General features: G+C 47.7%; 3 protein-coding genes across 3 annotated transcripts; 1 reads left to right on the forward strand and 2 right to left on the reverse strand.

Moving 5' to 3' along the window:
- Positions 1-16710: 16710 nt before the first annotated feature.
- LOC120841388 (hydroxyacid oxidase 1-like) lies at positions 16711-46890 on the forward strand (the record flags this gene model as incomplete). Its single annotated transcript, XM_042294792.1, has 5 exons — positions 16711-16819; positions 19380-19471; positions 37449-37607; positions 41364-41433; positions 46880-46890. Coding segments are annotated over exons 1-5 (441 nt in total), but the record flags the coding sequence as incomplete, so codon positions are not given.
- A 3168-nt stretch (positions 46891-50058) lies between these two features.
- Positions 50059-51222, reverse strand: LOC120841389. Its single transcript, XM_040212281.1, has one exon. The coding sequence runs from the start codon at positions 51220-51222 to the stop codon at positions 50059-50061; it is 1164 nt and encodes a 387-aa protein (XP_040068215.1).
- Positions 51223-66487: 15265 nt separating this feature from the next.
- Positions 66488-68283, reverse strand: LOC120841390 (the record flags this gene model as incomplete). Its single annotated transcript, XM_040212282.1, has 3 exons — positions 66488-66501; positions 66567-67395; positions 68110-68283. Coding segments are annotated over 3 exons (1017 nt in total), but the record flags the coding sequence as incomplete, so codon positions are not given.
- Between the last annotated feature and the right edge of the window lie 3806 nt (positions 68284-72089).

Genomic DNA, 72089 nt, shown 5'->3' on the forward strand with positions numbered 1-72089 from the left:
TGGAAGCTGCGTGTCGGCGTCCGTTTTTGCCTTCGTCCGTCTGCTATAGAGAGCGCAAGTTCGTCTGCCTCCTTTCCAGGGGCTGTGGTTACGTCAGAACGCTGAGCTCTGATAGGCTCTAATTGAAGGATTGTGGGTAGACCTCAATCAGGATGTAAGATAGACAGGTGGAGAAACGAGAGCTAAATGAGCGACCAGATTGTGTCCCCCTCGATTTTCTCTTATCCTGTGGTGTCATCTATGTGAAGCATCGCGTACTCTCACTCCAAGTGGGCGACCGGTGGCGACCGGCTAAACTGACGGAGATGGTTTCTCGTAAATTTTTAATGAAAGACTGTCGCACTCTCGGTTTATTTTGCGCACTCTCCCATAGAGTTCCACGCAAATCCGATTCCAATTTTATTCCTCTCGCCGCAGCGCCACCTGTCGCAAATTGGACGTACCCGCAAGCAGACGAGTACACAATCCGGTCATGGCGCTGCGGTAGGATTTTATGGGCTGTTTCCCCACCTGTCTATCTTACACCCTGACCTCAATACAACTGGCTTCGAGGCCTATTCACTATCCTTCAATCAAAGCCGATCACAGCTCGGTGTTTTTCTGACGTCACCACAACCCCTGCAAACGAAGCAGACGAACGTGCTCTCCGCATTCCGCCCCTGTCTTAAAACGTCTGCAACGCTTGCAAGACGCGATCATGAAAGCGGCGTTCCAGCGATCCGTCATGCACAAGCCACAGTCCAGTACAAGCGACTGTCAGGGTCTGTCGAAGTGCAGTAAAAGTGACCGAGAGTACTAAATAAAAGAATGAAAAGTTAACAAAATGAATATATCGTGTTCCAGGTGTTTTATTTTTTATTTTCTTCGCATGGCATCCGCGAGCAAAGGTAGGCGAGCGTCATGGCGCACAACTAAAACGAGACCTGAAAATATTCGTATTGGCAGGCCAGGTGCATTGCAAAACATTGAGCTAATTTCTTTTCGAAGCAAACTGACGGGAACGAACCTGGACAAACTTAAAGCGAGCCAAGCGCCCCATTGCCCCCAACCAAAGTGCTCGAAATTCTTACCTGTGCAGGTAACCTTTCGGGATTAAAACCTTGGTTGCAACCGCAACGGTCGCACAGTTCACAAAGCAGCGTTGCCGCTTTTACGAAACCAATATCTTTATTCGGCATCAATACGCGCAAAGGAACAGATCAAGCCAGGTTATCCAACATGCAGTGCGTTTCAATTAGCAGCCAGGCTCTTTAAATACATTGCGAAAATAAGTTTGTTAACCTATCGCGCTGCGATTTTCTGCCGCGTTGTCCACAGCGGGTGCATTTTTTCTATAAAATTTGCAAAGAGCGAACTTATCGGAAGAAAAATAAACAAAGATAAAATCTTCGTTTATTTTTCCTCCGCGTCGTTAACTGCCGGCAACAAAAAAAAAAAAAAAATGCACCACCTGTAGGTAACGCTGCACATAAGCGTAGTGCGATAGGTTAAGAAACCGCATTTGGGTTCGATTTGAAGAGCCTGCCCAAGCAGCACGTTGTGAATGGGCCATCGCTGGCAAGTGTACTATGGCCAACCAGATTTTCAATGGCCCAAGATTGGCCAAAGTGCTCGGCAATAGAAGTGTTTTCGTCCTCGTCTGGTGACTTGCCATTCACTTTATGGCAGTCGCTGGCCATTCACTTTAGGCCAGTGACTGGCCATTCACTTTAGACCAGTGACTGACCAGTCACCTTTGTCCAGTGGCTGGCCATTCACTTTAGGCCAGAGACTGGCCATTCACCTTTGGCCAGTGACTGGCCATTCACATTTGGCCAGTGACTAGCCATTCACTTTAGGCCAGTGACTTGCCATTCACCTTTGGGCAGTCACTTTCGGCCATCCACTGGCCATTGACTTCCGGCCAGTCACTGGCCGAAAGTGGCTGTAGTTATACACTTAATACATACTTTATCACAAACTGCCAGAAAATGTGGGTGTTCCTCAGAAGGCTGTCAAGAGTTTCGGGGGGTCAAGTTTGAGAACTCAACCCCAGAAACTCTTACATAGTAATGACACGCGAAGCTGCTACAAGGCTGCTCAATATTTATTGGGCTTTTTGAGTACTAAGTCTTACGACGCTGGTTGCGACCACCATTCCACTTGCCGTGGGTTCAGGGATGGTATGTTGTCCCACCATTAAGATCACCCGGTACTGCAGCAGTAAAATAAAAAATAAAACGAAGTAACTTTAGGTGAAGGGACAGTGCAACAATAGAGAGTTTCAGTAGATCGTTCCGATACCTCCGATAGCCCCGATAACGATACCATGCATGCGCAAGGGAGGTGGTGGCGGAGTATCGGGTATCGTTTTCGGAGTCATGGGAGCGATCTACTAAAACTCTCTACTGTTCAGTTACAATATTTTCCACTTTACACAAGCTTACTGGCACTAATGAGAAAGAGAAGCCTTGAGTACACAGTAAAGGTTTTTATACACTTAAGGGTGTAAATCAGTTTGTCCCTCGGCTAACACCCTTATGGCGTTCAGGGAGGCAACTTTCACAAAGGGTGCTTGCTAACACCTTTGGGAAAAGGTGGTTGGCATGAACTGGGCACCTGCTGGGGTGGCCCAGTTGATGCTGGGCCACCCCTGCCAATCTGGCACCGGGAGGGTATCATGCGACGTTTTGGTTATGTGGAGTACAAGGTCACATGACGCTCTCTCGACGCTGGATTGGCTGGTAGCGTCCGCCGCACTCGGACGAAGGGTGAAATGAAGTATAGACCCCAGTGAACATTTCATTGGAATGTGTCCAATACACATATCAGAACTTGTAAATTGTACGAAAATCATATATGTTATTGCGTATTCTTATATTATTATTATATGATTTACAGCTTATCATGTTTACTGAACACATTTACACTTTTTTCACTTAAAGGAATTGCCACATCACCGCATACGAGGCACGTGAGAAAGAAATAATGAGTCACACTAAACACAACTCACTTCATGAAGAAGTAATACAAAAGAGCTCCTTGCAAGCCACATCATAACCCCGTGGGCAATTGGGAAGTGCTATGGCACCCCCCTTTCTCGAACTCTAAGTGAACAAGCAGTGGCCCTAAGCATCGCACTGCACGGCTGAACCATTGTGAACATCATGGTCTGCCACAAACGAAGTATATAAAGCTTTCCTGTTTGGAGATCAAGTGACACGTTTTGTTTGTCTCAGAGGATTGCAGGCAACACGCTTCGCTTATCACTTGTCTCCTACGCCCATCTGTTTGCTAATTGGAAGCAGGGTAGAGGGGGGTGGTTTAGCCCTTGACTGAACCACATCAGTATTTCATTACGTGAAGCTCATTATGACATCCATTAGAATGTGTTAAATTGAACATTTATTGAACCTTGAGAAATGGAAAATACAATGTATGCCCATTCCATGAAATAAAGAATGCTATCTGCAAACATGTAGTGAAAAATATTACAGAATGAACTTGCACTCTACGGCAAAAAAGCAAACATCTCAGTAAAAGGCGCTATACTCTTGCTCACGTACAAAGAAAATTATAAACTTCTGGAAGACGACTATGGATAAGGAACTCGTACAGCTAAATTCTCAGCATCTCGTGTACAGGAGGTCAGCATTAGTTATCACAGAAAGTGCCCAACATTTAAAGTAACAAAAAGAAAACATGCCTCCATAAAACCTTCTATCGTTCGTTCTGGATGCGAAATAAAAATTAACCTGATAATACTGGCGAGAAAAGTGGATTATACACTTTTAAAACGGCTCACAAAACAACTCTTCAACCACATACCTTTCGGCAAACTTTGTTCAAAAATTTAATTAGGACTGTCCTTGGATTGGTGTCGCTCAAGCCAAGGAAAATCCTCTCCAGAGCAACCAGTGTGTTGGAGGCCTTGCATTCGTACTCAATGCTGAAAAGCCAATATGCTGCCAACAACATGCACAGCCCCTCTTCTGCATTAAAAACGGAGAACGAGCGCTCACGATCCTCATCAAGGTGAAGAAAGTCTGCGTCGTCCAGCTCTTCCTTGTTGTAGAGGACACATGGTGCCGGTGGGGTGTTCTCGTCCTGCGTTAGGTAAAAGGACAAAGCAAAACATTTTTTAATGTAGAAGGCCAAAACATGTTTGCTCTTGTCAACTGCTATTATTCGCTGCAGTTAAGGCCATGAGCACCAGCCTCCACACAGGCATACAGTGCTTACGTTGGAACAAGTAACCGGCGTCTGCAGCAATGTAAAACGAATAAGGAATTACAATCGGGGCAACATCACAACATGCAAGTATTGCGATATAATCTTAGGGGCACTTGGGAGTATCTCTATTTCTGTACCGAAATGCATTTCCCGAAATCTATTTGTGTTTCAGTAGTGAAATACTTTTGCGATGTATTATGATACGTTGCTAGGCTTATGTATCTTGTCACATTTATTGTTAGAAATGAGCTGACAGGTTTGGAGATGAAAAAAAAAGCCACGGAAAAATCCGACGCATCACTGGTTTATTTTCGCAATGAGTGATTTTTTGCTTTGCTCTCACGTTTAACTTCTACAGCGGCTGGTTTTCTTTCTGCTGACAGAAGCCTTCCTGTGTACATTTGAGGTTATTGAATTTTTAATGAATGATGATGACGATATAATTCTGACTAAAGAGAGTGACCACAAGTGTATACTGAAAGAATCACTAACAATGATGAAACCTAGAAATCTATTAGTGCCTTCCCTGTGTTTTGCCATCGAGTGGAAGAAGTTTCTTGGCCTATATTTTTGTTAAAAACAGTTGTGATGCGTCCGTCTGTTTTTTTTAAATCTTAATGTTGTGCATATTTTTTATTTCCTAGGTTGAAAGCTCAAGGCATTTCCTGATGTTTGTTCAATCACATTTACCCAAATGTTAGTAGGTTGCTTGTTTTATGTTTACTGTCCTTGGGTATGTCAGGGGTTGTGAACAGTAAAACGCTGTATGGAACAAAAAGAAATTCCCTTTGTAAACTGGTGGCAAGCAGAAGAGAAATTGTAAAGACTGATTTCATGTCTTCCCCTACGTTTTCTTTTTTGGGTCGCCAATTCATTTTTTGCCCATTAATACTTTTGATACTTCTCTGCGTTTGTGTCATCCTTCAGAGAACCCGTCTTTAATAAATTATGTGTTTAGCCTGTTTAGCTAGCTTGCACCATTGTTTTTGTTTATTAATAAGTGACTGTAGGATTCAACTACAAGCACGGTGTTAATGCATACTAATAAATAGCAGCATACTTTTATTGACTAGTGGTGATCATTGGACTAGTTAGTAGCCAATTATTGAAAATAAATCATGAAGAATACGGGAACAGATTATATGAACACAACACAGCGCTGCGTTGATCTCCTCCTTCTTGTCCGTGCGATTCACATTCCATGTTTTTATTAACACATTTATTAATAATTCTCTGCTTGGTATCATCTGTATAGGGGTTCACTGGAACGACACACCTGCTATTGCATTCACTTTAGGGCAGCTCCACCTTGCTCGTGGTGCCATCGTTCAGGAAGTGCAAGGCGGATGTCACCCTCACTCTTGTGGTTGGTGTCACTCTCCACGTCCTGTGGTTGAGTTCCCCAGGTTCCCATAGGTTTCAAGCTGCTAGCCAAACTGAGTCAGGCCTTCCAGCTTTGCAGGAAATGTCAATTCCACTCTTTTAGACGTAAACACCCACATTTTGCGTGTACGTGAAAGAAGCTATAACAGAGAGGAAACAAAATCATTGGCCTTGTTTAAATTCATCCTTTTCGTTTGCTGAGAACATACATAAACGTTACACGCTGTTGTACATTCAGTGGTGCGGCTTAATTTAGGAAGTGCACTTTTTTCATATAACTTTTATATAAAGAAAAAAACTCAATATAATGGGTCGGGCATAAATGGTTGCTATGAACTGCCCTATACATTTACACATTACCTGATATCATCAAAAGAGTAGAGTAGCGTACGGCTGCACTGCACCAATTACGACTTTGTAACCAATTAATAGTTGGCATTTATTTGTTTATTACTATTGGCTATTATTGTTTGACAGAAAGAATAACCGGGCGAGTTGGTACGGTGGTAGTGTTTGAACTCCATCAAATATTCAGGTTTGACATTAGTTAATTTTTTCCGCCTTTTTTCATGTTTTTGCTTTTTCTAGCTGCTCTGATTTTTGTAAGGGCTTTCGCCACTACTAAAAAACGTGACACCTAAACTCCTTTTATTTTTTGCATCACACAATCGTAAACTTAAAAAAGTGTGCCGGTTCGGTAAACGAGAAGAGACCTAATTTCCCAGGGTAAAAGCTCTAAAAATAACGGACAAGTAAAAGAAACAAACAACACAGGGCGTTGTTTGTCCGTTGTCTTTAGCGCTTTTACCCTCGGAAATATGACGAAGAGACCACGCGTCTCTACGGCACAGGCATTAGCTTATGCAAAAAATCATGCTGCATGCTCGCTCTTGTAACGTTTTTCTCGCTCCCGCTTTATGAAACAAATCGGTGGCGAGCGGCTGTTAGCACAAGACGTCAGAACTAGCATGACCTGATTAACACTTTGGGACGGCGACTGAATGCTTGAACTGCCGTCAGACGGCACTTGAACGCTCCGCACAAGCGTCGTCGGACGAGCGCCGCACGACGGCGCCCAGAACATGCCCACGGTTCCGCCGCACGGCAATCGTTCTCACACTGCGGAGCGGGCCACAGGTTTTGAAGAAGATACGCTCTTTTCAAATAACGAAATGACACAGGGCAGAAGCATAGTTAGAATCAAGCATAGCTTAGCAAGCACACGGTACACGACAAAGTTTGAAGCAGCAGTCCACTTCGCAGAAACAAAAGAAAGTTGCTTTCCGGCGTTCGCACGAGTCGTGGATGGGCGGTTCTGAACTTACGGGCGTTGGCAAGAAGCAGCGTCTCCAAGCTCTCAGTCATCGATTGCTATTCTTGAACACGGTATTCGTAGGGAAGGTATCTAAAATATCCACTAAAACGGCAAAAAAGTAAAAAAATAAAGATGTCCGAAGCCTCTGGAACTTCAACGACCATTCAACCGAGCCCAACGTTACTGAAACACTCAGTTGGGAAACTCTCATAGAGACAGCTTTGAAAAAGTGGCCCCAATCTGTCTTCGAGCACCGAGCTATTGACGAACACAACGCCACCATTTCTCCGGCAGCGGACACTCGAGGAACTGCACGTGACTTCTATTTTGGCTCTAAGAACAGATACAGCGGTAGAGGTTACAGGGGTGCTACCCCCGTCTCCCCGGCGGACACGCCGCGTTTAACTACCGAAGTTAAAATGCACCTAGGGCGGGATGCGCTACCTGAAAGGCCCGCTGAGGCATGGTTGTATAAAAACAATATTAATTGTGCCGCAAAACCCTAAACCGCAAAAAGGTTTAGTACAAAACCTTTTTGTACTAAACTCCAATAAATTTTATACAAACAGAGTCCTTTTCGTTTGTTTTTACGCAAAAACAGGCTTTCAAAAAGCTCAAAATGACCACAGTACAGACAAATGATAAAGAGTGGCGCTGTTGTCGCTTTTAGCTCGGTCTCGGTGGACGCCAGCGGCCCAGGTTTTGACGGCGAGTTTCCCAACTGAGTGTTTTAGTAACGTTGACAGAGCCCAACATTACTAAAACACTCAGTTACTCGCCATCGAAAACAGAGCCGCTGGTGTCCACCGAGACCGAGCTAAATGCGACAACAGCGCCACTCTTTATCATTTGTCTGTACTTGGTCACCTTAAACTTTTTGAAAGCCTGTTTTTGCGTAAAAACAAACGGAAAAGACTCTTTTTGTATGAAATTTATTGGAGTTTAGTACCAAATGATGGGCGCGTGATGTTTTTATCATCTTTAGTTCGCAAGGTTTTGCGGAACAATTAATATTGTTTTCATACAACTATGCCTCAGCGGGCCTTTCAGGTAGCACGTCCTGACCTAGGTGCATTTTAACGTCAGTAGTTGGTCGCGGCGCGTCCGCCGGGGAGACCGGGGTGGCGCCCCTGTAACCTCTACCGCTGTATCTGTTCTTAAAGCCTAAATAGAAGTCGCGTGCAGTTCTTCGAGTGACCGCTACGGGAGAAATGGTGGCGTTGTGTTCGTCATTAGCTCGGCGCTCGGAGACAGATTGGGGCCACTTTTTCAAAGCTGTGTCTATGGGAGTTTCCCAACTGAGTGTTTTAGTAACGTTGACCGAGCCCAACGGAAGCTGATTGCAATTGCGATGGTCTTGTGCAGTCTTCAAGAGTCTCTTTTCTTTTTTCTTTATTGTTAATTTTTTTTTAGAACGATACTAAGCAAATTATTATTCTATTAGTAATAATGAGAATTTCCTTAAAATAATAATGTAAAACATTACAAAAAGTGAGTAAATCTTAGGTTTTATTTAAACGTTGATTCTTTTTTGTGTAAACCGAAACCGAAACTAACTTAAGCAACGTTTCCTTCGTCGTAATTGTTTGCGTGTGTGTGCATGCATGCGCGTGCTTGTTTGTGCGCGCACGTGTGGATGCGTCCGCGTGCATGCGTGTGTGCGTCTCTGGTTGTGCGTTCGTGTGCGTCTATTCGCGGGCGTGGGATTGCGCGTGTGCATGCGTGTGTACGTGCGCGCGCGCGTGTATGAGTGCGACTGCGAGCGTGCAAGCGTCTGTTTCTGCGTTCTATTGCACTGCGCCCGCAAGAAGAACAATTGGATCTCCCTGGACACTCTTAAAACACTAACTTATTGAATATTATTATTATTATTATTATTATTGTTGTTATTGAAACATAGCCCTGAGTCTTTAGACACAGGGCCCTAAACTTTTCTATAAGGAGCATTCACTGGGCGCCATATTTGTGGGTGCTGTTTAGAGCGCATGCTCAGAACGAGCCAACATTAATAGGCTGCTAAGACCGACAATCTTGAGGGTGCGGAATGCACGTGACAAAAGAACTGTGGAAGCTCGTCATCAGCACGCGCTTAGCAGTCGTGCACACATCTATGGCCGCCAGTGAATACTTCCTATAGCTGGCTGTAGCTGTATCTATAAATTTCTAATGCCCACCATGCAAAGCTACAGGGGGTGACAGCCTGCCATTGAATTTTCCATAGACGACCATTGGCCATTTTTGTATGGGATGTCTCGGACTGGTTTATTATGGGATTTGCCTCTTTATGTGTGTGAGTTTTTGTGCATGTCACCATATTCTCAAATGAATATTTTACTCAGGTTGACATGGTCATGTGACAGGTTCTAGCAGCATGTCATTAATATTTGTCAAACATTTTCGTTATATTTTGATTTCATGTTGCCAGGTACAAACTCGAGACTAACTGTTTTTTTACTGTAAACTTCCATCAATAAATATTAAAAAAAATGCTAGTATAGAGCATTTCACCCTACTTTCCAATTTCTGAGCATGGAGTGACTTGTAAAAAAATGAAATATGAACTCATATATAAAATTGTGTTTGCAAGCATAAAAAATGTATGCAAAAGAGGCACTTTATTATCAGCTATTTGCATGAATTACAACTGACATTATAAAAATCTAGACTGCTAACAACTGTTGCTTTTCCAGCAGAAATCTTACCTGTACATTATGGACAGAGCCATATATAAGCTTTCCAAAACCATTTCACATTATTTAATTAGCACCCTCTTCTACACCCTTCTCACATTCTTCACTAAATGTAGGGTGTAACACGAAACAGCACCCTTTTCGATAAAATTATGAGGTTGTATTCCTAGTTTTTAGGGTGTTAAAAGGGTGTAGCCGAGGGTGTAAGTTGCTACAACACCCCTTTTACACCTTTAAAGGTGTAAACACTTTTACTGTGTAGTACGGCCGAGCATCACTGGCGTCGATCACCACGATAGCGTCAATAGCGTCAGGGCGTTTCCCACCACCCGCCAACTACCACGTTGTTAACAACAAAACCAGCGTTCTGCACATCTAGGTCGAGATGTTCATTTTCTTTTTCTTTTACATGTGGTTCGACTTTGAACGTTTCCGTTGCGGTTTTAACCGAAGCTGTTAGCTTTCGTTGGCTCAGGAAATCAGTATCCTAGCACCTATATAAAACATTACTGAGACTAGCTTAAGTTTAATCAATATATGAGAGACGTCTTGTTTAGGCTATTACAAAACACAAAGCCTGAAATATCCAATCTTATCCAATTCAAGCACAAGCTGATCGGGGTGCGTGGCTAGCGTGGCGGTTTACTAGGCTGAGTGCATTGATACATCTATAGGTTTTTAAGGGGGCGTATGGTCGGTGTACAAGTACACTGGCTGGGTAACGGAGGGTGAGTCTTCCAGGAAAGGGGAGCACGTGCGCCCGATGCACCCGACTACAACTTTTTTTTCTTCGATTGCAGTTGGGAAGTAAATATGTGGAGCATCAACCGAAAAATCGCGGATGTGATATTCGCGCTAAGAGGGCCTCGCAGCGACAGGGGGCCGCGCAGCGACAGAGCGGTATTGTTAGCGCGAAGATGACGTGGGCGCTGTTTTCGTATTTTATGTTCATAGAACAACGACGGGCTCAATATTTTCCCACTTCTGGTAATGTTCTAAATGAACATATCATACGACAGTGCTAGCCTTTCAAGACTAACGAAAAAAACTGAATAAAACGGTGATCGTTTGCTTGCGCTAACAGTGTTCGCGCGATGCACGCGCACTAATATCCTGCCAACCACTCGCTCATGATGCTTTTCTCGCTGCCCGTCGTTATGCCAAAGTTTCGTCAACGCGATGAAAGTTTATATAATGGGTGTCCCTGCGGCAAAACTGAAAATCAGCACTTTTGGCCGAACACTGGCTGGCCATGTTTATGTCCCCGGCGGCCAAGTTGAAAACCAGCACTTCTGGCCGAACACTTGCCGGCCATGTTTATGTCCATGGCGGCCAAGCTGAAAATCAGCACTTCTGGCCAAACACTTGCCGGCCGTGTTTACGTCTCTGGCGGCCAAGCTGAAAATCAGCACTGCTGGCCAAACACTCGCCAGCAGTGTTTATGTTTCCGCCGGCAGAGCTGAAAATCAGCACTACTGGCCAAACACTTGTCGGCCGTGTTTATGTCTCCGGCGGCCATGCTAAAAATCAGCACATCTGGCCAAACACTTGCCGGCCGTGTTTATGTTCCCGGTGGCCAAGCTGAAAATCAACACTGCTGGCCAAACACTTGCCGGCCGTGTTTACGTCTCTGGCGGCCAAGGTGAAAATCAGCACTGCTGGCCAAACACTTGCCGGCCGTGTTTATGTCTCTGGCGGCCAAGCTGAAAATCAGCACTTCTGGCCAGGCGCTTGCCGGCAGTGTTTATGTCTCCGGCGGACAAGCTAAATACAGCTAGCTTGTGGCTGGACTCTTGCCGGCCTTGTTTATGTCTCCGGTGGCCAAGCACTTAAAGTGGCCAAGCTGTCCAGACACTGGCCAACCGTCGGCCGATCGAAATTCACTTTCTGGAGCTGCTTGGGTGGCTGCTTTTCGGGGAGACACCATGTAGTTAAAGTGGGACGCTAGGCTTAGGTTTGTCCCAGTACTCACGCTACGAACCCACGCACTTGCACAGTGCCAACAGCGCTTCCGTAGGCATGTACTTATAACGATCGCTTGCTGCAAACTACATCGGTTGACGAGATCTTCGTCTAAACACCGCGGTGAACTCAGCATGACTGGCGCACATTAACACAAATGAGCTGGACGAGCTGCTCTCGTTGCTCACTCCCATCGTTTCTAGTACAACTCAGTTGGGAAACTGCCATAAAGCCTGGTTGAAAACAGTGGCTTCGATCCGCAGTAGGGTTGAAAGTTGGGCTAGTTGGTAGCATGGTTCATGAGAAAATATAAAGCGCGCAATAAACAAGGACGAAAAAGAGAGGACACGTAAGACAGACAAGCGCTTACTCGCAAATGAACTTTTAATTATATTTGGGAAAACACGAAGATAGTTCCTTTTCGCCGACTGCACATGCGTCATTCAATCCTCCCCCCTCTACCGCCCCTTTTACCGGTTCTAATCTACAAAACGAAGGAACCCCTTTTGCTACCCTCCCCCTCTTTAACGTGCGCATGGTACTGCCGCGGAAAAGAATGCTTCCTCCGAATCTGTCAAAGCAAGTGACGGGTGACATATGCAGCCATCACCAAAGGTTTGATAATAAAAGCCTATAAAACCTTCCTTTCTCTCTGCTCCTTAAATCGTCCTAAAATATTACTGTTTTTAAAAACAGCAGCACATTCACACCATCTGCGGTGGATTGCTAAAAGGCCAGAGGGAGTGTTACGGAGAGAGTTGCAGTTCTCCCTCAGTCCATCATTAATACAACGTCCAGTCTGGCCCACATAGGCCTTACCACAAGACAGCGGAATGCAGTACACGACTCCGACTCTTTTTCGTCCTTGTTTCTTGCGCGCTTTACATTTTATCACGAACTTCGATACGTACTCCATAACCAAACAATTGGCGATCGCAACCACGCTATTTCTCTTGCAGCGGCCACTCCGGGAAGTCCACGTCTGCACGCAACAGTTCTGGTACAACCGCGCAAGGGCCGGTTGCGCCATCTCGCAAAGCCATTTCGCAGTAGCAATATAAATGAACTTTCATACTGTGACCAGTTGCTAAAGGGCGGCGCTGTTATCGTATTTGGTTTGGCCTCGGTGGAGGTGAGCGGTCCCGGTTTCAAGGGTGAGTTACCCAACGGAGTGTTTTAGCAGAGTTGATCACTCCGCAGGACGCCGGCAGCCCTGTTCGGTATCATTTCAAAATGAAGGGGAACGGGAATCTTGGGATAATTTTTTGAAAACACTAATGACTTAGTCTAGATGGCTTGTTTCTCAAACATAAAAACATTGTAGATCACAATGCTATTACGGCCCAGAGAGACAATTTTACAACCAACATTTCGCACGTCAATCACCTCTCGATCCAAAGAGATCTGAGAAACGGTGCTTAGTTTTGTGAGCACCGGGAGACAGAGGGGGGGGGGGGGGGGGGGGGGAGAGAGATAGACTAGGGCTACCACTACTTAATTACGCATAACAATGTAAATATTGCGAAAAAATTTGTAGTAGAGAAATGTACAAGAAAATATAAATAAAACAAAAAATCTTTTTTTTTTCACTATGTTTTTTTTAAAGTGAACCCGAGTAGAAGGAACGTCGATATTTTCTGACATTACAGGAGCTCAGGCAGAGAAGGCTCTAATGGTACTGAGCACCTACAGCAGCACTTCTATGGAGGTTGTGAAGAGGGAAGTGCCAGACGGCCTCCTCTGGTTCCAAGTACAGTTCGCCGTTGACCGAGACCCCACGAGGAGCCTGGTGAGACGCGCCGAACGATCTGGCTACCGGGCACTCGTGGTCACCGTGGATTCTCCCGTGCTTTGAAAGAAAATCGCCACAGTAAAGCGGCGTTTCAATATGCATGACGGAATCAGGTGCGTCGAACCTGGGGAACTTTATTAATTATTTGTGTTAATTTTTTACTCATCGGTAGAGCGAAGGCTTGCGCTGCGGAACCCAAGGATTCTGAGATATATCCGTACCTCTGCCTTCTTCAATATGATTGATTCTCGTACCAGGGTATCAGTTGTGCTGCAGTGGGCAAATTTCTCACCTCCAGCGAAGAAACCAGGCGCCTATTGCGGCTGATTGACTTCCCACTCTCTAAAGTACACACAGTACACAATTACACTGTTACTCATTGGTATCATTCATTACCATGTAAATAATGAGTCGCATAGAATCACATACTTCTCTATTCCTTGAACAATCACCAAGTTCCATTGAATAATTAATAAATAATGTGACGTGAAAAACAGCAAGACGATTTGAATATTCGCGGTAGAGTCCTGAAAATTAGGAAAGAAGGCAAGGCCATGTTCATCGGCAATAGTTAATGCTGGCGACTGAAACAAATTGGACACATTTCACAGAATGCATCCAAGGGGAGCTTAAAGTTATTAATGGGTTTAAAGTCACTTCCAGCCGATTGGAAAATCCTAGGTATTAAAAAGAGCTTTACTGTCAGGGCGTAAGGAATATTCCTTTACAAGGGAGTCATAAAGGGGGCATTAGGTGTGTATACGCTACCCAAGTCGGAGGGAACTGAGCGACTCTAATCCCTTATCTTAGCATAGGTTATACTTGGCGCTACAATGTAGGATGTCGTGATAAAAGCGGGCCCGTATTTTGAAATAAACTGCAATCTTTAACATACATCATGCAGAGGTGGTTACATGGCAGTATACAATGCCCACCTCCAGCTAGTCAATAAACTGTGCTTAACATATCGGCTTCGATTCCCCAATCTTTTTTTGGGCGCCGCCAGTTTGGTGCGTAGTACAGGGCAAGCGCATTCGGTTATAATAACAGTTAAAAATGCAACTTTCTTAGTTTTAGATAAAGTATTAGAAAGCTCTGTCATAGACTGCCTCAATATTTTCGGAGGAAGGAACTTAACTTCGTGCGATGTTAGATAAAACTTCAGAAAACTGGTAACAAGCACCAAGTCGGCTAACGTTTCGCTCGGAAAAGCATCGTATTTGGTGGCTATATGTCCTCCCTCATGCAATTTGGCCAGGTTAAAAATTAGGGAGTGTTAGAATAGGACGCCCCAGCGGTCCCGCAACCAGCTTGATGTGCTGCACTCTGGATACTCAAAACGTTCGCGCACAACCAGTGCGATACCATAAGATTCTAAGAGGACCAAGAACCGTGAGGACTATTCTAAAAGTCTCCATTGAGACCGAGGTCACTGGTTTCTGAAGCGCGAGCTCCTGGTCCAGGTGTACCGAGCTGCGGTGCGCTACAACTACAAATACATAGTATCTGGAACGCGTTGCCGGCTGTTGTGTTCAGAGTCCTATTCCGCCCATGAACCGAAAGTGGTCGTAAAGTGGCAAAACATGGCGTCACTGACGCCGGAGTGTCACGCTGTCGGATCGGATGTCGCGGTCCTGGCTGCTCGGCGTAGATGTCCTGGCAAAAAAGCACTAGCAAACGAGAGTGTCGCTGTCGTCGTGGTGTCCCAAACCCAGGCTTAATAACCTTCCGTGGACTGTCAAGCTGGAGATCAGCCCGCAGCAGAACAGGTGTGGGCCACGTATACCACCGCCGCTGTGACACCGCCAGGATCGCGGCCGGTGAAAGCATGACAGTTCTGCGACGTCATCAGCCGGAAATCGAGGGACCGCGTTTTTGGACTCGGTAAACACACCTATCAGGGACGCCTTCCAGGAACAAGACTAGGACACAGACGACATGAGGTCGGTGTGAGGTCAATATGTACGGGTTTAGAAACAGAGTGCTGGACCGTATATGCTAGCATACTGTTTACGAAATAATGACAGCACCTTCATCGCTCCAAAAGCCAGTCAGGGATTGTGCCCAGTTCTCAGACACGTGCTGCTTGTTTGTGAACAGTTTTGTTGGTCTTCCGTGCTAGAAAAATTATATTCTACTTTGCCGTCCCATGAACTTGCTCTGGTGATGACTTCCGTCGTCCCGAAAACTTGTTATTTGCTGAATCACGACGTGGTTTTCTTATGTAGGTGATGAGCTTCTGCGTAAGAGGTTGCCACTCCCCCCCCCCCCCCCCCCCCCCTGCCCTCCCCTTGCTGATGTGTCTGAGTGAGCTGACTTCGGGCATGGTCCACAGAGGCGGAGGTTGCAACGGCTAATACTCAAGATCAAAATCTTGTCTGTATGGAACGAGGATTTCGTGGCAGCCGTAATATTACGGTGTTGTCAAAGTAATTTAAAAAAAACAAAGAAAACAACAAGGAGCTACAGTCGGCCACGATTGTCTATGATAATGATGTTTTTTTTTTGTATTTTGATCAGTGGACGTGTGTTAAATGTTTGGCGTTAAGTCGACTTGTCTATAGCTCGGCCTTTCACACATTTATGTACAAAAGGACCCTGAATTTATACTGTATTGACCCTCATTACCAAACTTGTAAAAAAAAAACAGACCGTTCATGTCGTTTTTGTTTTCTAATAGTTCGTGGCTACTTGAATTGCGATTTGGTATTATCATTGCAGTTTCATGGCCCTGTTCGTTTGTTCAGAGACTCATGCATATTTTACCCTTCTCTTCAGTCTAAACTATCACCACCGGTAAGAAGGCAGATTTGCTCAAATAACCGGATGAGTCGTGTTGATGAATTTTTAAAGTATTATTCAAAAAGAGAAGCATATTGCATTAGTTTCAACTTTAGTCATTGAGTTTAATTTCGATGCGTTATTTGAGTGCTTGTTCTGGAGCACGAGACAAAACAAAATGACAATGGCTGTTATCTTATTTTTTATAATATTGATGTTGACGAATTCGGCCTGAAGACCGTTCGTCGTTTGAAAAGTCAGCTCTTACCGCTCATGCACACTGGAAGCGGATCCGCGTTCGCAAAGCGGTCGCCAACGCGGTTGTATAAGGATCCAGTACAATTGCACGCCCACTCAATGACATGAAGTGTGCGTGATATTGTACTGAACCTTTATACAACCGGCGTCCGCAACTTTGCGAACGCGGATCCGCTTCCAGTGTCAATGAGCGGTTACTCTGGATCTCGTAATGAAAACGCCGTCGACGAACGCGGAAAGTTTCTACAGCGCGTTTTCAACTCAGATTCGGGAACCTCGAAGCAAGCCCGGAAACCAAATCTGCCAACGCGAAAGCGATGGTGTCCGTGAGAGACGCCCACATCGACCCCTCGCAGTCTTGGGATGACATCACCTGGTTAAAGAGTATCACCAGTCTACCTTTGGTGCTCAAAGTAATCACTAATGGTGCGAACTTGCATAGTATCCTTACACACCTCGAGTTAATTTGAAACGCGGTTGCATTCTTCGGTTGTGTTGTAGGCAGGAACATTCGTGCCTTCTCAATATTTAAATTACGTAATTATTCGAGCGCTCAAAATGATTAATTCTCTAGAATCTATACAATATTCTACATTCACATTTTTTTATTAATCCTTATTATAAGGTTTGGAGGCATTAAATAGCGAATGGAGATCTGCTCCATCTGCGGAGATATTCTAAAGCAGGTTACGGACTGACCGGCATTCGCATGAATTTCATTACTGGATAACTTGATGTAATGCACGCCTGGGTTAAACGTACCGACCTAAGACGTTTGTCACATAGCGAGAAAATATTCAAGCTGAGAATTGCTATTATTAATATTTCGATGTCAGAAACAAAAAAGCAACACGAGACTCACTCCGTATTTTTAAAAGAGATGGTATTTTAATGGATATTTCACCGTTGTGGTTAACTTGATGTAGGTGCACCTCTTGGACACTAAACGAAGAAAACACCATTTAGGAGTGAGGGCATTTTCCCACTTAAGTACGACGCAAGCTAGAATCGCCAGACGACAGGAAATGCACATTGTGTACCCATTGGCTCTCTAAATACAAATATGGCTACACAGGCTGCCTGCCAGAAAAACGCCGAGCATGACTAGACGCAAAAGCTTGGGCCCAGGGATGGGCAAAATACATGCAAATATGTATCGAAATACAAATACAAAATACTTCGTCAAAAATGTATTTAATTAGAAATTTAAGTACATTTCCAAAAAAGCATTTAAGTATAAGATACAAATACAACCAAATCTATTTGGTTTCCTCCAAATACTTTTGGAAATACATTCCTCAAAATCTGCGTCAGCAACTTGAGGGCACCTGCAACGGGTTTCTATGTATCTCATTTTAATTTTGCATCTCACACGGGAGTTAGTGTGCGAGGTTCTAGTAACGTAATAAAATATAATCACAAAAAACTGTAATCAGCTTGGACGTAATAGATGAAAAAAATACAGAGCTTCAAGTAGCTTTTTTTGTCGATCACATTTTGGTATAGACCAACAAAGATCCGAGACGACCAAGACGCACAGCCCTAGCTAGAGAATATTTTATTGTTTCAACTCGCACGAATTACGAAAATCTGGACGACCCGCGCATTTAGAATCTTCCAGGCAAAAATAAGGATGGAAATCGGGCCGGAAAGCATCATAAGTTGTCACAGGCACTTATTTAGCCAGTCTGCGTGTGAACGTCGATTTCGTCACTATTCTTACCCTGGACTAGCACCGTAATCACAAAGTCACTAAACGCTTGTGCTTGATTGAGGGACGCTGCATTCGGTGCAGAACGTAGTTTTCTTCCTGCTCTGGACAGTGCCTTTAAATTAAAGCCGGAGGAGAAAAAGAAAAAAAACAACCATGGCCGAATAAAGGATTGAGACTATATCCTACAACCACATGCATAAAAACAAGAATTGTAACTTTGGTAATAACATTTATTTAACGTAATAGAGGCAAGTGCAACATTAAAGAGGAGCCTTTCTCAGTACAGTGTAATTTTGGTGCGTGCTAATCTGTGAAGTTTGGACTAGTACGACTTCAGCAGCAGAAGCTTTTCGAACAACGTGTCGCTAGGACGACGCGCGTTGCGGCACAGAATAAGGCTGTCAAGGGAAAATAGCCGCTCTACGCAAACTGCCGCACGACTGTTGTATGAAAAGATGAAGAGTTTCTTGGTTTGTTGTTGCCGTTGGCATTGAGATGAAGAAAGAGCAGCTTTGAACACGTTTTAGGATGAGCAAAATAAGTCGTGACAATAAATTTGAGGGAAATATTTTCCCCCACAAAATTGTATTTCATTACACTTGTATTTGAAATACCCACATTTTAGTATTTAAATACACACGTCAAATGCATGACCCAATTCGTAATAAAATACAAATGCAAAATACACAAAGTATTTGAAATATGTATTTCAAATGCTTGTATTTAAATACTGCCCATCGCTGCTTGGGCCTAATAGGGTTCATCTCCGAAGCTTCAGTATGTGCGGAAGGACATTTATTCCGCTTTTATGTGATTTTTGTCCTGTACACCGCATAATGTTAAAGGTACCGAACAAGCGGTAAAAAGGTCCATTACCTTCCCAGCAACCCGGAATGAAGCCTGGCATTTGTTTACCCACTCAGCGAAAAGCATGCCGGGCTCTGGCCAAAAGAAAATCCAAGGTTTTACGTTAATTTTCTCTGGGCGTAGAGGGCTCTAAAAATTGACACGCAAACACCAAATTTTGGAATACAAAAACTGTGGTACTTCAGTAATGAAATCCAGCAATGTGTTCGTAAATATAACTATAAATATATAGATCTTTTTTAACGTTACAAGAAGAAGCTTTACCGAACAAACGTTTCGGGAAGTCTTACCAAGTCACTTGTCTAGTGAAGCTTCTGCTGCTGTTCTAGCTTTCGTCTACATTTATATGCATCGATTGTATTCGCAAATGTGAGTGTACCGACCTAGCTTTCTTAACCTTGACAGCGGAAGACGCGGAGGAAGCCATCAGTCGCGGCGCTTCAGCGATCTTCGTGTCAAACCACGGTGGTCGCCAGCTGGACGGGCTCCCAGCGACCGTACGCTCCATTTGGCAAACTCTTACTTTAAAAATACTGCTATGCTTTAAATTTTGTTGATGAACGTCGATGATTGGCATGGAGATAGTTCGTGTCTTCTATGTACGAGGGCTGTTTCAGAAGTAATAAGGCTTCTTTTGCCTTTTATTGTAAGGGGCTAGACGCGCAGTATTGTGCTCATATCTGTAAGGGTATATAGATCCGCTAGCTTGAGCCTGGAGTTCGAATATCATATTATTTATCGTTTTTGTCGCAGTGAGTAATTGCGCTTGAGAAGTTTTGGCAGATGGCGAATGTCAAAGTCGTGATTGTGAGAGAACGGAAGGCATTTCGTGATTGAACTTTACCTTGACCTTTAAGGAGTAGGGATTGCGGCGTAGCCCTTTTAATATAGTTCGGAGTAATCGCCGTGGTAATTTTGTGTGTTCGTAATTTACAAATATCTACACGAACTAATTTTTTTACAAGGTGAAAATAAAATTGCTAGTTTAGACTATAATGGAAAGAAAGTTTACTCTTTTGTGTAATGCGAAATTAGAGCGCAGCTCGTAATGTTCTTGTTGTTGTTTTTTTTCGGACATGCCACGGTAAAGAGCAGGAGAGAGATATACAAAATGTTTTCTTGTTGTTGTTGTTTTTTTTTTGCTTTATAAATACGAGGTTAGATTGAAAAGTTTCCGGAATCAGCGTTAGGAATGTTTTTTTTTACCAAAATATTTTTGTGGCGCTGTGTTGGGCACCATTTTGTATAAAATGACCACAAATGTCAGTTTGATATCTGAAAACGTCTGGCTTTAACAACCATTCTAGCCGAGCATCCATGAACATTTTCAACGATGGATGAAACCACAACTCGAGCGGTCGTAATTTTTTTTTTTTTATTTGGAGAGAAAAATTGTGACGGAAATTAAATCATGCCATGTTTGAATTTTGTTCTTGGGAAGTCACCGCCTTCGTTTTCCACTGCGAGGTTTTGCGTTTCCGAAATCAAGCGTGGTCGTACGGACACAATTGATGAACCACGATCAGGACTTCCAAAAACGGCTACCACACCATAACTTCAGGATAAAATCATGACTTGGTTTTCGAAGACCGCCGCATAAAAGTGAGCGAAACTGAGGAAGCAGTGGGCATCACTTCTGAACGAGTTGTTCATATTTTACGAAATCAATTATGATTAAAAAGGATCGAGGTACACCTAAAACTTCTTATGAGTTGTGAATGCGAAAGCATGTATATCATTCTTACTCTACGCGGGTTGGCGCGCTGACTGGCGCTGACCTGGCGCTGACGGATAAGCAGCGCTATGAGGCGGCCGGTCGTTGAAACTGACGCGCTACGTCAGTTTCAACGATCGGTCACCCCATGGCGCTGCGTGTCCGGCGATTGAGAGCCTGGTCGACGCGAGCCAGCCAATGGGATAGAAGCGGTGTAACACGTGCATGGCGAACCGGCAAATGGGAGCTGGCTTGACTTCAAGAATGTTTTAAGAGCCTTTTGGCGTGGTTTGAAAGCTGATGACGTTGGCTCTCGCCATGAAACCGTAAATGCTTTCGCATTAAAGTCTTTCTGCAAGATCGGTGCCGTACTTGATCAGTACGGAGCAAAGACGCATTCGAGTTGAACGTCAGAAATTTGAGTCGATTTGTAACTAGGGACGAGGCCTGTGTCCACCATTATACGAAAGAAATAAAAAAAAAAAAGTCAATCGAAACATCAGACTGGGCCCGGTGAATAGGTTCCGAGGAAGGCAAATATTGTCACGGGTGGTGACCAAAAAAAAAAAAAAAAAACAAGAAATAAACAGGAAGAACAAAATGTTTAATATGGCGAACTTGTGCCAAAAATAAAAGGGTACAAAAGATAATAACAGACCGTCGCGGGAGTCGCAGTCGGCGTTGCAGCAGAGTCGAACGCTGGGGCGAAAACTGACTCCGTTCGCCTTGCGGAATCCCTTATGTACCCTCGTGGGTTTCTGGATCGTTCGGCGTAGAAGATTTGGCGCGTAGAACATTCTAACCTCGAACCAGCAAGGCGGTTATCGAATTCACCAGAACATCAGATTACAGTGTAAAAAAAAAATGTGTAGCCGCGTCCAGGAATCGAACCCCGGCCTTCTGCGTGGAAGGCAAGCGCGATAACCGTTAGGCCACGCGCGCGCTATCTACTACTTGGCGAGCTGCGTGCTCGGCATTACTCCCCCCCTTAAAAAGTGCATCGTCCCGATAAAACCCAAAAACAAAACAAAGCAAATAAAAAGAACAGTAAACTAAAGAGTCATTCGGAACACATAAGGTCCACAGTCCTATCGAGCGTAGTACAGCTTCAGTCGCACGACGTGGACGACTTCCGGTCGGTGGAGGGCGGCGTGACGAAGTCCGTGTTCCGTCGGGCATCACCTCGTAGCTCAGATCCCCAACTCGACGAAGCACTTTGTAGGGTCTAAACTAACGTTTCAGGAGGTTCTCGCTGAGACCGCGGTGGCGAATCGGTGTCCACACCCACACCCTGTCTCCGGGCTGGAAGTGGACGTCCAGACGACGAAGGTTGCAGCGGCCAGTGTCGACACGTTGTTGAGCCTTAATCTGGAGTCTGGCGAGCTGACGGACTTCTTCTGCCCTTTGGGCAACCACCTGGGCGTCGTCGCTTGCGTCGACAGCCGGTTCGTGGGGTAACATAGCGTCCAGCATTGTCGTTACCTTGCGCCAATGCACCAGTTGAAAGGGTGTCACACCGGTGGTCTCTTGCACGGCCGTGTTGTAGGCAAATGTGACTTACGGCAATACCTCGTCCCATGTCTTGTGCTCCACGTCGACGTACATGGAGATCATGTCGGCTATGGTCTTGTTGAGTCTCTCCGTTAGCCGGTTGGTCGGCGGGTGGTACGCCGTGGTGCGACGATGGCTGGTGTGGCTGAGACGAAGGACTTCTTGCGTCAGCTGGGCCATGAATGATGATCCACGGTCTGAGGTCAGAACTTCGGGAGCGCCGTGCCGGAGGACGATAGACTCGATGAAAAACTTCGCTACTTCAACAGCCGTTCCTGATGGAAAGGCTTTTGTCTCGCCGTACCACGAGAGATAATAGGTTGCGACGATGATCCATCGGATTCCTTGCGTCGACGGTGGGAAAGGTCCGAGTAAATCCATACCGACTTGCTGAAACGGGGAATGGCGGCAGAATAGGCTGAAGTCCTGCCGGTCTCGTCGGTGGCGTCTTCTGTCGTTGACACTCGTGGCAAGATCGGGTGTAGTGGTGCACTGTCTTCGCAAGCTCGGGCCAGTAGTACTTTTCGCTTATCCTGGCGAGAGTCCTGCTGTAACCAAGGTGTCCCGCCATCGGGTCTTCGTGGCACGCTTGAAAAAGTTCTTCTTGAAGACTGGAAGGGACCACCAACAGCCACGCTGTGCTGTTGTCGCTGAAGTTCTCCTTGTAGAGCACACCTTGTCGGATGGAGAAGGTTGGCAGTGTTCGTACAAAACCGCGGGCAACGGCGCTTTTTTGACGCTCCGTGTGCTCGATGAGTGCTTTCAGCTCAGGGTCGTCTCGTTGGAGTGCTGCCATGCCGCTGACATCCAGAGCGCCGAGGAAACACTCATCGTCGTTGTCTGTGGTGCAGGAAGGACCGGCCTCAAATGGGGCCCTCGAAAGGCAGTCGGCGTCATTGTGCTTACTGCCGGACTTGTACACTACGGTCATGTCGAACTCCTGTAGTCGTAGGCTCCAGCGGGCGAGGCGTCCGGAGGGGTCCTTCAGATTCGCTAGCCAGCAGAGCGAGTGGTGGTCTGTGACGAAACAAATATGGACGAAACTTCGTTATTGCCCAGACGACAGCGAGGCACTCCTTTTCAGTCGTTGAATAGTTCCTCTCCGCGTTAGGCAGCGACCGACTTGCGTATGCGATAACTCGCTCTGCTCCGTCCTGCACTTGGACGAGTACCGCACCCAGTCCGGTGTTACTGGCGTCGGTGTGGATCTCGGTTTCAGCAAACTGGTCGAAATGGCCAAGAATCGGGGGCGTATGGAGTCTTCGTTTGAGCTCGTCGAATGACCTCTGGTGTTCTTCTGTCCACTCGAACTTTATGGCGTCCTTCGTGAGGTGTGTCAGCGGTGCGGATAGTTTGGCGAAGTCTCGAACAGAGCGCCTGTAGTAGGCACAGAGTCCGAGAAATCTTCTTACTGCCTTCTTGTCAGACGGTGCCGCAAATGCAGCTACGGCGCGGGTCTTCTCGGGGTCAGGTAGAACACCTTTGCTGTTCACGACGTGGCCGAGGAACTTTAGTCCCCCATAGGCGAACCGACACTTTGTTGGCTTGGGTGACAAGCCGGCGGTCTTGATGGCTTGAAGCACGGCTCGAAGTCGTCTGAGGTGTTCGTCGAAATCTCGTGAGAATACGATGACAGCGTCCAGGTAGACGAGGCAGCTGTGCCATTTCAGACCTGCCTGCACGGTGTCCATGACGCACTGGAAGGTGGCTCGTACTGTACAAAGTCCGAACGGCATCACTTTGAATTCGTACAGTCCGTCGGGAGTGACGAAGGCAGTTTTCTCCCGATCATGTTCGTCGACTTCAATCTGCCAGTAACCACTTTTCAAGTTCATCGACGAAAAATATCGGGAGTGGCGCAGTCGGTCTAACGTATCGCCGATGCAGGGGAGCGGATAGACGTCCTTCTTTTTCACAGCGTTCAGTCAACGTTAGTCCACGCAGAACCGTAGGGTTCCGTCCTTCTTTTTACAAGGACGACTGGGGACGCCCATGGACTTCTTGAGGGTTGAATGATGTCGTCGTGGAGCATCTCCTGGACTTGATATTGAATCACTTTCCTTTCCTTTAAGGGGACTCGATACGGCCACTGATGGAAAGGGAGTGCGTCGTCGTCAGTAATAATGCGATGTTTCGCCATTGGTGTTTGGCGAACTTTCGATGTCGTGGCAAAACAGTCACTGTATTCGGCGAGGAGATCAACTAGTTGCCGGCGCTTCGGAGCTGGGAGCTCGGGGTCGATGTCGAGCGGCGGCGGCGTCGTGCTCTTCTGCTGTGGCGACGAGGTTTCCTTGGAGATTGCGGTGACCACGGCTGGCGCCTGAAGCTCCTCGACGTGACCCACAGTGGTACCCTTCGTTAGGTGCTGCGGCTCGTCTCGAAAGTTGGTCAGAAGAACAGTTGTACGTCCTTCTTGGATATCCGTTACGCCTCTTGCGACACCAATTCCTTTTTCGAGGAGCAGTTGGATGCTGCCTTCCAGAAGAGCTTCACCGTGCATGGCTGCGTCGGTTATAACGGTGACGAAAACACTCGACCGCGGTACTAGGTTCACGTGGTCGGCGATAACTCGGATAGCGGTCGACGTCGTGTTGGTCTCCACCGGCGGCAGGACAGGCTTTTGCAGCGTCAACTGGTTTGCCGCGAGGTCGATGACGGCGCTATACTCGCAGAGAAAGTCCATTCCAAAGATAACGTCCCTCGAACAGTCTTCCAGAACGACGAACTTCACAGGGCACGACTCACCATGGATCTCGACGCGAGCAGTGCATCTCCCGACTGGTGTAATGAGGTGTCCTCCGGCAGTTCTTATTTGTGGTCCATCCCACGGCGTCATGACTTTTCGAAGGCGGCGGGACAGCCTCCCACTCAAGACTGAGTAGTCTGCTCCGGTGTCCACGAGTGCCGATGCGTCGAGGCCGTCGATCACAACGTTCAGGTTGTTGGACATTGATGGAGGAGCGTCGTTATGATGCGTGGCGTCGGGAGGGTGGGAGCGCTCCGTCGTTCTTGGAGGCTCTTTACGTCGGTCGTCTTCGGCAGCTCCACCTCCAGGGGCTGCCGCGCCTAGTTTCCCCGGCGAGGAGAGAGGGGTGACAGGCTTTCACGTCGGGGTCGGTGCATCGGCGAAGCTGGTCGTCGTGGCGACGGCGACAGGAACTCTCGGCGGGACGCAGGCTCGGGGGACTGGGGTCGTCGCAGGTACTCGTCGATCTCCCGAGGGCGTTCACCATACCGAAGGCGCGGGTCATTCGGGTGGAATCCGCGCAGCAAGAGTCGTCGGTATGGGCATCGGCGGTACATATGGTCGACTTCCGCGGTGGTAGCAGAGCGGGCGTCGGTCGGCCGTTCGCCACGCGTCGGTCTTCCTGCTCCGGGTTGCACCGGGCGGACGTCCTGGACTTGTCCTTCCTGGCGTCGAGGATACTGTGGCATCGTAGGGTCTTGTCGGGGTGGCGCCGTGGCCTGGCGGTTAGCTTGCGGCGGTAGTCGGTCCATGGCGGCGTAGCTCAAAGTCGGCTCCTCCGGCGTCGCCGTGTTGATCGGAACCTCAGGTTGGAAGGCCAGGTGAACTTCCTCTCGCTCGACGTCGGCGAGCGACAGGGAGGACGGGCGATCCATAGCGGGGAGCATCTTGCGGATTTCTTCCCGGACGACTTCACGGTTGACGGATGCCTGGGAGGTCGGTACCAAGGTCGTATCCGGATGTCACCAGAATAGTCACGCCAGGGTGTCGCTCGTAGTGTCTGTCGCGTGCTAGTAGGGAACACTGCATATTCGTCGCCTCCGTGACCAACCCGTCGACAGTTGTCGGAGGATTGCGAATGGGACCTCCGAATATCTCGCTTTTCACACCCCTCATCAGGTGTCGCAGCTTCTTCTCCTCTGTAGCCTGAGGATCGGTGCGGGCGCTGAGGCGAAGAACATTCTCGACGAAGCTGGTGATGCTTTCATTCGGAGCTTGGGTCCTTGTTCGAAGGATGTCTTCGGCCCTCTCGCGTCGGTGTTGGCTGGTAAACGTCTTCATTAGCTCTTGCTTGCACACCTGCCACGAAGTTAAAGAGGCCTCGTGGTTCTCCAGCCAGTACCTTGCAGTACCTTTAAGCGAGAAGTAAATCTTCTGCAAGCACTGTTCAGGAGTCCACCCGTTATGACGGGCCACACGTTCATAGTGTTGCAGCCAGTCCTCGATGTCCTCGTGGGCGTTCCCGTGGAAAGGCGTAGGAGTCCGGGGTGTGACGGGCAGGTAGATGACGGCAGGAGGGGCCGGTGTCTGAGACTGGTGGCCATCGTCGCCTTTGTGGGCCTCGGCTTGTCCGGCAGCAGACCCACTTTTGGGGACTGACCTCTGATACGACGGCTTCTTCGGACTTCGGCGTCTTCGGCGAAGGGTAGCCTTCAGGGGCCGAGCACGTCGCTTGGCCTGGATGTCCTTGAAGGGGCACGATTAACGGGCATAGAATGGTCTACCCAGCACCTCCACCAAAAATGTCACGGGTGGTGACCAAAAAACAAATAAAGAGGAAGAAATAAACGTTTAATATGGCGAGCTTGTGCCAAAAATAAAAGGGTACAAAAGATAATAACAGAGCGTCGCGGGCGTCGAAGTCGGCGTTGCAGCAGAGTCGAACGCTGGGGCGAAAACTGACTCCGCTCGCCTTGCGGAATCCCTTATGTACCCTCGTGGATTTCTGGATCGTTCAGCGTAGAAGGTTCGGCGCGTAGAACATTCTAACCTCGAACCAGCAAGACGGTTCTCGAATTCACCAGAACATCACATTACAGTGTCAACAAAAATGTCTAAGGTCTGATTTAAGGCCCACGCTATTTCCGACATGCGGCAGTGGCGTGGCACGTCATCTCAGCTTGCAAATGTCGGAAAGGGCCCGTCTTTCAAGATATATAGGGAACCACTCCTCCCCATAGGGACAGGCTGCACCGTATAGATAATGGGAATGAGTGAAGATTGACAAGTGCAGCCGTAGTAATATTGTGAACGAAGAGCGCGGGCCTTAAATTAGCAACGGTTGTCGTCCACCGAGTTAAGCGAAGTCGAAACTAAACAGTACACAGAGAGCTGGTCAGAAATTGAGTCCGCCGAAACCAGTGGCCGGGATGGTGTAATCGGTTAAGGCGTCGCCCCGGACAGGCGAAGGTTGCGGGTTCAATCTCCGCTCCTGGCCCAATTCTTTGCCGGCTCTCTTTCCCTTCCTCTTTCCCTAACTTTAATGCAATAAATTCCGATAATCACCTTCTCCTCCTTTTACTTTCATAATATTACTACGGCTGCACTTGTCAATCTTCACTCATTCCCATCATATATATATATATATATATATATATATATATATATATATATTGTGGTGAAGGAAGAAGAAGTCAGTTCGTCAGAGACCGCCATCGTTCAGTCAACTATCACCCCATTAAATCAACCCTTCTCGAGTCTCACAGGTTGGTGGAGGTGCGAACAACTTCCTCACCTCTCGCTAACATCCTGGAGCTTCGCAGTGGCCGAACTGCGCGACTTACCATGCCCGAAGAAAATGGGAACGACACCGACCAACCCATCACGCAGCGGACCACCCCTGCCATCACTGTGAAACACCGCCAGCGCGATCCTCCAACATTCTCAGGAACTTCAGATGAGGACGTCGATGACTGGCTTAAAAACTATGAACGGGTGAGTCACCACAACAACTGGGAAGATTCCTTCAAACTGGCAAACGTCGTGTTTTTTCTGAAAGCCACGGCGCTCCGTTGGTTCGACAACCACGAGGACACCATAAACTCCTGGGATGGATTCAAAGCCCCGTTTGCCGAAGCGTTCGGCAAACCAGAACATCGCAAACAGCAGGCCAGGGACCAATTGCTCCGACGCTACCAAATTAAAGACGAGTCCGCTACCGCTTACATCGAGGATGTTCTACGCCTCTGCCGGCGAGTAGACCCCCAGATGACCGAGGACGACAAGGTCCGTCATTTGCTGAAAGGACTGTCATAAGAGCTTTTTTCGATCGTCGCCCCGAAGTCCCCTGCAACCGTCACCATCCTTGTTGGGGAATGCAGAAAATATGAGGAACTCGACGGCGCACGAATTTTAAAACGCCCTTTTGACCGCCTTCCCGAAGTGGCCCACAGCATTCCAATGGACAACAGTCTTACTACCTTGATACGCACCATCATTCGCGAGGAGCTGCAAGAATTTAAGGCGCAGCTACGGACAGCTCACGATGGTCTGCAGTCCCACGGAGAACTCCAAAGTCTTCGAACTACAATCCAGAACGAGATGCGTGTTGCATTGCACCCCTTGACGACCACGTCACCTGCTTACTCGCCAGCGGCACCCGCAGTCACCTCGCTGTGCGCCTACCAGACGTTCCCCACGACGCACCCCCAGCTCAACGAAATCAACCGCGTCGCAGAACAGACATCTGGAGGACCGAGGATCAGCAACCTATATGCTACTATTGCCATACACCTGGCCACATCCTGCGCTACTGCCGTCGGTGGCTGCATGACGCTGGCTATCACCGTTCTACATTCGGCCGTACTCTCCGCACTGACGGTCCTGACGACAGCGCTGTATTTCCGGAAAGCCGAACCACCGACGGCCCTACGCTCCCTCGCCTCCCAACACGCCGTTCACCGACCTATGAAGACAACGACCGTCCCTCCACTCGCCGCTCCCAGAGTCCCGTCTTCACATCCCAAAGCCGCCGTGGCCGATCCTTGTCCCCTTATCCAATTCGTCGCCGCTCTATATCGCCCCTCAACGACGCCGCACCATCGACTTCGCCGCCGTCAAACTGAAGAGAGCAGCCTGCATCGACACCGGAGGTCAGGCTGCACTTACACGATACGCCGCAAATCCTCCTGCCGTAACACCGTCGACTATTACAGTGGAGATCGGAGGACACAAATTTAACGCGTTAGTCGACACCGGAGCTTCTAAGTCGTGTTTATCAGAGCGTGTTCGCTCTCACTTGCATCGGGTGCTCACACCTCCAACCGCCGGACACTTGCTGCGTATGGGAAACGGTGACCTTGTTCAACCGCTTGGTTATTGTACCCTTCCTATACGCATTGGTCAAAGTCATCACACCGTAATATTTACAGTGCTCACCAGCTGCATCGCCGATGTCATCCTAGGATGGGACTTTTTGTCGTCCGCTGACGCATTTATTAATTGTGCTAGCCGTGAACTTCACCTGACGGATTCTGACTATGCCCACCCTCCCCTCAATTCGACTCTCGCTGTCCTCCAACTTGAAGAGGATGTGGTCCTACCACCGAAGACAGCCGTTGCAGCTGTCCTTATCCCAAGCAAGACTCTCGAAACATCATTCGGTCTTATCGAGCCACTTCCCACTACTTTTGTCCAAAAAGGTGTTGTGATTCCCTATTCTCTTGCATCAGTAACAAAAGGCAAACTTCATGTATGGATCACTAACGCCTCGTCCCAGCCCCAAATCCTTCCTCGTCATAGCCGTATTGCTAACTTTAACGCCCATACAGAAGACAATTTCACGGCGCTGTCTAACACAAGATTAAGGCCTGCTCCCACGATCTCCACCGATTTCTCTCAACAAATCGCAAGCATGATAGACTCGAACCTGGCGACACAAGAGCAGAGAACCTTAGCTCAACTCCTTACGCAGTACTGTCACACGTTTGACTTCGGCACAGATACACTGCCACGTACACCAATTGTACAGCATCACATTGACACTGGCGACTCACCACCCGTTCGGAGTAGACCATACAGGGTTGCCGCCGCTGAACGTCGAATCATTCAACAACAGATCGATGACATGCTTAAGAAAAACGTTATTGAGCCATCATCCAGCCCGTGGTCCTCTCCGGTTGTGCTAGTAAAAAAGAAAGACGGCTCCTGGCGCTTTTGTGTCGATTATCGCAAACTCAACAAAGTCACCCGAAAAGATGTCTATCCGCTACCCAGAATTGATGACACGCTCGATACTCTACAAGGCTCCTCTTATTTCTCATCAATGGACCTGCGCATTGGCTATTGGCAAATTCCGCTTGCCGATACCGATAAACCCAAGACTGCTTTCATCACATCCCAAGGTCTTTATCAATTCACCGTAATGCCGTTCGGCCTTTGTAATGCGCCTGAGACCTTCGAGCGCACGATGGACTCCTTGTTGAGAGGACTCACGTGGAACATATGCTTGTGTTATCTTGATGATGTTGTCGTCTTTTCAACCACGTTCCCCGACCACTTACAAAGGCTCCGCCAGGTCCTTGACTGCTTCCGTGCCGCTGGGTTGCAACTTAACTCCAAGAAGTGCACTTTTGGCGCCCGCGAAATTCGTGTTTTGGGCCATCTCGTTAATTCTGAGGGAGTACGCCCGGATCCTGAGAAAATACAGGCAGTATCCGAATTTCCAGTCCCGAAAAAAGTAAAAGATGTACAGATATTTCTGGGTCTATGCACATATTTTCGCAAGTTTATACGGGCTTTCTCAGATATTGCCGAACCACTTAACCAGCTGCTCCGTACTGGGGTTCCCTTCAACTGGACTCTGGCCCAGCAGGATTCTTTTGCCACACTCAAGAAAACTCTAACATCCGCTCCTATCCTCGGTCATTTCATTGAAGGTGCGGATACTGAAATAAGAACAGACGCCAGCGGCCATGGCATCGGGGCTGTCCTCGCTCAGGTCATCAACGACACGCAGCGCGTCATCGCATATGCAAGCCGCACTCTTACCAAGTCTGAAAGAAACTTTTCTACCACGGAAAAAGAGTGCTTGGCCGTCATTTGGGCAATCTCAAAGTTTCGGCCATACCTCTACGGCTCTTCCTTCCGGATAGTAACAGACCACCATGCACTATGCTGGTTAGCTACCCTCAAGGATCCCTCGGGACGACTTGGCCGATGGTCGTTGAAACTACAGGAATTCGATTTTACAGTTGTATACAAATCAGGCAGAAAACATCTCGATGCTGACAGTTTATCCCGATGTCCACTTCCTTCTAGCATACCTGGTCCGAAGCATTCCTTTACACTCGATATTACTGCCACGGCCACGCTAGATACCGTCAATATACACTCCTGTCAGCTGGAAGATGGTGCACTAAGACCACTAATTCTCTATCTTCAAGGAATCAGCACGCCTTCCACCACCCCGTGCATCAAGCGTCGCGCCCGGCTCTTCCAACTTCACAAAGGCGTCCTCTACAGAAGAAATTATGAGCCACAAGGACGACCTTGGCTACTCGTCATCCCCCGCCGTCTCCAAAAAGAAATCATTAAAGCAAATCACGATGACCCAACCTCTGGTCATCTGGGATTCGCCAAGACGTACTTCAGAACACGCACAAAATACTTCTGGAATGGTATGCACCGCTCAATTAACAAATATGTCAGGGCATGTCACCAGTGCCAAACGAAGAAAAAAACCTCGACCAAGCCTGCTGGAGTCCTGAGACCCATTCCACCGCCAAATTATCCCTTTGAACGCCTTGGTATCGATTTCTTAGGCCCTTTTCCCTGCTCGGCACAGAACCACCGATGGATAATAGTGGCCATCGATTACTTTACCCGATACGCTGAAACTAAAGCAGTGTCAGCCGCTACAGCTTCTGAAGTTGCTGACTTCTTCCTGCACTCCATCCTGCTACGGCACGGAGCCCCGCAAGCCATAATTACCGACCGTGGCACTCCCTTTGTCGCAAAAGTCCTCAATGAGCTTTGTGGCCTCACGAGCACTGTCCATCATATCACAAGCGCTTACCACCCTCAAACCAACGGCCTCGTCGAACGCCTAAATCATACATTGACCGACATGATCTCGATGTACATCGCAGAGGACCACGACAATTGGGACACCATTCTGCCCTACGTCACATACGCATACAACACTGGTCGCCAAGCTACAACCAATTATTCTCCATATTATCTCTTACACGCACGTGAACCTCTGTCAACGATGGACACCCTCTTGCCTTACCTTGATGACACATCCCTTGATAGTTACGCTGAAGATATATTATGTCGTGCGGAGGAAGCTCGCCAACTCTCGCGCATTTACACATTAAGGTGTCAGCAAGAGCAAGTTCTCCGCTATGCCGACACTCATACTCCGGTTGAGTACACAGTGGGTGAAGAGGTACTCTTATGGACACCGTCTCGAGTGCCAGGCAAGTGCGATAAGCTGCTCAAAAAGTTCAAGGGGCCATACCAAATACTTCGCCGAATCTCAGCGACCAACTACGAGGTCGCCCCGGTTTCCCCACACTCGGACCATCGCTCAAAACAAACTGACATTGTCCATTTTGCACGCCTCAAGCGTTACCACCGTCCTGCACCCTAACGCCGGATTCCGGCGCTTTCTGCACAGAGGAGTAACTGTGGTGAAGGAAGAAGAAGTCAGTTCGTCAGAGACCGCCATCGTTCAGTCAACTATCACCCCATTAAATCAACCCTTCTCAAGTCTCACAATATATATATTGATTCGTTGTTTTTAATTGAGTGCAGGTGAGAAAGGAGGAGAAGGGGGTTCGGTGAGTGCCCTGTTCGGTGGCAGCGAGAGGCGTCAAGGCGCATTTAGTGAAGCAGTGTCCCGTGACGTCCCATAGTGCAACGAGCGCAGTGTTGCATAAAGGGTCACTTAGGTGCAAGTTCTCGCATATAACGGTTACGGCGACGGCAACTGCGACACCGACGCCGATATATCATTACTTTTTATCGGCCCCCGTAAATTGTGCAGTCACGCAAGAATCGCGAGATGAGTGCACACCCTGATGAGATGAGTGCACACCCTTATATTGGCAATCGTAGAACGACTAAACAACGGGGTATGATAAGAATATCGTACGCGTTTTCGAATCGGCCTCAATGTGCCTGCAACACGAGTGGACACTTCAGCGCAGACTTCCGCACTTCACACCTGCATAAAGTCTTGCTAAAACTGGTCGATTCAGGGTTTGGGGCTGACGCTCTGAAATTTTTTTTTTTTATATTGAGACCATATTTTTACTTTTGCTAACTAAAAAGTAAATGAGTAAATATTAGTTAAGTATTTAGCTAATTTTTCCGTGGCTTGCACGTGTTGCCAAGAAACGTTAATTTTTTTTCTCACTTTCAACCACCCTATTGAAAGTAATTTTGTTTAAAATATTCACTGAAAGTTGAACTTGTACTTTAACTTTATTTTAACACATTTGTACCGAGGAAACCCTGACAGAAAAGCTTCCAATATACCCCTTTTTGAAGGGCTTCCCTCTGTTGGCAACTGTGAAATGTCTGCACAATAGCCGACTAAACTCGCAACTGCACGGCACACTTTATGCGTTTGGTGGCACTAGAAAGCAGGCACTTACAAATAAACACAAACACACACACATACACAAACGCCCACACACAGATACAAGGTAAAAGGTGAAGAGCGCAGTGACGTTGCAGTTTCGAGACTGTTTCATTGGCTCGTTCGCACCTAGCGTTGGTCGTGCTCCAACTCTCCCTATTTCTTGAAATGGCTTGCGCTTTCCACGATCTCGGTTCGTCCTCCATCGTGCAGCGATTCGGACCTCCTAACAATCGGCACTTGACTTTCAAAAAGGCTCAGTTTGAATCTTGACTATATGTCCGGTGTTCCTGCAAAAAACACCCTTATATGCCTGCCCTCTATGAAACGAGTATAGCCGAAAGTTTCCTGCCCTTTCTTGTCTGCCCTTGTCCTATTTACGCAATTAAGGTGCAGACGCGTGTGACATAAAACAACGCAGTTGAGAGCGTGGCTCAGGAATTTTTTTTTCTCTCCACTTGGTCTGCAAGCGATTGCTGACTCGACCCCAATTTTGGCGCTGTTTCTGGATCAAGCTTACGCGTTCTAAAACAAAAAACCAGGGCAAGTATAGAGTTTAGAGTGTAGATTGAATGTGTTGTGTGATAAGGACGTGGGATGAAAAAACATAAGCGGTTTTTAGTTTATTTCATAAGGTGGAATCATCGCTTATCATCTTTTATCCCGCGAACTTATTAAAAAAGGTCCCAGAAGCTAATTTCTCAACTTTCCGACCGCGTGGTTTCAACTGTGCTTGATATTACTGTTTGTTGCGGAACGCTTCTCCAATTGGAATTGAAATCAACGTTAACTCAGTGACAGCCGGTCAAGCGGAGAGTGAAAGCAAATTTGAGCCGCCGCTAAAGCCTCAATAATGGTCGAGTTTCATTCTGATAATCAATTGCGCTGCAGGCCTTCTATGACACGCGCTCGGCTGGAATTTTATTATATTCCGCGACTGTATCAGCAAGCCGAATAACGTACACATTATTACACACCATGTATTTATACAGGAAACGAAACCATTTACCTCCATTATTGCTGATACGCGCCAGCACACGTTCGTTTACGTTCAATTATTTATTATTTCAAATACTTCTAATCCCATTCTGGATTGTTGTAGGGTGGTACATCATACAAAAATATATATTTTTTTAATACACATTTGAAGATAATGGTATGCAAGCCTATGTCGACAGGTGCGCTTCTAAGTTACTAAGAAACTGCTCTACACTGGTGGAATGTACAATGTTTCGCGGCAAGTGATTCCATTCGTTGATAGCGCGGGGAAGAAGGAATATTTGAAGCAATTATTGTGGGTTGAAAGTTCTTCCTAAGGCTTACAAGCTTTACGTTCGTTACATCGCTAACAGAACACGCCTTTGTTTGCTTCGAAATCGCGTTGTAATACGCGTTCCTGCTCCGCGGCAACTCTTGCTTGCATAAGCTCAGCAGTGACTGAAAATAAAAGAAAACTGATATAAAAAATAATGATATTGTAAGGACTGGCAGCCTTAATCGTTGCTCTTAGCGTTTGAATTGTTTAGCGACTGTTACACTGCTTTTGTTCCAACACAGCATTATTTAGATACCAACGCAGTGGTGCTGTTTTACAAGAACCTAGCCATACTCATCACTGCAAAACAAATAACCGGTTGTGGCAGCAAGGGATGACAACATTGCTTTCCTGCGTTAACCTTCAAGGTCTGCACGCCCCCATCCTACGCCTTTCCAAAAACGCAGTAATAAATAGAAAAAAGTTGTCGCTGTTGCATTTTAGAAAGGCGGTCTGGAGGCAAAGCATTTATTGATCCTCCTCGTATGTCTCCTTTTGAGGGTAAAATGATGAGGCACATGACGTCACGGTAACACGTGATATACCGGCGTCATGTGATGCCATGGTAAACGTCACTAGATATCTTCAATTGTGAAAAGGAAAGGATACCTTCTCTCTTTCCGCTCCCCCCTTCTCCCATCGTTTGAGGTGCCATCTAGATTTTTGTGTTAAAACTGTGCGTTGCATAGAAGACGGTGAAATATCTAGACGCTGTGCTTCGAAACATACGTATTCCATAGAACACACTGGTACCATAGCAGCCCTCTCCCCAAAACAGTGGTGCGCTGAACGGCGAGCCGTTGGGGAAGAGGGGTGTACTGCTCGTGCAAGGGGCGTCTATGAGCAGTTTCGTAACTGATTAATCTAGTGACGTTGTTTATGGTTTCGTTTGATGGCACGGTGCAACGTTCCATCATAAAGTCAAGTGATTTCACTGTTTCACATGACTCTCGAGGTCACGAGATCTCACAGTGCCGCTCAACGTCATCGTTTTACATGACCCAGGCTTTAAATAAAGGGTGTTTGGTTTTTAATTCGTCTAGTTATTGTTTTAAAACCTAAGTGATTGGTGCACTATTGCGGTTCCTTCGCTTCTATAATTATTAAAAATATACATATGGTTCCAATTAGACGCTTTCTGAGCGTCATCGAACACGCTCGCATCAGCCAATTTTCTCCATTTTTTACGGACGTGGGAAGTTAGGGGCTGTGCCAACTTCTTACCACTCCCGCAACAGGCGCAAGGCTATCGGTGCATATACGCGGACACTATGCAATTTTTTATCCGCGTCTTCGAACTAATCATCGCTAGGGTGCTGGATGGCGCATTGAGTAAACAGGTATAAAGCCACTAGATGTAAGCGTCTTGTCCAGGAAATGAGCGCTTGACAGTCTTTCCAACTCTTTAGAGCGTTTGCTCAAACACAGTTCAAGGCGGTGGGTTTATCTTTCGTCATCTCAGGAGAGTGCACTTGTTGCGCAAGGACAGCTCATGCGGGCTCGAGAAGTCCACTGGAAAGCTAAGTGATCTGCGGAAACTTGGAGATTCCAGTTGATCAGGTGTGGATGTCCCCATTCAAAAGCCTCTAGATTAAAAGCTGAAATGTATTACTAAAGCCTACGTAAAAAAATGCAAGAAACTGTGACCCAAATTATTGATTAAATGCTCTATGAAATAAATCCCAGCAAACACTGGACTTCCGGGGTAAGCATTGAACTTCTCAATGGGTTCACTCGTGCCCGGCATGTAGCATATCTAAGCACTATCCAACCCCGTATAGTAGAAATCTGTCCGTTTTCACACCACTAGCCTTGTGCTTGTTGCTCAAGGCACAAGTGAGAATTTTGGTGCACCCCTCGCTTCCCACGTCCATCAAAACCTTCTCAAATTTACTAATTTAGGTGTTTTCAATGACGCGTAGCAAGTTTCTAATTAGAGCCATATGGGTAATCTCACAGAGTGAAAAGTGACCTATAAAGTCTTAGGTAATTAACTGACGTATCTTGAGGATTAACCACCTATATCATGCTCCCTTGCCGTAGAGCTTACCTACGCAAACATCATTAGTGTTCCTTTCGCCAATTTTTAAAACTAAATCTTTCGAAAGAAGTTCTAACATTTCCATATAGACGCTATATGTACGCGCCAGATTGAGCTGCCATTGCCGACCATATCTTCTTACTAGATGTTGAGCAGCTGAAGCGGTTTTTGACGAGCCTCCAGGAAAGCCTATGCTGGGGAGAAGGACTAAGTAGCATTTAAAGTGGCAATAACCTTTTTTGCTGCGGCAATGATGAAGTTAAGCGAACGGAAGAAGAAGAAAATAGGTAAGTGCTATGGAGAAGTTGGTAACCTTGAAATGGCGGCGGCTAACGGAATAAGACGAAAGAAAAAAAACCCAGAAAGGTCGGTCATCGCGGCGCCCATGCACAGCCGCCTGAACGCGTCTATAGCAAATAAGACAAACTTCAATTAATTTCAGCTTTCAGTTCTACCTTGAAATTCATATTAAAGATAAGCAAAGTATCCAGAGAAATTTGATGTTTCGACCTTTCTGCAGATCGAGGTCCTCCCAGAGGTCGTGAGTGCAGTCCCCGGACGCATCGAAGTTTATTTAGACGGCGGCGTCCGTCATGGCACGGATGTGATCAAGGCGTTGGCACTCGGAGCCAAGGCTGCGTTCGTTGGACGTCCTACCATCTGGGGGTTGGCGTACAACGTAAGACATCCACGATATCAATTCAGCAACCTTATCAGAAAAAGACCCCATAGAAGCCACATGATCAAAGAGCGATAAATAAAATAAAAAGTGATCGGAATAAGAAACGGAGTTCAAGCATATAGGCTGAACCAACTTCCCAGTCTATTGACGAAGTCCTAGCTGAGATTTGCCAGGACGTATTCGGTGTGTCGCCGTTGGACAGGAAACCTTTTTTTTGTTGATGCAAGGCCAGAGGTCCCCGAGGTCACTAGGATACTATTGAAGTCTGCCGCTATTCAGGGATCTGTCGCATAGCAATCACACCGACTGCTTGTTGCATACCAATGAGAACGCCTCCTGCTCACAAGACGGTGCTAGAACAAACCCCCTTCGAAAGTGCACATAGCAGCGTTCGTGATCGCCATTGCTTGGGAATGAGACAACACTCGTGTCCAACACATGCTCAGAGTATGTGCTCAAGCATAGACGGACAGGTGATGGTGAGGACTTCTTAAAAAGGGTCTATGGTCAGGTAACCTTCAAGAGGCTATAGGGCATGGACCCACACGTGCTGTGTCCATCGTTCTGTTGTTACCAGTGTTGCCTCATAAAATCGCACAACTTCCGGATGGACGCTGACGCAATACCGTCTCCGATATCGCCCCCCGCGCTCGTCTTTCTGCGTAACGTAAACAAAATTATCACTACGGCCCTGCTATCTAGATGGTGTTTGCAAGGGCCGCTAGGGGACTGCTTTGAAGTCCCGGCGCGGTCACGGCGAACGCGTCCCGATTTCGCCGTTTTTTTTCTCGTATATGCCCACCGACAGCTCAAAAAGCGGAGGGCGCGATTGTGTTCCGAGCATCTTATTAGCTCTCCGCAGCAGAGTGCATTGCGGAACTATCCGATAAGAACAGCGACGAAGGGATCAGAAGGACAGAACCGCGAGCATAATCGGCCCTTCCTTGGTTTTCGTACACTCCTGTGAGTATACTGAGAGAAAGTGTTCCGAAACGCGTCCCTGTCCGCGTTAGAAGGCCAGTAGGGGAACGCCAATCAAATGACAACGTAATGTATGTTTAAAAATATGCAAAAGCGGGACTGGCAAGCGCTGGCCGTCATTGGTAGAGGTCGGGATGAAACAAAAGCACGTGCGTGTTTCTGTAAGGTAAGCAAAAGGACGAGGTGCTCAAATAACAAACGAACGTGGCGGCTGTGTCCGTTCAACAGGCGAAGGGGGCGGGAAGAAACGGGAGAGGGAGTCATATAAAATGAAGATGGAAGGGAGGGGAAGGCACGCACGAGTGGAAAACTGAGGATGAATTTCGAACCTCTAGACGGTAATGCAGTCAAAATCTCGGTTACACCATGTCTTCTCCGAAATGGGCTTCACGCCACAATACGGGCATCTTGGCCGAGGTTTGGACCAGCCAACTCGGGATCCGTCCGACACTCGCACTCGGAGCCACCAAGGGGGCGGGGAGGGAGAGCCGAAGCGAAATTAATAATTAAAAAAATCGAATGGACTAAGTTTACTGGTGATCAGCGCAACGAGGCTCCGTCAGGGAGTGCAGCGAGGCAGTTCAGAACCATATAGTCCCAAGTGTGCAGAGTCAGTGTTATGAGTGCAGAAGGATATTAACGCCTGATATCTTGGTTAATGAAAAAAGCGAGTGAGACTGGCGTGTTTAGGATTTTCCCCACTATATTCTCCGTACATGTGAATTAGCAGAAAAAATATAATCTTGTTTTCTTGCACCTGTGTTTAATCATTTGTCAAGAAGTGATGACTTTTTCTAATTATTATTACGCAATGCAGCAGATAATATTTCTGATTTATGCGTGTCATATACGCATATTATACGTATATCATAGTGATTCGATGAGGTTGGAAAAGGAGCGAGCATGGGTTGAGCTTTAGACATTGCTAGTGTTCGGCTATCCTCATTTTGGATTGTACTCGAGCTATTATTCGAATGTTTCGCGATCCTGTTTGTGATGAACATGAGCACTGCTGATGGCAATCGAGTACGTCACAGTGTCATGTGACTCGTGGTAAGTCATGATGCCATTTGACGTCACGGCGTCAAGAATAACACTAATAAACCTAGTGACACTCTCAATGTAAGTCGACTTTGAGTCACTTGACTGCGTCACGGGACCACATGATGAATCACAGTGCCAGTAAAAAAGCGCCAGGAAAACCCATAATTCCTCATATCTTGCTCTTATCCTACTCTTACTCAACCGGAAAAAAATACAACGGAAAGATGTTCGAAGCGCCGCACGGTATTTCTTTTGTAACAAAATGAATGTTTGTGAAATAAAAATTGTCAGCTGTATTTTTATGTAGTGATCAAATTGGCATACACCGAAGTGCAGTGCACTTCGGTGTATGCCAATACACCGAATACACCACGGCAACATGTCCACTTTGGACATGTTGCCGTTATATTTTTTTCCGGTTGAGTTCCGGTTCAGTTCAAAAATGGCGGCAAAGTTTTGGGTTTGGTTAAGTTCCGGTTCGGCTAAAATAGTGGTTCTGTTCCGGTTTCCGGTTAGGTCTGGTTCGGTTCCGAATCCGGTTCGACCTTCTGGTACTGGATATGCCATGCATCAACCTCTGTATCGGGCGGTAGTTGGCGTTACCTGGCCTATAAACACAACTATCCCATAAAAATTGTTTTTATAAATTAAGATTTTCGCAAATAATTTGCTTCATCAGTTTTTTTTTTACTATCACGCTTCTTTAGACCTTCTCCATGAATAGTTTAACACACTTTTGTGATTATGAAGAGCGCAATTCCGTCTGCTACCTTTGCAGGGGTTGCGGTAAAGTCAGAACGCCGATCACGCTCGATGTGAAGGATATTGGTTAAGGCACAAGGGAGCTTGCTTTGAAATCTAACCACTCTCCTTCCATCACAGGCAATTTGAGCTTGTCGTTCTGATGTTACCACAACCCGTGCAAAAGCAGCTGAGGTATTTCAAGAAAAGACTTCGGGTTCACTTCGTTCGTTTTTTGTTTTGTGCAACTATTTCGGCCTAATTGCTCGTTTAGTTTCCAAGCCTTCCAGCTATCCTCCATTTATGTCAAACTCTTTCAATTTTAAGTTTAGTAATTGCCCCACTCCTCTCACGAAACGGCCAGGTCATGTCCCCCGGTCCCTCCTTATTTGGTGTGTTCCGATATGCTCCCGATTCCAGTCTGCGCAAGTTCTTCAACTTTCCTTGTCTGATTGAATGTCCGCGACCTTATGCACAGTATAACCATTAACTTAAGGTAACCTAAGCAGCATCAAACCTTTCCATATTTCCCCAACCAATTGATATTTGATAAAACTTTGCTTTCTTGAGTTCCATGATGAGCGAATGTATTATGCAAAAACTGCATCCAGACATGTTCGAAGCAAACACGTATGTAGAACAGATATGCTTCGATAATACTTGAGGCGTGTTTGCACATATCTTTTTCACCATGTCCACCGGGAACACCATGTGTTTTGTATGATGCTTGCGGATTGTGACGGGTTTACAGAACCCCCATAGACATCAACTCTCGCCTCGCTACTCGTCACCACGCGTATGGTCATAAACTCTACAATGCTTATGTTTTTACTATAGCTACCGTCTTAAACTTTAGCGTGAAAGAGCCTCTTCATCTGCCTGCGGTCGTCGGATAACAAAATCGCTACACGAGACATGCGGACAATATTGTCATTTTATTCCGGACCACACATGTGTGTCTATAACAAGGCTTCTTTACGTTTTCAGGGTGAAGCCGGAGTGAGGCAAATGCTGGCGATACTGAGGCGAGAGGTGGACCGAGATCTTGCATTAATGGGTAATTGCTTTCTTCATACACCTCTCCAACAGGTGAAGACAATAAGGGACAGGACTAGAATGCATAAAGCGGTGAACTTTGCTTGCTGCCTGCCGTATACCACGAAAAACTTGATGTCGTATTTTAGCAAGACATCTGCTCGTTGCTCCAATTTCCTCTTGAATGTTGTCCACCACTGCACGACGCGAGCACCGACCGTAGTTGACTATGCACTATAAAAAAAAAGAGGGGGGGTGGAATTGTAGGATAAATCGATTTTCCTCCCTTTCGCCAACGGAAGGAAAGGAAGTTGTTTCCTCTCCTTCATTTAACAGATTGACATTCAGTGCCGTCTTGTAGCACTTAAAGAAAGAAAAATCACTTCCTCCTGCATGTTCGTGGCCACAGCGGTGGTCAGATCGGTGACAGCAGGGACAAGAACTTGAGTGCTCAATTTCTTTTTACATCCTTGGAGGCATTAGATTGGGGTGCTGAATTTAGATTGTATTAATATAAAGCTTGGGGGAACCTTTCGCCGGTCACGAGCCCGGCGCTCCATTTAACGAAAGTTAGCCAACGCTTGCCAAAGACCGGAGAAAACAGCGGCTTAGTTTACCTTTCTGTTAAATAACGTCCTGGTAAACTCTTTTATGGGGTAAAACCTGAAAGAACTCAGTGACGTTTTCTTTGCTTTTTGCAAACAATAACCAATAAAGCATTTAGCAGCATTAGAAAAACATCCAGCAACACTGGGCGATCGCCGCGAAATGGCGGGGCCGTGGAGCCCACAGTAAGCTAGGTTTGGCTGGTTTCGTTTCACTGGTTTGGCGTGTTGGGTTGTGCCTCGTTGCCTGTGCCGCGTATTTTGGCTTGTTCCTTGCGGAACCAAGTCTGGCTAGTATAAAGACTGATTTATTTAGCTTAGAGTAAAGTTATGAAGTTAAGAATTGCCCCAACGTTTAAATCGGTAGTTTTTTGTTAATATTTCAAAATTTCAAAAGGGAGTGAAAAGACTTGCTCAAGCTATGGAAATTTCCAGACCACAAATTTGTCACAACAAAAAAGAACCTCTAGATGAACCACGATTCGGCGTTTGCGGTTTACATGGGCTCAATCGAGAGCTGTAATTCTTTTACACACATACAAAAATGTGAGAATGATCTCTCCCGTTGTGGTATATTCGAAGCCCATTAGCGTTATTGGGAAGCACCTTTTAGTTTACGGCAATAAACAGGTAGTTTAATTTTAACACAAACAGAATTGATAAAGAGAGCGTATAGCGGTTACATAAAGGCCGTCTTTCGTGAGTGTTTTGTGGCTCGGAGATTGTTAGATAGAAGAATATTTGTCGCGGTGATACAATAATTCACTAATATCTAATAACTGGTAGTACCCATAAGAGGAATCACCGTAAATACTGTACTTTCGCAGGACTCATAAAATCAACATTAAAAAGTTTTTATAGGAATTACTTAATTAATCTATTGCGGCAATTTTAAAGGCGTTAGATTAAGAGGTATATACAATTCCCTTAAAAAAATCTATAGAAATATTATGTAGTCATAATATTTCGTCGGCCTTTACATGGATATTAGAAGAGATGTGCCTATAAGTATCTCATTGGAATATTAAAAAAAAGACTGCCATACATAGCGATCGGGTGAACCATTCAAAGTGTCTGTCGTTACGGGTTTCTGCCTTGTGTTGCTCTTGAATGTGTGCTTTGTTTGCTGTTTGTATATGTAAGTGGATTGTATTGTATATTCACGTTTGTCTGTGTATTCAGAACTTGAATGGCAAAAAAAATACAAGCGGCGAAGTTTCGATTTTTTTTTTTCTGTTTGGTTTGAAGCGCCGTTTGGTGGAAACCACATCGATCACATTACGTGGCCCTAAGCGCCGAATCGCCCTATGCGAACACTGTCGTGTTTCCCGTGCGAAAGTAAAGTGGTAAGCTTTGCGAGTTGGTAAACGTTGAACACGATGAAAAATAGCACACAAAAGACAAGAAAAAACGAGTAAGAAACTCATAACACAAACAGGCACGCGCCTGTTTTTGTTCTGTGTTCCTTTCGCGTTTGTCCTTGTCTTTTGTGTGCTCATTTTTCATCGCGTTCCCGTACGAGATATGAGGTTCGTGCTTGAAGACGGCTCTTTTAGAGTCTCTTGTGCACCTGAAAGACGCCGGAAAGGAGTATACGCCGTTCGCTCTTATTACGGTGAAGAGCCGTGCAGATGGACGAGCCTTTGGACCCGGCTCGCACTAACGTTCCGCCATGTTGGTTTAGGGGAAGAGGTTTTACTCCGTTCGTGGGAATCGAAGGAGAATCGAACCGTGGGAGGATAAAATTCCCAACCTTTTGGAATAAGAAAATTGTGCTCCCTTGCCGGAGGACTTCATCGGACATTTCTTCTTCTCCTTGAAAGGAGAAAGTTTTTAGAATGTAGTCGCTGACATTTTAAAAAGTGCATGGTGTGATCTGTTATGTTCGCACTTCTTACTTCACTCACTATATCAAATGATGTTCTCTGGAGCCTCTGACAGCTTAAGAAAGACAGGGTTCGATGAGTACCGAGTGAGCTAGTATTGCTCTAAAGCAATTGTAGCATACACAGCTACATAGGAGCTTAGAGTTTTTGGGCGATCTCATGTCTTGTCTGTAGTCTGCAAGCATCTACGAGGAGTTTCTGAAAAATCAAGGATTTTTTATATTGTCTGGCTGTTTATATTTACTCTTACATAGCGTGGACTGCCCGACATTCGAGCAGCAACAAAGAAATTGGGTCGTTTTTTTTTTTGTTTTTTTTTTTCGTGATGGATTAGCAGCGGAGGGTAAATTTGTCGTGACAGGCCGGTAAGGGGCACCTCACTCCCTTTTGGTTCGGGTAGCTTAAAGGGGCACCGACACTCCGATGGTCGTATCTTTCTAATGTCTAAAAGGATGCACGTCGTAGTCGTGGACACACAAAACAAATACCGCATCGCAAAAAAAAAAAAAAATAATAATAATAATTCTTCACCGAGCGCCCGTCTTTTTATTTTTGGCGTTTTCCTCTCTCGCTCGTCACCTCCCTGTTTCTTTTGATTGGTGACGTCACAAATAATAACATTTAGAAGCTTTGTAGACAACATTTCTATAACGTCTAAGCACTACAGTCCGAAAACATGTTTTTTGACGCAATTACGAATGCACTACGGCCCATCTTTTCGAAATACCAAAAATCGTAGTCTGTTGTGATTTCACCTTCCGGATTTTTATCCTCCCTTCGAAAACATGACGGCGCTCGACCCGTGTATAGCAAAGGGTGATCGCTGAGTCGGGGAATTGAATGAAGTGGTCTTTTTAAAGTGCCCGAGGATCTCTCAGACCTCGAAAAGGAAATTGTTAAACCGTCAAAACAGCTGGGTTTTGTGTCTGTGTATCGTAGTTTTGGTTGCGACATAGGCGGGGCACCGTCGTGTGCTCGAAGCATCCGGCAGCACGGCACGCACGCAGGAAACCGGTTTCCCGGTACGGTAGTTCCCGCGACGCCGGCGCCCTTCTCTCCTCGATTCGGGTGGAGGAGACACGTTTCGGAGCGGAGGCGCGAAAGAAACTCGACTCTCAGGAGCCCTCAAAATTTGACGTCACTCCACCGGCGCGGATCGCGTGGGAACTTCTAATTCGGCCATTTGGAAATTAATTTTTTACTTCACAAATACTGAATTTCCAAGTTTCAAATTTTGAGGGTAATGTCCAAGCACCGATTTCAATCGTTTCAAACAATTAAAAAAAAGTGATTTCATGTGTCAGTGCCACTTTAAACTTTTTTACTACGTCATTCATTTGTATGTGCTCTTATTGGCTAACGGCACGCGATATGATTGACCAGGGGGCGTTAACAAGGTGCCCGAGACTCACCACACATTGCGTCTTTTAACTTGTCATTGACTAGAGCAGTTTTAATTACAGGCTTTCTTGCTCGAAAACAAAACATTGAGAATTTCGGCATACGCCGTTTCAGCGTGAACAGTGTAGCAAATTGCCTCAACCAGTGTGTTTGTTTGTGTGTGCGTCTGCGTGTATTATGTGTGTTTGTGCGTGCGTGCGTGCCTGCGTGTGTGTGTGTGTGTGTTTTGAGATAAATATTTTAATTGCCATCGATCACAGAAGATTGTGCCTATGCGGACTTGTTCCTCGATTACCAGACTACTCAACTTGAGGGCCTGGTCAGCCGTTACTCGATAAACTTTTTCAAACTCACTTAAAAGAAGCTACTGCCCGCGCTCACACAAACCTCAAATAAGCATAAGCTTCAAGATGGCTCACGAACATATAGTGTTCAGAAGTATATATATATATCGTGCTTCCATATATGTATATATATATATATATATATATATATATATATATATATATATATATATATAGATAGATATAGATATATATATGTATATCTTGCTTCTATACTCCTTCTTGCATGCCTGTACTTGTTAGAACTCCGCCGCGAGGAACGAGCCGTACGCCATGTTTTGACAAAACCAAAACAGAAGATGACGATGTTTATTGGGATCGCGTCATGTGCGATGGCTATACAAGAAAAACGAAAATTGAGTTTCTTCACACTCCCCCACAATGACGTCAAGCCAATAATAAATAGATTCCATGGGGTACAAAAGTTGTACGGGTCTCCTAACAATGGTACCATTCGGAAGACGCACCATAGCAGCTCGTATGTGCCCGTCTCGTCCAGTCAATGCTTCTACGACTTCTCCCGTCTTCCAAAGTTGTCGAGGTTGGAGATGTTGGTGGACCAACACTAGAGTTCCTTTCTTCAGGGCACTGGAGGAAGTCGGCACCGTGAAATGAGCAGATCGCAAACTGGTCAAGTATTCCCTCTTCCATCTACGCCAAAATTGATCTGCCATCCTTTGACGGTACCGCCACCGCCTGTTGTATTGTCCTTCAAGGGGAGGCACAGGCTCCACGCTAAAGCTGGTCGGAAGTGCAGTTAAACGCTTTCCCACCAGAAAATGGGAAGGGGTGAGTGGTTCCTTTTTGGTGGCTTCGGTGTAGACGTATGTCAGAGGTCTTGAGTTAATTACAGCCTCAATGTCAGTTAAGATGGTCGTCAGCTCTTCGAAGTTGCAGTAGCTGCTACTCACAACTTTCTTGAGCGAGGATTTCACCGACCGGACCATCCTTTCCCAGAACCCACCCCACCAGGCAGCTCTCTCGATTATAAACTTCCACTGTATCTGCCGATCAGCGAAGTAGGCTGGTATCTCCTCTCCACGCAACGTGGTCCACAGTTTCTTGAGGTCCCTTGAAGCACGCTGAAACGTTTTTGCGTTGTCAGAAAAGATGACTCTGCAGACTCCTCTTCTTTACACAAATCGTCTGAAGGCCATCAAAAAATGGGGGGTGGACATGTTGGTCACTAGTTCGAGGTGAATGGCACGGGTAACAGCACAGGTGAAAATGAGGATGTAAGACTTCTTGTTGTTGCCTTTATCCCTTGTGTTGAGTGGTCCCGCGAAGTCCACACCAGTCACCTCAAAGGGGGCCGCTTGGGTTACTCTGTCTCGAGGGAGTGGAGCAACTGGCTCGGTGGCCGCTCGGCTGTTGACACGGTCACAGATCACATATTTCTTCAGCACCCTTTTTATCATCTGTCTTCCTTGAACGACCCAGAACTGTTCCCGCAGTTCTGTCAGAGTCTCAAGGGGGCCAGCGTGGAGAAGTCGTCGATGCGCAGCATTGGTTTAAAGCTCGGTAAAAGGATGGCTTGATAGAAGAATGATGGGATGCTTTGCATTGTCACACATGTCAGCGTTACTGAGGCGTCCTCCGACCCTCAGCACCCCGTCCTTGTCCAGGTATGCGTTTAAGTCCCGTAACGAAGAGTTGCTTTCCATGCGTGCTGAGCGTCGAACGCATTGGAGCTCTCTCTGAAACGCCTCCTGTTGAACCTGCAGGATCAGACACGTTTGAGCTTGTGCTACTTCTTCGGTCGTCAAATAACCCTCGCGTTTTTGGCTGGAATGTCTAGAGTTATGTATAAATCGTCGTATCCAGCCAACAACTCGAACAAGCTTCGAGAGGGAACTGTGGCGCTGCATAGGCAAAACCTGTTCTTCTTTCAGTGTCACGCTGTGGACTCGAACTTGTTTCTTCTCTTCATCAGCCGCGGTCATATCAACACCCGCTTCATGCGTTGGCCAGGCAGCAGGTGGCTCCGTGAGCCATGGCGGTCCGCTCCACCATGCCGCACTCGACTTGAGTGCTTCGGGTGCCACCCCTCTTGCGAGCAGATCAGCCGGATTTTCTAGTCCAGGACAATGGTTCCAAAGCTCTGGATCAGTCAGCTGTTGAATCTCTAATACTCGATAGGCCACAAAGGGCTTCCACTGCTGAGCAGAACCTCGCACCCAATGTAGTGCGATTGTTGAGTCTGTCCAGAGGTACCAGCTGGCAACTTGTAGGTTCAACGACCTAGTAAGGTAATCTTTCAGCCGTGCCCCTATCACCATTCACATCAATTCAAGTCTTGAGAAAGAAAGTTTCTATAGCGGCGCCACCCGGGTCTTGGACAAAACCAAAGTCACCCTCATTGGTGCAGTCTGCGTGCACAGGTACGCCACAGCCCCATAAGCCTTGGGACTGGCATCTGTGAATATGTGGACTTCATTTCGGTCATCCTCAGGAAGTTCAAGGCACCTTCGGGGTACTGTCACTTTCGTTAAATGGTGCAGTGCTATATGCTACTGCGTCCATCTTGTTTGAACCTCTTCAGGTAGTGGCGCGTCCCAGTCGACACCCAGTTCCCAGGGGGTTCGGAACATCAGCTTGGCTGTCACGGTGACTGGGGAAGGGAGTCCTAATGGGTCATAAATGCGAGATGATGCCTGGAGAATGAATCTTTTCGTGTCGCAGTTCCGGTCTAGGAATTCCAAAACAGGCCCCATGGAGAACGCCAGGCAATCGCTGTCTTTGTCCCAGACAAGTCCTAACACTCGAGAAACGCTAGGGGTGGTACACTCTACTTGATCTAGAACACACCCGGTTCCTTCCTTGTTGAATAGCTGCTGCAGCTCCGTAGAATTTGTGTTCCACTTCCGCATTGTCATTCCGGCTAGCTTCATGACATGTAATGTTTGTCGATAGAACTGTTCCGCCTCTTCCTCGGTGTTCGCTCTGGTGATAAGATCATCGACGTAGAGTCTTCCGGCTAGTGATTTCGTTGTTTCCGGATAGTCCTCTGTTATCGACAAGTGGTGACGTAGCGTGGCTGCGAGAAGGAAGGGGCTACTGGTCGCTCCGAAAGGAACCCTTGTCATCCTCCAGACCTCTACAGGAGGGTTCGGCTCTTGCTTCGTTGGCATTCGTTCGCACCAGAAAAATCGTAGAGCGTCACGATCTTCCAGTCTCAGTGATATCTGTAGAAATGCCTTCTCAATGTCTGCACTGAGGCCGATACGATGAATCCGAAAGTTCAGTAACACTTTCAGGAGGTCTGGACTCAGGTTTGGTCCTGGCTCTAGTGCGTCATTCAGAGACAGACAGCCTGGTTCTCTTGACGACGCATCAAACACGACTCTGACCTTGGTCGAGAGGCTGTCAGGTCGTAACACAGCACGGTGAGGCATGTAGTACACTCGGTTCTCTGCCTTGTCTGCATTCGGGGAAATCTTTTCCGCAAATCCTTGCTGGAGATACTGGCGAATTGTCTGATCATACTCAGTCAGCATCACATCGTCCTTAAGCAACTTCTTTGTGAGGCTCACCAGACGCTTCCTTGCAACCACTTCGTTGTCTGCCAGCTGAAGATTCATTGGCTTCCAAGGTAAGGCCACATCGTACCGTCCGGTAGTTAGCTTGATGCATGATGTAAATGCTCTGACAGCTTCATTCTCCTCTTCCTTTTGTGGGAGGTTAGGATCGGTGATGCCCATGCTTTCCAGCTCCCAAAATGACCGGAGCTCGGTAGACAATGAGCATGTGCTTCCACCCACATTGGCCTTCAGAACTGCCGCAGTAGAACAGCAGGCAGTCAAACCGCCGTGGGGAATCGGTCCTTGAAGTGTCCATCCAAAGTCTGTTTTGTCAGCGACTAGAGCGCCTTGCACTTTTTGGACCTCACCAGAGACAAGAGTCCAATAGTAGTCAGCACCAATAAGAATGTCAATGCCACGTCTTGTTAACTGGGCTGGTGGCAAGGTGACGTCTGCCAGCTCAGCTATCTGTACTTGGACTCCTTGCACAACACTCTCAGGTAGAAGAAGATGATCGGAGCAAATCTTTGGTATCTCCAGAGCTTCTGGGCAGTGCTTCTTTTGGCTGTACTGGCTCCTTAGCCAGACTCGTACCCTTCTGCGTTTTTCCTTGATGACGTTTCCTACTTCTCCAAAAGGGTAGATAGTAATGTCTTCTTCACCAACAACCTCGAGCTGCAGCTTACGTGAAAGTTCTTCCATCACAAAGGTTCGTCGGCTTCCTCCATCAAAAAGGATGCGCGTGAGAGCTCTTTGCTGTTTCCCTTCTGTCCAGACCTGAGCTGTTTGAAGTAGTACAGCAGGTGTTTTATCGCTCTTCCTGCCAGTCGAAGAGTGCAACTCTGCTGCGGTGCTCTTTCTTTTCTTCCAGGATGGGTCACACATTTGAGTTATGTGCCTTCGCCCGGATGTTTCACACATGATTCTTTAGTTGCGACATTCTTTGGAGGTGTGTCCCTTGATCGAACACCGGAAACATCGTCCTGCTTCTCGAAATCTTTGGTTCTTCTCCTCCAGAGAAATTGATGTTCAGTCTGTTTGGAGCGACTAGTTGAGGAAAGAGCAGCGGCTGATCCCTTCAGAGAAGCCTTTCCGCCTTCTGTTATTTTGCTATGGCTCATACTCTCGGCTTCTCGCTGACGGACTTGTTGAGCCTCTTCACGGCTCTCCACTTCGAGCTTAAGGAAGCGTTGTAGGCTCTCTATTTTGATACAGTCGTTTTCCTTGTCCGTAGGACGTCGGCACTTGTGGTAATCAATGACTAACTCTCCCGGCAGCATTCTCAGTAGCGCAGAGCAGAGCATAGCTCCGTAAGTGTCTCTCTTCACCCCGAGCGCGGTGAGAGCGGCCCTATTACGTTGCAAGTGGTCACAGAGACGTCGCAATCCGCTCACCTCGCTCGAGTGTTGTACTGCTGGTAAATCAAGTAGTTGGGAGAGGTGTTCTTGAATGAGAACGTCAGTCCGACCGAAGCGCTCCCTGAGAAGCTCAACGACGGTATTGTAGTTTTCCTCTCCCGTTGCTTGAATGCCGGCTATCGCCGATGCCGCCTTTCCCGTAAACGTCGACCGCAGGTACAAGAACTTCTCAGCGTTAGAGAGGCTGTCGTTGTCATGTATGGCTTGCTTGTACTGTTCCCAGAAGGGTTGCCAATCGGTAGCTGCACCGCCAAACCGTTGAAGCTCCAGTTTCGGCAGCTTCACCTTAGAGGTTGCAACGTGTCCGTCGCCGTCGTTGTGAATCCGCGTTGTACCAGCTTGGGGCCTCGCTCGTCGGAGTTCCTCTACCACCTGTGCGATGGTGGCGATGTACGTGACGAACTTGTCGTCATATTCAATCGTGCGGGCGTAGTTTTGCTCAACGTCTCCGTCAGGTACCAGTGGTTCGATGGATGCGTTCACGTTGCTCAGCTGTATTCGCAACTCACTGAGCCTCACCGATAATACGTTGAGGCTTCGCTCGTCGGAGTGGCTTGCGATAACTGCGTCGATGGCGGAGATCAGCCTCGTTACATGAGACCTCAGAGCCGTCCGCTTCTGCTTTAGTCGTTCCATGGCGTCTCTGGGTCTCGCGGCGCTGCTGGCGTTGCGGCGTCACTAGGCCTCGTTGTGCGATAACTTCGGTAGCGTCGCTGGAGCTCGCTCTCTTGCGGCGTCCCTTGGCTCGTTTCGTTGCGGCGTCACTAGGAATCGTTGAGTAATAATGTCAGCAGCGTCGCTGGAGCTCGCTCTCTTGCGGCGTCCCTTGACTCGTTGAGTGATAACGTCGGTAGCTTCGTTGGAGCTCTTCTCTTGCGGCGTCCCTTGGCGCGTTTTCTTGGTGCGTTTCGTTGCGACGTCACTAGGCCTCGTTGAGTGATAACGTCGGTAGCGTCGTTGGAGCTCGCTCTCTTGTGGCGTCCCTTGGCTCGCTTCGCTGCGGGTGGATGCCCCGTCGTCATTCCGTCGTGACTATTTCGTTGTCATCCCGAGTTTTCGGCACCAAAATGTCAGAACTCCGCCGCGAGGAACGAGCCGTACGCCATGTTTTGACAAAACCAAAACAGAAGATGACGATGTTTATTGGGATTACGTCATGTGCGATGGCTATACAAGAAAAACGAAAATTGAGTTTCTTCAGGTATAGATAAATAGGTAATGGAATTGAAAAACAAAGGATTAAGAGGAGGCAAGCGACAAGGCGATGCGATCTCAAGGCAGAGCCTTGAGATCGCATCGCCTTGTCGCTTTTCCCTGTCTCCGTCACCCATATGTACAAATGGGAGTAAATAAATGAATTGAATTGAATTGAATTGAATTGAATTGCATATTTCTCGTGCCAAACCCTTCGCACCTGTTCCGAACTCTGATCTCCACGAGATCACAGTAGTGTCGTTTCTGTTGTAGTGCCACGGCAGACTCCATAGTTGTTTTGCTTCAATATTTGTAAGGGGGTCGCTTTAATCCAATTCTAGTCATCTCTGGTGTACTAGATAGCAGCATGTTTGCAGAGATAGTCTTCAGATTTTGTAGTTTCATCGAAATATAATTCAGCTTATAAAAGATTTGTTATTTGGCTTGTAAATTTTCAAGCATATCTAGATTGAAGGCAGCAAATATCTTACCTGCAGTCATGGTACCTGTCCGAAGTATATTGCATTAACATAATTGACCCAACCTCTGATTTTTGTTTTCAGTGCCTCTAGCGAATTGTTGATGCTAGGGTATATTTTTTTTTTGTTTTTTTTTGTTTCACATAATCTACAACACTTTTTTCACCTTTACCCTCAGTGCAGCCCTCGCCGAACGGAAGCTAGCATCGACTAGGCCAATTCGTTCCTGCATCACCAGCCAAGCCGAGGGTCAGGTCCATGGCAGTCTGCAAAGGTTGTTGATGGTAAGCTGGCTTATATATACAGCTGTGTAATAGCAGCTTGTCCTGGATGGCAGTTTGAAATGCGTTTTTATGTTTTAGAAAGTGATATTTGCATGGCCATACTTGGAACGTGAGACCTTACCAAGCCTGTTCTGATACTTCATCCTCTTGAGATTTCAGTACAGCCTTTTCTGCTTCACACGCACTGCCTACTTCGGCCAGGTAGAGACTTGATACATATGTAGGTAAGCAGGTGATTATCAACTGCTTAGTGCTGTCCGTGGTGACGTTCTCTCCTCATCAGACGACTTACCATGCTTCGTTCGCAAGGCATCTTAAAAGGAGAGCAAGTCAGCTCGTGCTTAATGTTCCCAGTACTGAGCAGTCGACGATCGCTTGTTCACATTCGTAGAAATCACGACTGTACTTCAAGCTCGGCAAGTGTGACACTTATATGATTCAGCCTAGCTGTGGTGTGCTGAGCGGTATGTATATAGCTAGTTGACTTGTGTACACAGTGTGGCTGTGCGGTATAAAACGCGCCCAATTGGCAACTTTAATGCAGTCTCCTGTAGTCCCATTGATGTTGTCTTTTGGCGTGCATGATATGTGATCACACTCTTTTTTTTTTCCATCGCTTACCGACAGTCCTAGCTGTCTGCAGAGAGTGAGTGTGAAACATGCCAGCAAGCCTCTAAAGCAGTATGCGGTGCAATTTCGGTCTATTGTGCAGGCGAGGCAGAAGAGACTGCACGTTTGGCTGTTGAGGCTGTGACATATACATTAATAGTTCTATCTGAGCATTGTTAGACCAGCTCCACTCAAAAGGAAAGCACCTGCATGCGCACAACGCTCAGTCAGCAACGACCAACCGGAGCGCAGATGCCGATGGAGCAGACAATTCCTGCACCCCTATGGCCACTGCCGACTGAGCGTTACGTGCATGCCTGGTTACTTTCCCGCTCAGTGGCTGAGCGGAGCGGGCCGTAAAAAGCGCTCAGCTAAACCTTTTTCTGATAGGGGGTGGCTGACGCATAGATATTTTAGACAGAAAGATGGCCGACACTGCTCACATCAATTCTCAGTGTGAGCAGCTCTTATCGCAATACGGAAATTATGATGAAAACTTCCTCTACCCGTTTCTGAAGGTTTTGGAACATGTGCTCCTGGCAGTATTGTCGGGCTAGACATCCTTATACCCAGATTCACTCTAATAAATTCTAAGAGGATGAAGTCAGTTGCCACATAACTTGTGTCAAACTAAATCTGGAACTCACTCCTCCTTCCTGTTTTCCACTGTATTGAAAACCTTGTCCCAGTATGTGATGGGTATGTGAAGAAAATTGACCAGATAAACAATATCACTTAGAAAATAGATGTCCCATACATATTAACCTGCATCTATCAACCACTGTACACTACCTCACTACTGATTTGGTATCTTTCAATTGATATTCCTGAACTGTTCGCACCTGTAGACATCTTAATGATGATAACGAGGGAATGTTTCATCTCATGGGATGTCACATGCTTAAAGTAAGTGAGGCTTGCGGGCATTTTAAAGGGCTAGGGCATGCCGATGGAAAACACTCAATGTGAGTTTGATGGTGGACGCTAACAATATATACTAGTTTGTGTGTAAGTCGCTATTTTTTATTTCATGAAGTCTGCAGATGACTTTTAGTCGTCAAGTTGCCATTATGTGGGAACCGGGGGGTTATACTCTGCCATGCATTACATATTTACCTGTGTCTACCCAATCTCATTAGTATGTGTACAACGGTGAGCTGTATATGTCAAGGATATGATTTGTCATTGTCTCAGTAAGGCTAATGAATCGCTATGTCTACCTAAAAATGCTGAATGTGGATATCGGGGACTGCGCACCTATCGTAACAAACGTCAGTGTTAAACTACATGCCAACTACTCTTCCAAGCTCGCCCGTCTCTCGACATGCCCTTTTGATTTAAAATAGATGATTTCCACAAGCCTTTCTCTGAAGTGGGCATTTTTCATACAAATAGCTGACCTTGATTATGAGATAACTGGACCATTTTCGCCCCTTGGTCGTCCAGTGTGTTGTTACAGGTGTGTCCCTCAGGGATTCTTGTTTTGATATAGTTTCCAGATTGAAGATAAAATAAAGACAATTAGTTCATTAGCTACAAAAAAAATTTCCTTTTACATGGGCTGCTTGTCTCATGCCCCTCACCCCAGTTTAGAATTTCTGGATTGTCACGTGCAGCTGGTATTGATTTACCCTATCATTCTACTGTGGTGTCGATTCTCTTTACAGGTGCTGTAATGAAGGGCTTGCCTTCTCGGGTGCATGGTCGACTTCCATCACAAGCTGCATGAGAAGTGTGAAGAAAATTTCCTATGCCCGTGACATGCAGCCTCTTTCATTCAGCGCACTCCTCTGGCGACAAGCGCATGATTACCAGCCGACTGTAGCTTCACTGCAACTGACAATAAACAATTACGGTAACAATTTTGTATGTTTCATTTATTGTTTACACACATTACGTGTTAAAATAACCCTTGTTATGAACTACATCACTTCTATTAGGTGTGAATTGCGCAAAAAACCAAATGTTAGCCTGGAAAACAAGACCGTGAACTGTAGGGTTTTAGCTCGCTAGCCTGGGGTCTTGCTGGTATCTTGCGGTACTGCTGGTACTATGCCGGGGATTTGTGCTGGCAGCAGCCCGGGAACTCGCTGGAACAAAAGACCGGGAACTGTATGGCTTGAGGCCGCTAGCCTGGGGTCTTGCTGGTATCTTACCGTATTACTGGTACTACGCTGGGGGTTTGTGCTGGCAGCATCCCGGGAACTCACTGGGACGCCCAGTGCCGGGCGTCCCAGTCAGTCCCAGTCGCTGGCCAGTGACTTGCAATCTCACTGGCCCATTGTCGCCCCACGGGGCGTTTCCCATCTTGCAGGCAGACCGGTACCCCCCCCCCCCCCCCCCCCCCCCCCCCCATTCCCAAACCAGCGAGTTCTGCTACTTGGGATGGAGCGCTTTTGGAGCGCTCGAGATCTGCGAGCGGAATTCACCATTAGATTCTCTTTTTCTTTTTCATGTAAGACATTTAGTTTTTTTATAGTGCATCTCTTTGGAACCCATTTCTGGGCGTCAGCGTCGGCGTAAGTGCCCCGCTAAACTTAGCGGGAAATTAATTTTGAGGTCACGTGACGTCAATTTTTTCACTGAATCTGGCTGAGAAACTTAATTCGTTCATGGGTGACGCGACACCAAGTCATGTGACGTCATTTTCCCCGCTACATTTAGCGGGAAAACTGAATTTGTGTTGTCACGCGATGTCAATCACCCCACTAATTTTAGTGAGGTAAATTAACCCGTTCAGTTTAGAGGAAAACTTTTCCCGCTATATCTAGCGAAAAATTTAGCGAACATTAATTCACTAAATTTAGCCTGGAATTTAGCGGAAGTTTTCCCGCTAATTTTAGCGGGTAGATCGTCCCACTAAATTTAGCGTGTCAATTTTTATGCCAAACTCAGGAAAATTTCCCGCAAAATGAGAGGGAGCGGAAGAGAATAAGGGGCATACCCTCCCCTCCGTACCCTCCCATCCTCCTCCTCAAGAGCTGCGCTCCAATGTCTCAATACAGAGAATTGGAAACGCCTTTCAGTTTTTATCTCATGTTCATTCAAATTTTATTTCTGAGGTGCGCTCGCAGGACAAATCTGGGTTGTGCTGGTCCTCTACGCACAAGTTATGAACTCCTCAGCGGCAAGAGTGGGAGTTTGGTCTGACAGCTCACGGGGCACCTTTGTTCAGTCTTGAATTTGTAATTATCATCTTTCGAGAAAAGTTCAACTTGGCTGCGTAGAAAGGATTGGACGCAGCAAAGGAAAGGATTCTGGAAAGGTTCGAGGACCTCGAATGAGAGCTTTTTAGTGTGCAAACATCATACTTGTTTGAAACCACTAGTTGATGCAGAGACTCGCTGACATCCAGCGTTCCAATGGAACGCTGGATGTCCGCGAGTTTCAACCAAACGATGCAAGCGGCGAAAGAACCATATTATCATATCGTATTTGCAGATTTTTTGAAAGAAAAAAAAGAAAACGCAAAAGCTACACTTGCGCGGTGTGCACAGGTGACTTCTATGGCCAGAGGGGCATAGTATAAAGGGCTAACTGTATTGCTGTGTCGGCTTATTAAAGGGAAGCGTAACGCTTCGTTAAAAAAAGACAATATAGAGGTTTACTGTAGCGTAGTTTTATCTCGTGAATCTAAATACCACGTTCGTTTTCCCCAAAGATGTAACAACTAAATGTGAGAAAGCAGAAAAAACATCGGACCAGTAGTGACGTCATAAGAAGACCTTCTGGCCGCCAATCGTGTGCGGTTTAAGGTCCGGGGATCCAATCGCAAGCTTGCGAGGTATATTCTCCCGCACTGGCACCAGTCGTGACGTATTTTTGTTCCCTTTTTAATAATAGCGCGTGCGCGCATAGCTTTAATAGGCGCTGAAGACGCGTGAAAGCGGAGATTTCGAAAGCTCCTTTTGTGCCGTCACCCTCCGGGAAAGAGGACCTTGAGCGGTACGTTGAAAATGATTCTATGGAGCCTCGATTCACCAAATTAAGAAATAATATTGATATTCGAGACCCTGGAGGTCAAATGAAGATTGAAATGTGTTTCCTCAAATAAAAAAAAAAAAAACGCTTCAGGTTTCCTTTAAGCATAATATGTTCCTTAAAGTTATAATTACTGAAAATAGACCCAGTGTTCCAACTTGCTGAGCATCATCAAACAGCACTAAATCAACACTATTTATCAAGATATAACACAGGAGCAGCATTTCAAGGCGTTATATAAAGAATGCTCAATTTGAACGCGTTTCTAGAGTTCGGTGTCATATATCAGACCGCATCATTGCTCCCGCGATCCTACTGCCCAGTGGCCGCAGTGCCAAGCCAGCCGTCGCCTCCCTCGTAGGATGGACGGAAGCAGGGCGCAGGTGCGGCTGCGTGTATAAGCCACTGGGGCGGTTTGCTCATCTCGCGACCGCGACCACGAAGGATTTTTACGTCGCGTGATCAGCTCGATTCGGACAAGGAAGTACCTAGCGTCCCTACCTAATGGCACAGAAATCCGTGCCGCTTCGAATACAGAAGTCTAATTTCGCTCGCAGAAGCCTACTGCAGAGGCTTTCAACCGGAGTTCAATTAACCGCCCTTTTATACTTTAGGAGCGGCAGGAAAAGTTACGGCCAGAGCAGGTAAATATTAGCAAATAGAAAGAAAAAATCACGGGAGATAAAAGTGGTGCCAGTATATTTATATACCTGCGCCAAGGCTGGACACTCAATTTTCATGTATAGTCGAGAAGTAAGAGCGCTAGGATTTCTCGTCGCGACGTGAACGTTCCGGGTTCTTTCTTTCTTTATATTTTATTTCTCCCTTTTCCTCTGTCTTTTTTCTTCGACCAAGTTTCCCAGCTTTTACCACAGTCTCGGGCATTGTACATCATGATCAACTTGCACCAGCTCGCCTGCGCACTCACTGTCTGGCTTTTTTTTTATTACTGACACGACTGCAGTGTGTATTGGTACTATATAGGCGTCTCCTGTTATTGGAAAGAGTCGTGGCAAGAGCGGTGTATATTTAAAAACACATAAAAGTGTAGTTGTTGGGGAAAAGATGCTTGTTTCGGCCCCGTTTGTGTAAAGTCATATCGATGCTGTAATCTTGGTTCCCTTTTAATGAAGATTATGAAACGATTGTATTAGCGCGTTAGCTTGGCTTGATATTTTTTTTCCAGTGTGTCGATTCAAAAGGTGGGTCAAACAGTAACTTGCTTTCGACGAGTTGTGCCTTTTTCCTGCGGTACTGCGCTTTCGAAACAAGTTCCACGCGTTCTCAACACCAAGTATTACACTTCACCCAGGATCTTAAAGAACCTCTTCGGCGAATGACGACGAACGAGTAGAGAACGTGTCTATAGCACGCTGGAAAACCGCAGAAAAACGCTAGTAAAACGAAAAACGTTGCCATGCAAGATGGCCGCCTGATGGCCGCACTCGCACTGCAGTGAACATGCCGGGATGCGCGATCCGGCAATTGTCATTGAGATAAGTGGTAAAAACCGTGTAAGGCGCAGTAGTGCAAGTGAATGATTTGGACGATTTGTAAAAAGGATCACAGTTAAAAAATAAGACACACGCGCAAAATATATATATAAAAAGTTGAGCTCCTGGCACCATCTGAACTTCGAAGTTTCACGCCGCGACGACAAGTCCCGGCGTTCCTCCCTTATGCGGAGGGCAAGTTCGTCTGCTTTTTGCGCAGGGGTTGCGGTGACGTCTGAACGCCGAGCTCTGATTGGCTGGAGTGGAAAGATAGCGGGTCGCCGAAACCCACTATCTGAGCGTCGTCTGCTCCTTTGCGACGTCGTTTGCTATTCAACTGCTGTCTTTCTTTGCGAGCGAGCTCGACCTCGCCTTTCAGAGAGGACAGACGAAATAACTCGAGCGGTACGATGTGTTTTCGTCTAACAACTAGTAGACACATATCGGGGAGCGAACACAAAGGACTCACGAGCGAGGTAGCCGACGCGCCGAGGTTTGTTTGCTAACAACCGAGAACGAGGATTGTTAGCGTCCGCAAGTTCCCTCCTTTCGTGTGCGGCGTCAAGCGTATTGCGGAAGTTATGTCGTCGACTTGATGACACCAAGAAGTAATTATTGTTTTTATATTTTTCGCTAAATTTTTTGAAATCTTATTTTCTGTGCCGTTGTTTAAACAGACGAACACTTGCTCGGGGTAACCCGATGGACTTCAATTAGCCCTCTGTATTTCCTCAAGTCACTTTTTTCTCAGCGTACTGTCTTAACAAACAGGAATAAAAACACGTTGCATTCTTCAGTGTAGCGCGCGTGCGGCCCCGGACATGTAAGGACATCACATACCTGTTTTTGCTCATTTTTCGTGCGGCTAGGAGCTGCTTGTCCCTCCAAGTTTGCAATTTGCAGAGAACCACGCAACTATCTAATAGGATAAAGTTTTGTTTGTTATCAGAATTAACCAGACAAATCACTCCACCAACTAAGAACGTACACGCACCACCATCCACCGAATCAAGAAAGAGCTTTCAATCTGTCAATCCTCCCAGAAACTTAAAATGTGACACACCGTCGTGAATGTGCCCACAACATCCTAAGACTCAGCACGTTTTCGTTTCCCCTGGTAACACTGCCCCTTCGACAGCGCCTGATCGTAGCCGACCTCTAAATCACGCAGGAGAGAAGCGGAAAGTTATTTTCTTTCTTTTTAAACCAGAAACCACGCGAAGGACTCACGGCTATGGCTACAGCTGCTACAGCACGTCTGCCATTGCCGACGCCGAAATGTTTACATCCGCGCCCCCCCCCCCCCCCCCTCCGAGGAGCCGGAGCTTAGTATAAGCTCCTCCCCCACATTGACTCCTCCTTTCCCATCCGTAGAAGACCGAAATGCGCCCACCTGCAAGGCGCTTACAGCGGAAGGTTAAGGCGTTCGACGCTGGCGTATTCCGCCACCGCTTTTACCTTGCGTGACTTTTCTTCGTTTCGGCTCGTATTTAGCTTCCCTGGCCGTAACGTTACCTGGCGCTCCTAAAGTACAAAAGGGAAGTTAATTGGACTCAAGTTGAAAGCCTCTGTGGTCACTGTCTACTAGCGAATTTGAACTTTTGTACTTGAAGCGACACGTATTTCTCAGCCATTAGGCAGGGACGCTAGGTACTTCTTGTCCCCATGGAGCTGGTCACGTGACGAAGAAATCCCTCTTGGCCGCTACCACGGCCGCGGCAGTGAGATGAGCAAACCGCCCATGGGTAACAGGACCGTGGGCGGAGAGATGCGCTCTGAAAAGAAACCGAAACCTGGAAACGCGTCCAAATGAAGCGTTTTTTTACAGAACGCGTAAAATGAAACCCCTGCGTTATATGCCTCTAAAAAGAGCTGATTTAGTGGTTTTCGATGACTCTCAGCAGCTATCTAATTGAAACCATATGTTCATTTTCACTAATTAAAAAAGTGAAAGCCGTTTACAACTTCCTGTAACGCCGAATTGGAGCGCAGCTCTTGAGGAGGAGGAGTGGAGGGTATATTCCTCCTCCTCCCTCGTGATCATGCCTGCTAGTCCTCCTCCCCTCCTGCTCCCCCTCCCTCTCCTTTACCACCTCCTCGTCCTTAAGCTCCTCCCCTCCCCTCGCCTCCGCCTCCTCGTCTCTCCTCCCCCCGTCCTCCACCTTCGTACTGCTTTCCTCCTTGCCGCTCAAGCCGGAAAGGGTCGCGTAAGAGCTGTGCTCTGAAATATAGAGTCAGGACAAATAATTTGGAGGGTTGAAATTTTATTGATTGGGGAAAAACCGTGGTGTATATTGGAAACTGCGTTGCATATCCCGCCAAGGTTTACGCTAATAACGTACAAAGCCAACGTACGCAATTGTTATACCAATGTACCTTAAAGTTTGCTCCGCGAGTTTCCAATTTACGTCCTGGATGAAAACCCCATTATTAATTTAACTAAACCGCCATGATCAGCCGCCGTGGCATGATGTTCAGCAGCCTCTCCAGTGTAGCAGCCAACCAGGACATGAAAAAAAAAGCATGTAGTTAAGCAGTGGGCAAACCTTCCCAGGGTTTATGCTTGACATCCACGCTTAGACAGTTGGAAGTTAAAATGCTGCCTACCTTTTTTTGTCTGCTGTGCGTAAGCAGCAAAACTTTTCAGTTCTAAGCTTACACGGGTTTCAAGGTGACGTGATCACCAGACTAAAAGTGTGATGGACACTGGAAGATGGGCACTCGGCCGAGTATAATATAAAAAAGAAAACACTTATAATAAGTGAAACAAGCGTAAAAAAAGACACTTTAGAGAAGCTACAGGCAGGCACACCATCTTAAACTTGATAAGGGACTTACCCCAAACATGGTGTTGTGATTTGTTTAGATGTGACGCAAGATGAACTTCAATACTTGATGATGAAATAGGGTCATGAAAGTCGTCACATGCTTGGAACACACCTATAATAAATGTAGGGAAGCCGGTCTGAACTGTGTTAATGACGTTTACAATGTTTTCGTAGAACGTCTTAACAATGCTGTCGGCCATGTTAAATTCGAATGAAAAATATTCAAGCTCTAGATACTTAGAGTGTGTAGTTCCAGTAGCAAAGGAAGGAAGAGGCCCCGAGCTATGACATTCCCTAAGTTCCAAATGTGCTCCAAGCAAGGGGGGGGGGGGGGGGGGGCGGGGGCGAGAGGGAACGGAGGGGAGGGTATGCCCCTCCTCCTCATCCGTACTCTCTCGTCGTCCCCTTCTCCTCCTCCTGTGCTCCTCCTCCTCTTTTGAGGTATCTCAATTTTGCGATATACCGCACTGAACTATGTAATATATTGTGGTATTTTTGCTCACCGCTTGTACGGAGAAAGGGAATATACTTGTCAGATCTGGAAGCTCCAATGTGATTTACGATTGATGAGACCACTTGCTTGCACAACACGTATCTGGCATCTCCTCTCCTCCTCCTCCTCAACCTCACCGTCCTCCTCCTCCTCTTCGTCTTGTACGACTTGCACGCTCCAACTGATAACGAAGCTGGAAGATGCTCCTCCGAGTGGCCCGCCTAACACCTCTCAAGGTACGCAAGACCGTCGGAGGGAACAATTTCCCAGCTTTCGTTCTTCTCCTCCTCCTTTCTTCCTAGCGTGCAGTGCATATCGTCGCCAAAGTTCGGCGTCCAAAATCCCCACAATATATACAAATATAGAGCAAGCTCCTCCTATACTGGTGCTTTAAATAGCACTCTTATCCCAGTCCTTGATTGTTATGAAGGAAGCCTTGTGATCTGAGAAGTGGCAGGATATGTGTTCCAGGGGATGGACCAAAGGCTGATTTTGAAAGACGAGGTCTATGCACGTGTTTCGAGAGGTCGTCACAGCGGTGTGAGCTGTTACGAGGGAGAGAAATGGGAGGTTTTCCTGCATAAGTGGTATGAAGTTCTTATCCTTCTTTAAGTCTGCATTAAAGTCCCCCACTACTAACATGGGTGTGGACCCACGTGTGCTTAACGCAAGTCGCAGAAAATGCACGATATCTTTGGTGAGTGCTGTAGGCGAGATATACAGAGCCACCACTACCAAGCCGTTGTCGAACTTGGCGCCACAAAGTTCTCCAACTTCGTCTGACGTTCCAAATATCTCGATGGGTACGGCAGACAGACCCTTACGCACGTAGATGGCCACCCCTGCCGCTCTGTTGTGCTCTCTACTGACGCCGCAGCAGTACTGGTAGTCCATGATTTCTACCGCCTGTTTTGGATCCATCCACGTTTCCGAGAGGCAAAGTACAGATGCATGGCGTAGGACGGGGTCGTGGTGCACGTCCTTGGAATGCGCCGGCAGAGAGCGAACATTAAGTGCGGCGACCGAGAACAAGTGCGGTTGCTTAATCATTGCGTAGCACTTAGCAGTGACAGTTTGGAGTTTGTGTGACTGCAGTCGACGAAACTCATCAAGTAGTACCCTGTCGGGATTGGACTTGCCGTGGTAGAACGTAAAGTCATTGTCCACATTGGTGAGGTAGAGCCCGTTGATGTCTGTAGCACGACTCAGTGCCACGTATACCAATTTCTGTGGATGACTTTTGGCATACGAGTACACCACGTTTTCATACGTGCCTCCCTGTGATTTGTGAATGGTGATAGCACTTGCTTGCACAACGGGTAGCTGGCATCTCCTCAGGGATATCCTTGACTTCTTATCAATGACGCAAGTGACTGTGCGTCTTTCGATAGGTGTCCAATTTTGCTGAATATTTCTGTCGAGTGCCCGTAACTGCCGGGATTTTGCGGCCGCCACGGTTCCAATCGCAATTTTGGAACCAAGCTCACCGAAATGCAGCCAGATGCGTTCCGGCTCTCGGAGCGTATCGTATTGTATGTACTGCAGTATTCCAACAGAGCCATTGACCAGACCATCGGAAACATCGACATTGAGTGTGAGCATATATGGTTTTCCAATGCATAGCATTATATTAGCTGGCAGGTTTCCGAGTTCGGCCTTGGGCAGCGTTTCGGCCTTGCGCATTGCCTCTGTCTTCTCCTGCATAGACCTGAATCCAACGATTGTGTCCCGTGCCGGACATGCCACACAATTATCTTCGGTTGCAATGGCCGTGTTCGTATTGTAGTAGTCCGATTCCTTGTTGGAGTAGTACAAGCGGATGCCACCGGGACAACACGTTTCTGCTTGTTGTTGCGTGACGAACCGACTCTGGATCAATGCGATTTCTTCGGAATCCAATTCTGCACCGTCTCCAATTTTGGTAAGTATGGTGGAAAACCTGAGATCACTTTGCCTTACGACCTTCGTGAGGACAAAGTATGACAAATGGTGCCATGCGATTTCCGTGTTAAACACACTGTTCGTCTTGACGCGCTTGAAAACCTCGGCGGCACGAACGGGGGGAAGCTGGCGCAGGTCTCCGCAGAGGATGATGTCTAACCCGCCGAAAGGCTCTAGATATTTGCAAGTGATGATGCGGAGTCGCGAGTCCACTTTCTGAAGGATGTCGGCGGACATCATGCTAACCTCATCGATAATCACGCACCTGACGTTCCTGAACGCATAGCGGAACGTGTTCAACTCGTTGTCCCGGAGTCCGCCATCCCTATTGATGGTAAGTCTGAACGCTGCATGTACAGTTATTCCACCAAGCGCGACCGCCGCTTTTCCAGTTGTAGCACAGGCAACATAGGCGTTTACATTATCTGAACCAGCAGGGTTGCAATATCTGTTGTAGACGTCCATGATGAGACGCAGTACAAATGTCTTCCCACATCCAGCCACTCCCGTGAAGAAGATTTGTAGTGGCGGAGAGTCCGGTATAGTGAGTCTATGCACGACTTCTCGGACGATCTCGTACTGCTCCTCATTCGTCTTGCGCATTGTGTCCAGGTATTGATCTCTGCTCATGACGTCTTGGCGCGTGCACACGGCGGGGCACTGCTTAAACGGGGCATTGGATTGGACCATACCGATGTCTAGGAGATCGGAGTCGTCGTTTTCCATGGCCATCGGGTGCAGTCTCACATCTGGGAGCTCAGAAGTGGCACAATGTTCCCCGTCATTTGACTGGAGCATGGAATTACAAACGGCACGAATTTGCTCAATGTCTACGTCACTGTGGTACCGTGCCTTGTTCTCTAGAATGACGTCGATGTTTTGCTCATACAGACGCTCAAAACAGTTTTGGTCTAAGATGTCAACTTCTTTGCGGAATGGATAGAAAAGCAGGACATGTTCTCGCTTGAAGTTGACTGAATCGTCTACGGAGTAACCGGGGTAGCGAAGTATCCGTCGCTGATTCCTCTTTTTGTAGGTATATATGTTGTACTCGGTAGCGAACTCTGCTAGAGTAACAGGTTCCAATTCGGGAATGCGGTCTTCGTAGCGCTCGATCATCGTCCGTTTCCATACATCAGTGCTTGATTCTACTAAGCCTTCCTGCGCCATCTGAGCGTTAGACTTCCGAATGCGCGTCCTTTCCTCGGGCCATGCAGAGTTCACGAAGACAACTTTGCGACTCGCCTCCGACATATCCTGGTTGAGCAAACACCATGCGGCCTCCTGTGCGGACAGTTCAATGGCATTCAACATTGTCACACCTAGATGTCTCAGTGCCTGAGAATAGGCCATATCCCCCTTCTCCTTGACAATTTCTTGCACTGCTCGATTGAGGTTCGACATACCTCGGTTGGCCTTGTTTACATATTCCACCACGTAGGCAGCACACGCGTACGTGTCGAGGACGATCTGAAGATCCATGTTAGAATCGAGAATTGATGCAACCCATGGGTTAAAGTAATTCACCCACTTTTGCTGCACAGTACGGGGTAGCATGATGGTGGCACGAGGAGTGCCTGCTCGGAGAACAGAAATGTACTCCGCCTTGTCCGGGACACCGTGATGTTCCCAAAACTGCTCCATGGAGTCATAATTTGTCGTTTCCAGGGCCTGATGCATGGCCTCGTACTTGTTTAGGAGGCTCTCGATTTTCTTCTTTTGCGCTTCATTGTCCACAGTGGGGAAAGGCACTACGACCATACATTCATCGATGGGCATAAAAGGCGCGTTAAAGCGGCATCTGGTGGTGTTGTGCTTGTAGCAGGTATGCGTGTGTTGGTGCACCTGAGTCCGCTCCCGCTTCAAGCATCCGTTGTCGATGGAAAGCAGAACGTTGGCTATTTCAAGAGTCTGGGGCATGAGCATCGAGAGCTCCTCGTTGGGCGCGTTATGAAGCCAAAGGAGAATGTGCGCGTGTGCCGACCCGCGGTGCTGAAATTCGATCCGCTTAAAGTAGTCGACGACTATGTACGGCCTAAAAGGCGATACACGGGTGTTGCGGAGAATGTTGAGAATGACACGCACCAATCGGTCGAAATATATGGCACAGACCACGGGATCGTCATTTACTAGCTGTGCTCGATAAATGCTGTTCATTTGCTCCAGTGGTACTTCGATCTCGCCGGGCTTCAACCGAAGGCGTTGAAGCCACTGCAAAAGGTCAGGCCAGTGCATTTCCGAGGCAGAAAGAGTGAGGAACGCGGTCGGCTTACCCAACTGCCGTATCACAGCAAAGAGGTCTTTCTTGCGTTTTGTCCAGTACTGCACGGTGTTGGGAATACCATGCATGAAAGCCATGTCGTGCTCGACCGCTTGCTGCACAAAATCCTTGTCGAGCAACTGTTGCTTCGTTAGTGTTTCCAGTGCCTTTATGTTACGGAAGGCCACACACATGTCACCGGCTACTCGGTGCCTAAACACTTTCATGGCCATGTACAGTACGTGCTGCGGGGTGGCCCCTCGACGGTCTGATCTGCGGATCTCACTCATGGCGTGTGTGAAGACTGTCGGTTTTGCGCTGGCATCTACTCGGCGCGGCTCACCGAGATAGATCTGTGGGAACGAAAGCTCCTCTGAGTGTTCGTCATAAAGTACGCTCACGGGCCTTTTTCCCTCACCTGGCGCAATCGCTAGAAACTTGTCTTCGTCCCATACGAGAGTGTGCTGAGCCAGAGTCATGGCTGTAGCCACTTGGATCGGATCGTTGAGGTCTGAGCATTGCGGGAGCAACTCGATCTCGTCGTGTTCGTCCACTTCTACGATATCGCCCAAACGGGCAAAATCGCACTTTATATTATAATGCTTGTACAGCGTGCTATCACACAGCAGCTTAAGCCACGGCAGCAGATCACATTTTTTTACTGCCCCTGCCAGGTAGGTCGTCTTCGCAAGCATGCGCCGCTTCAAATGTACATTGAGGGCTCGGTCTTGTTCGATGGCACGAGGCAACATTGTCACCATGTCGTCCACATCAACACAGACGTTCACTACTGGTCCCTTAATGCCGTGCTGACCTGCACCGTGCATCAGCCGTCGCAGTTGCATGAAAGGAATTCGTGGAGATATGAGTCTCTCACTCACCGCGTTCAATTGTGGGAGGTGGGCTGGCTTCGGGGGATATACATAACCGTTACTTGAGGAAAGATGAGGAATATGACACTTGTGCACTGATTGTATGCAGGTCGAGCACAGTTTGAATTGGGTTAGGTCCGAGTTTGGAAATGATTGCTCTAGGGTCTCGTGACATCTGTCCGGTAGCGGTTGCAAGTCGTTTTGGAACCAGAGCCGGTCACAGACTGAACATACGCTCCCAAACGGGTTGTCTCTAAACAGCCGTTGGAAAATTTTTGTTGCACCGTCAGGCTTAGCGATCCTTGCCTTTTGCTTGGCTTCCGCTTCGGCGGCGCTCACTCCTGGCTGCTCTCGGCGGCGGCGATGAGCCTCTGCCTCGGCGTCGCGCACTTCCGGGTGCTCTCGATAGCGGCTTCTGGCTTCCGCTTCGGCGGCGCTCACTCCTGGCTGCTCTCGGCGGCGGCGATGAGCCTCAGCCTCGGCGTCGCGCACTTCCGGGTCCTCTCGACGGCGGCGCTTAGATTGAGCTTCAGCAGCGCTCACTTCTGGCTGCTCTCGGCGGCGGCGATGAGCCTCAGCCTCGGCGTCGCGCACTTCCGGGTCCTCTCGACGGCGGCGCTTAGATTGAGCTTCAGCAGCGCTCACTTCTGGCTGCTCTCGGCGGCGGCGATGAGCCTCTGCCTCGGCGTCGCGCACTTCCGGGTCCTCTCGACGGCGGCGCTTAGATTCAGCTTCAGCAGCGCTTACTTCTGGGTGCTCTCGGCGACGGCGATGAGCTTCTGCTTCGGCGTCGCGCACTTCCGGGTTCTCTCGATAGCGGCTTCTGGCTTCCGCTTCGCCGGCGCTCACTCCTGGCTGCTCTCGACGGCGGCGATGAGCTTCTGCTTCGGCGTCGCGCACTTCCGGGTCCTCTCGATAGCGGCTTCTGGCTTCCGCTTCGGCGGCGCTCACTCCTGGCTGCTCTCGACGGCGGCAATGAGCTTCTGCTTCGGCGTCGCGCACTTCCGGGTCCTCTCGATAGCGGCTTCTGGCTTCCGCTTCGGCGGCGCTCACTCCTGGCTGCTCTCGACGGCGGCGATGAGCTTCTGCTTCGGCGTCGCGCACTTCAGGGTCCTCTCGACGGCGGCGCTTAGATTGAGCTTCAGCAGCGCTCACTTCTGGCTGCTCTCGGCGGCGGCGATGAGCCTCTGCCTCGGCGTCGCGCACTTCCGGGTCTTGTCGACGGCGCCGTTTAGCTTCAGCTTCGGCGGCACGCACTGCAGGATCTTGGCGCCGGCGGCGCTGAGCCTCTGCTCGGGCAGTGCGTTTAGCAGCAGCTGCTTCATCTGACTCGCTCATTTTGTGAAAAAAGAACTGCCTGATTACGTCTCGTCGTCGTCGTCTTTGTGATATCACTCATGCTGGATCACGGCGCCGGCGGTGCTGACCCTCTGCTCGTGCAGCACGTTTAGCAGCAGCTGCTATAGCCCCTCCATCCTGACAAAAGTGGCTGCATTGATTGTTGTGGGAATGCTGGAGACACGTGCCGTGCACCTATTCTGGGAAGAACATGGCCAGTGTAACATGGCATCTGAAATCTAGTTTGAATATGCACTGTGCCGCCATGATCTTTCCAAAGTCTGCACGTTGCACGTGCCTTGTGCATCGACGCACCGTGCGCTACTTTTAAGAAATGAACGCACTTTAGCAGCTTTTAGCTTCTCTTTGTTCTATTATTTTTCTGCTGCAGGGTTTTTCAACCGTGCAGCAGGAAAGCCGAAGCCGGCCGAGGGATAAGAGATAAGAGTCTTTTAAAATAATTTTTCGGAGAAATTAAAATTCGGATTTGTCCGCCCTGCTCATCCTCCCTGCTCCCCTGCGTTCTCCTCTTCCCCTCGCGGGGGCCACGTGATCTCGGGGGGGGGGAGGGGAGGGGGTAGTCACGTGACCCTCCCGAGGCCACGTGACCCCCCGCTGAAGTCAGGTGACCCCCTCCCCCCTCTCGAACCATACTAGACAATGAGGGGAGGAGGAGGAGGGGGAGGAGGAGGAGGGCGGAGGTCCGGGAGGTCACGTGACCTCGAGGGGACGGGATCACATGACCTTGGGCGGGCCGTCACGTGACTTCGGCGGGGGGAGGGGAGTCACCCCCCGGGGTCACGTGACCTTGGCGGGGGGAGGGGGGAGGAGGAGGAGCGGAGGGGGAGGAGGAGGAGGGGCGACGCCGACGCCGCAGAGGCTGGAAACGGGTCATGTGACCCCCTCCCGCCGAGGTCACGTGACCCACCCGGACCATACTACACAATGAGGGGAGGAGGAGAAGGAGGGGGAGGAAGAGGAGGAGGAGGGGAGGAGGAGGGGGAGGAGGAGGAGGGGGAGGGGCGCGGTTACGCCGACGCCGACGGCGACGGCGACGGCGACGCCGACGACGACGCCAACGGCGACGCCACTCAGGCTGGAAACGGGCCCCTAAGAGCTGCGCTCTAAAAGCTAATTAACAAGTTGTATGTAATTATCCGACTGATCGTTACGATTAGGCCCCTCTACTACGTCCCGCTGGCTGTATAACTCACCTGCACAAACCACATAATTGTAGCTGTCACGACCTTTTTAAACAATTATGTAAAGCTTTAAAAAATCGCCTTGTATACCAGTGAAAAAGGGTTAAGGTACACCTAAGTACCTCTTAAGCCCCTTACGCACATTCGCGTTTGAACGCGTTTGAGTGCGTTGCGGCGTCCTTGCGGTCAGGAGCGGTCGCTTGCGATGCGACGCGCGCCTTCGCAACGCTCCGTAGCGCGACGCCAGTGTCTAGAGAGTCGCTCAACTCTCCGAAGCGTTGCGGTGCGTTCGACAAATCAGAAGCCGAGAGAGGAGAGGAGAGTGACGTGTTCGCTCGCGCCCCTCGGCCGACTCGGCGAGATAGAGAGAGAATGAACTTGATTTGTACTCAGGAAACCCTGGTCCAGGTCTCCTAGGGGGGGGATGCGGTCAGGACCTCGTACTCCTGAAGCACTTGTGCCGAGACAGTCTTGGCATGAGCCCTCGAGGGCTTGAAGAGTCTGCTTGGCGATGTGTAAGGGTGGCGCAGCCACTCCTCCCAGGAGGTGATTTCGGGGGGAAGGGGGGGATGAGGGGGGTAAAGGGGCACGCCCAGTATGTGTGATGCGGCCAGGGGTAGGTGTCACAACATTGACAATGGGGGTGGCTGGGTCGCCAGTGAATTCTACGTAGGACGTGATGTGATGGCAGTGAATGCGTTTGCGCCTGCCGGATAAGTGCGGCGTCTGCGCGTCTGAAATGGGCGGGAGGAGGGGGCAGCGTTTGTCGGTTCCTACGGTACACACTAAAAATTTCAAAACCCATGTTCGTGTTAAAAGGGTGTTTTTCCGAGCTCACACCCTTCCTACAGCATTTTTACATGATTTTTGAAAATTCAAGGGTGTACGGAAAGGCCTACACCCTTCGTACATCCTTTTAACACCCTGCGGCTACCGAAATCGTGTTAAGAGGGTGTTGCGGTGGTACACCCAGGATTTCCGAGTCGTCGAACTCGGAAACCACCAAATAGCAGACATACGCGCCGACAGCAGAAGTCAGGAAGCAGTCCGCTCAATTTAGAAAATTTCGTGAAGTTCAATTAAGCACAATGGGCAGCTGACATCCAAGCCAAGCCAACGCTCAAGTTGTTTTCAAGCCACATGAATGCCGGCGTTGTGTACAAGCTCCTTGGGTGTTTACGTGCAGGCGACCACGAAAATTGCATCGGCTACTCACGCACTTCTGCTCAAAATGGTGAGACCACATCGCTTCTATTATGATACATTCCGTCCCATCTTGAGATGTACTAAAGCGAAAGCTAGACGTGCGAGACTGTTCGGGCTCACAGCTTTATTGTGAGCCTGTACCGTAAAGGTCGGTTCAGACAATTGCGTTTGAGTGCGTTTGACTGCGTTGCGTCGAGAACCGAAAGCGAGTCGCCGGCACATCGGTGCTTCGTATTAAGCGTGGATTCCAATTCAAGGAATCATCTTGGCACGCGATATAAGCAGCAGGGATGTCCTGGTTTCTCGCAGCCGCAAGGCGTCAAACGCAGTCAAACGCAACTGTTTGAACCAGGCTTTACGTGGTTGTCCTGTGCTTGTCCTTCGCGTTTTATTCTTTCAATTTTAAGTATTCACTTTCAACTCGCTCGCTTTTACCAGTACTAGTAGATACTCAAGCTGCACGAGGGTTCGTGCAGTGCGACCATCTAGCGATGCTATGAGCTCGTGCTCGAGCCTTGGCTTTAATGCATCTTATACCCCATTCACACGGTCAGCATAAAGGTACCTTTAACATAGGTCCCTTTGCTACCGGCGAATGAGCCCGTGCTCTTGGGTCGCGAGCACGCGCCACGCGCGGAAGAACGTGAATTCATTGGCCGCAGAGAATAAAGGTCCCTTAGCTAAAGGTACCTTTACAGTCGTGTGAATGGGGTATTAGTGGGGAAGGCAATCATCGGGGATATATGACACACGATGATGCCAAGTCTGTTCAAGGCGGGCTCTCGTGCTGTTTTGATTGGAGGAGAAGGGGCGTGTAAAAAATTGGCAAAGAGAACATGGTTAGCGACAGCGCAAATATATGTTGGAAAAAGTTCAGAACGCTGAAGTGCAGCAGCCCGAAACTTTGGAGTTGAGCAATTAGAGAATCCTTTGAAGGCATCTTTAGAGGTTCAGCCTCCTCTCCCCCCACACCAGTATCGAAGGCTGCTAGGATATGGGTTCAGGCTAAGCCCTCTCTCTGTCTTTCAGTCAGCGAACTCGGGCCGTTCCACCTGACCTTGTTATTTCATAACCGATGTGTTAGAAAATGGAATGCAGATTTTCTTTACACGGCCAAAACATAAAGTGTTATCAAATAATACCTGCCATATTCATATTCTATGTTTACAGACCGGGGTCGCCCCGCCCGTGGAGGGCGAAGATACGAGCAGCCTCGAAGCCCACCAACAGTGGCTGTGTGCTGAAAGCGAAAGCTGGTGCCTGACGAAGGCCAGATTGATCTTCGAATGGATGCGACTGCCTGCCTACGGCTACATGCGTTGA

The sequence above is a fragment of the Ixodes scapularis genome, unplaced genomic scaffold (genome assembly GCF_016920785.2).
Source record: "Ixodes scapularis isolate PalLabHiFi unplaced genomic scaffold, ASM1692078v2 PGA_scaffold6__148_contigs__length_123643588, whole genome shotgun sequence".
Taxonomy (NCBI): domain Eukaryota; kingdom Metazoa; phylum Arthropoda; class Arachnida; order Ixodida; family Ixodidae; genus Ixodes; species Ixodes scapularis.

Excerpts from the sequence above, each read along its gene's own strand:
- LOC120841389 (XM_040212281.1), bottom strand. The coding sequence starts at position 51,222 with ATGGAACGACTAAAGCAGAAGCGGACGGCTCTGAGGTCTCATGTAACG.